At 30.1% G+C, this 72,089-nt stretch overlaps 2 long non-coding RNA genes across 4 annotated transcripts in view; one reads left to right on the top strand and one right to left on the bottom strand.

Moving 5' to 3' along the window:
* Positions 1 to 32,255: 32,255 nt before the first annotated feature.
* On the bottom strand, positions 32,256 to 51,475 carry LOC147806835 (uncharacterized). Of its 3 annotated transcripts, none has more exons than XR_015435292.1 (12): positions 50,905 to 51,475; positions 50,184 to 50,293; positions 48,638 to 48,711; positions 47,318 to 47,391; positions 45,917 to 45,990; positions 44,693 to 44,766; positions 41,452 to 41,525; positions 39,959 to 40,032; positions 38,292 to 38,365; positions 36,767 to 36,872; positions 34,784 to 34,857; positions 32,256 to 32,327 (listed from the first exon to the last, which is right to left on the bottom strand). It is a non-coding gene; the product is annotated as an uncharacterized LOC147806835 (long non-coding RNA). The 3 variants fall into 3 exon arrangements; XR_015435290.1 differs by having other exon boundaries at positions 50,216 to 50,293; positions 50,905 to 51,466; XR_015435291.1 differs by having other exon boundaries at positions 36,799 to 36,872; positions 50,216 to 50,293; positions 50,905 to 51,462.
* Positions 51,476 to 66,441: 14,966 nt separating this feature from the next.
* Positions 66,442 to 72,089, top strand: part of LOC147806834 (uncharacterized) — a 6,487-nt gene continuing 839 nt past the window's right edge. Inside the window, exons 1-2 of the long non-coding RNA XR_015435289.1 lie at positions 66,442 to 66,495; positions 69,911 to 72,089. The exon at positions 69,911 to 72,089 is cut by the window's right edge and continues 839 nt beyond it. This is a non-coding gene — a long non-coding RNA (uncharacterized LOC147806834). The remainder of the gene's footprint in view (positions 66,496 to 69,910) is intronic.

The raw sequence follows: 72,089 nt of genomic DNA, 5'->3' as shown, positions 1-72,089 counted from the left end.
ACATCAAATACGAAAATATCGTGATCATTAATGATAGCGATGAAAATTGAATAAGAGAATGTTTAGATTATAATAGGTTACAATCATGAAACCAAATGCACCAATTCGTAGGAATTATCCCCGATTCTGTTTTAAACTGATTACTCAAGATTTACACAGACGCATCAATAACGATTATATCGCAATCCTTATTGATGAGATACACATTGAATACGAAAACGTTTGGATTATTACTGATAATAACAATTATCCAATTAGATAACATTACGGTCCTCATTTGTAACATATACAATGAAAAATCAAAAACATAGCGAATATATTTGACGATACTTTTTGGATAAGAGCATGAATATAATGTAATATATAAGCATGAATATTATAAGTCCATGAAGAAAATTTCAACACCTTTTAGTGTCTGTCTGATTTCGGTAATTAAATTGATTTAAAATTTTCGATTCCCTCCTTCCACCCGTGAGCACTTCACGTCATATTAGATGATGAGGTCACTCGACAGCATTTTGAACAGATTACTCAAAATGCAAACAGGTACATCAAATACGAAAATATCGTGATCATTAATGATAGCGATGAAAATTGAACATGAAAATGTTTAGATTATAATAGGTTACAATAATGAACCAAATGCACCAATTCGTAGGAATTATCCCCGATTCTGTTTTAAACTGATTACTCAAAATTTACACAGACGCATCAATATCGATTATATCGCAATACTTATTGATGAGATACACATTGAATACGAAAACGTTTGGATTATTATTGATAATAACAATTATCCAATTAGATAACATTACAGTCCTCATTTGTAACATATACAATGAAAAAACAAAAAACATAGCGAATATATTTGACGATACTTATTGAATATGGGCATGAATATAATGTAACATATAAGCACGAATATTGTAAGTTCATGAAAATTTTAACAACTTTTAGTGCCTGTCTGATTTCGGTAATTAAATTGATTTAAAATTTTCGATTCCCTCCCTCCACCCGTGAGCACTTCACTTCATATTAGATGATGTGGTCACTCGACAGTATTTTGAACAGATTACTCGAAATGCAAACAGGTACATCAAATACGATAATATCGTGATCATTAATGATAACGATGAACATTGAATACGAAAATGTTTAGATTATAATAGGTTACAATCATGAAACCAAATGCACCAATTCGTAGGAATTTTCCCCGATTCTGTTTTAAACTGGTTACTCAAAATTTACACAGACGCATCAATATCGATTATATCGCAATCCTTATAGATGAGATACACATTGAATTCGAAAACGTTTGGATTATTATTGATAATAACAATTATCCAATTAGATAACACTACGGTCCTCATTTGTAACATATACAATGAAAAAACAAAAACATAGCGAATATATTTGACGATACTTATTGAATATGAGCATGAATATAATGTAACATATAAGCATGAATATTGTAAGTCCATGAAAATTTTAACACCTTTAAATGTCTGTCTGATATCGGCAATTAAATTGATATAAAATTTTCGATTCCCTCCCTCCACCCGTGAGCACTTCACGTCATATTAGATGGTGGGGTCACTCGACAGCATTTTGAACAGATTACTCAAAATGCAAACAGGTACATCAAATACGAAAATATCGTGATCATTAATGATAGCGATGAAAATTGAATTAGAAAATGTTTAGATTATAATAGGTTACAATCATGAAACCAAATGCACCAATTCGTAGGAATTATCCCCGATTCTGTTTTAAACTGATTACTCAAGATTTACACAGACGCATCAATAACGATTATATCGCAATCCTTATTGATGAGATACACATTGAATACGAAAACGTTTGGATTATTACTGATAATAACAATTATCCAATTAGATAACATTACGGTCCTCATTTGTAACATATACAATGAAAAATCAAAAACATAGCGAATATATTTGACGATACTTTTTGGATAAGAGCATGAATATAATGTAATATATAAGCATGAATATTATAAGTCCATGAAGAAAATTTCAACACCTTTTAGTGTCTGTCTGATTTCAGTAATTAAATTGATTTAAAATTTTCGATTCCCTCCTTCCACCCGTGAGCACTTCACGTCATATTAGATGATGAGGTCACTCGACAGCATTTTGAACAGATTACTCGAAATGTCAACAGGTACATCAAATACGATAATATCGTGATCATTAATGATAACGATGAACATTGAATACGAAAATGTTTAGATTGTAATAGGTTACAATCATGAAACCAAATGCACCAATTCGTAGGAATTATCCGCGATTCAGTTTTAAACTGATTACTCAAAATTTACACAGACGCATCAATAACGATTATATCGCAATCCTTATTGATGAGATACACATTGAATACGAAAACGTTTGGATTATTATTGATAATAACAATTATCCAATTAGATAACATTACGGTCCTCAATTGTAACATACACAATGAAAAAACAAAAACATAGCGAATATATATTTGACGATACTTATTGAATATGAGTATGAATATAAGGTAACATATAAGCATGAATATTGTAAGTTCATGAAAATTTTAACACCTTTAAGTGTCTGTCTGATATCGGCAATTAAATTGATATAAAATTTTCGATTCCCTCCCTCCACCCGTGAGCACTTCACGTCATATTAGATGGTTGGGTCACTCGACAGCATTTTGAACAGATTACTCAAAATGCAAACAGGTACATCAAATACGAAAATATCGTGATCATTAATGATAGCGATTAAAATTGAATATGAAAATGTTTAGATTATAATAGGTTACAATCATGAAACCAAATGCACACATTCGTAGGAATTATCCCTGATTCTGTTTTAAACTGATTACTCAAAATTTACACAGACAAATCAATAACGAATATATAGCGATCCTTATAGATGCGATACACATTGAATACGAAAACGTTTGGATTATTATTGATAATAACAATTATCCAATTAGATAACATTACGGTCCTCATTTGTAACATATACAATGAAAAAACAAAAACATAGCGAATATATTTGACGATACTTATTGAATATGAGCATGAATATAATGTAACATATAAGCATAAATATTGTAAGTCCATGAAAATTTTAACACCTTTTACTGTCTGTCTGATTTCGGTAATTATATTGATTTAAAATTTTCGATTCCCTCCCTCCACCCGTGAGCACTTCACGTCATATTAGATGGTGGGGTCACTCGACAGCATTTTGAACAGATTACTCAAAATGCAAACAGGTACATCAAATACGATAATATCGTGATCATTAATGATAACGTAGAACATTGAATACGAAAATGTTTAGATTATATTAGGTTACAATCATGAAACCAAATGCACCAATTCGTAGGAATTATCCCTGATTCTGTTTTAAACTGATTACTCAAAATTTACACAGACAAATCAATAACGAATATATAGCGATCCTTATAGATGCGATACACATTGAATACGAAAACGTTTGGATTATTATTGATAATAACAATTATCCAATTAGATAACATTACGGTCCTCATTTGTAACATATACAATGAAAAAACAAAAACATAGCGAATATATTTGACGATACTTATTGAATATGAGCATGAATATAATGTAACATATAAGCATGAATATTGTAAGTCCATGAAAATTTCAACACCTTTTAGTGTCTGTCTGATATCGGTAATTAAATTGATAAAAAATTTTCGATTCCCTCCCTCCACCCGTGAGCACTTCTCGTCATATTAGATGGTGGGGTCACTCGACAGCATTTTGAACAGATTACTCAAAATGCAAACAGGTACATCAAATACGAAAATATCGTGATCATTAATGATAGCGATGAAAATTGAATATGAAAATGTTTAGATTATAATAGGTTACAATCATGAAACCAAATGCACCAATTCCTAGGAATTTTCCCCGATTCTGTTTTAAACTGGTTACTCAAAATTTACACAGACGCATCAATAACGATTATATCGCAATCCTTATTGATGAGATACACATTGAATACGAAAACGTTTGGATTATTATTGATAATAACAATTATCCAATTAGATAACATTACGGTCCTCATTTGTAACATATACAATGAAAAAACAAAAACATAGCGAATATATTTGACGATACTTATTGAATATGAGCATGAATATAATGTAACATATAAGCATGAATATTGTAAGTCCATGAAAATTTTAACACCTCTTAGTGTCTGTCTGATATCGGTAATTAAATTGATATAAAATTTTCGATTCCCTCCCTCCACCCGTGAGCACTTCACGTCATATTAGATGGGGGGTCACTCGACAGCATTTTGAACAGATTACTCAAAATGCAAACAGGTACATCAAATACGAAAATATCGTGATCATTAATGATAGCGATGAAAATTGAATATGAAAATGTTTAGATTATAATAGGTTACAATCATGAAACCAAATGCACCAATTCGTAGGTATTATCCCCGATTCTATTTTAAACTGATTACTCAAAATTTACACAGACGCATCAATAAAGATTATATCGCAATCCTTATTGATGAGATACACATTGAATACAAAAACGTTTCGATTATTATTGATAATAACAATTATCCAATTAGATAACATTACAGTCCTCATTTGTAACATATACAATGAAAAATCAAAAACATAGCGAATATATTTGACGATACTTATTGGATAAGAGCATGAATATAATGTAATATATAAGCATGAATATTGTAAGTCCATGAAGAAAATTTCAACACCTTTTAGTGTCTGTCTGATTTCGGTAATTAAATTGATTTAAAATTTTTTATTCCCTCCTTCCACCAATGAGCAATTCACATCATATTAGATGGTGTGGTCACTGGATAGCATTTTGAACAGATTACTCGAAATGCAAACAGGTACATCACATACGATAATAACGTGATCATTTATGATAACGATGAACATTGAATATGAAAATGTTTAGATTATAATAGGTTACAATCATGAAACCAAATGCACCAATTCGTAGGAATTATCCCCGATTCTGTTTTAAACTGATTACTCAAAATTTACACAGGCGCATCAATAACGATTATATCGCTATCATTATTGACACATTGAATACGAAAACGCTTTGATTATTATTAATAATTACAATTATCCAATTAGATAACATTACGGTCCTCATTTGTAACATATACAATGAAAAAACAAAAACATAGCGAATATATATTTGACGATACTTATTGAATATGAGCATGAATATAATGTAACATATAAGCATGAATATTGTAAGTCCATGAAAATTTAACACCTTTTACTGTCTGTCTGATTTCGGTAATTAAATTGATTTAAAATTTTCGATTCCCTCCTTCCACCAATGAGCACTTCACGTCATAGTAGATGATGTGGTCACTCGACAGTATTTTGAACAGATTACTCGAAATGCAAACAGGTACATCAAATACGATAATATCGTGATCATTAATGATAACGATGAACATTGAATACGAAAATTTTTAGATTCTAATAGGTTACAATCATGAAACCAAAGGCACCAATTCGAAGGAACGATTATCCCCGATTCTGTTTTAAACTTATTACTCAAAATTTACACATTCGCATCAATAACGATTATATCGCGATCCTTATTGATGCGATACACATTGAATACGAAAACGTTTCGATTATTATTGATAATTACAGTTATCCAATTAGATAACATTACAGTCCTCATTTGTAACATATACAATGAAAAAACAAAAACATAGCGAATATATATTTGACGATACTTATTGAATATGAGCATGAATATAATGTAACATATAAACATGAATATTGTAAGTACATGAAAATTTTAACACCTTTTAGTGTCTGTCTGATATCGGTAATTAAATTGATATAAAATTTTCGATTCCCTCCCTCCACCCGTGAGCACTTCACGTCATATTAGATGGTGGGGTCACTCGACAGCATTTTGAACAGATTACTCAAAATGCAAACAGGTACATCAAATACGAAAATATCGTGATCATTAATGATAGCGATGAAAATTGAATATGAAAATGTTTAGATTATAATAGGTTACAATCATGAAACCAAATGCACCAATTCGTAGGTATTATCCCCGATTCTGTTTTAAACTGATTACTCAAAATTTACACAGACGCATCAATAACGATTATAACGCAATCCTTATTGATGAGATACACATTGAATACGAAAACGTTTGGATTATTATTGATAATAACAATTATCCAATTAGATAACATTACAGTCCTCATTTGTAACATATACAATGAAAAAACAAAAACATAGCGAATATATTTGACGATACTTATTGAATATGAGCATGAATATAATGTAACATATAAGCATGAATATTGTAAGTCCATGAAGAAATTTTCAACACCTTTTAGTGTCTGTCTGATTTCGGTAATTAAATTGATTTAAAATTTTCGATTCCCTCCTTCCACCAATGAGCAATTCACATCATATTAGATGGTGTGGTCACTGGGCAGCATTTTGAACAGATTACTCGAAATGCAAACAGGTACATCACATACGATAATAACGTGATCATTTATGATAACGATGAACATTCAATACGAAAATGTTTAGATTATAATGGGTTACAATCATGAAACCAAAGGCACCAATTCGAAGGAACGATTATCCCCGATTCTGTTTTAAACTGATTACTCAAAATTTACACATTCGCATCAATAACGATTATATCGCGATCCCTGTAGATGCGATACACATTGCATACGAAAACCTTTCGATTATTATTTATAATTATCCAATTAGATAACATTACGGTCCTCATTAGTAACATATACAATGAAAAAACAAAAACATAGCGAATATATTTGACGATACTTATTGAATATGAGCAAGAATATAATGTAACATATAAGCATGAATATTGTAAGTCCAAGAAAACTTTAACACCTTTTACTGTCTGTCTGATTTCGGTAATTAAATTGATTTAAAATTTTCGATTCCCTCCTTCCACCAATGAGCACTTCCCGTCATAGTAGATGATGTGGTCACTCGACAGTATTTTGAACAGATTACTCGAAATGCAAACAGGTTCATCAAATACGATAATATCGTGATCATTAATGATAACGATGAACATTGAATACGAAAATGTTTAGATTGTAATAGGTTACAATCATGAAACCAAATGCACCAATTCGTAGGAATTATCCGCGATTCAGTTTTAAACTGATTACTCAAAATTTACACAGACGCATCAATAACGATTATATCGCTATCATTATTGATGCGATACACATTGAATACGAAAACGCTTTGATTATTATTAATAATTACAATTATCCAATTAGATAACATTACGGTCCTCATTTGTAACATATACAATGAAAAAACAAAAACATAGCGAATATATTTGACGATACTTATTGAATATGAGCATGAATATAATGTAACATATAAGCATGAATATTGTAAGTCCATGAAGAAAATTTCAACACCTTTTAGTGTCTGTCTGATTTCGGTAATTAAATTGATTTAAAATTTTTTATTCCCTCCTTCCACGAATGAGCACTTCACGTCATAGTAGATGATGTGGTCACTCGACAGTATTTTGAACAGATTACTCGAAATGCAAACAGGTACATCAAATACGATAATATCGTGATCATTAATGATAACGATGAACATTGAATACGAAAATGTTTAGATTGTAATAGGTTACAATCATGAAACCAAATGCACCAATTCGTAGGAATTATCCGCGATTCAGTTTTAAACTGATTACTCAAAATTTACACAGACGCATCAATAACGATTATATCGCTATCATTATTGATGCGATACACATTGAATACGAAAACGCTTTGATTATTATTAATAATTACAATTATCCAATTAGATAACATTACGGTCCTCATTTGTAACATATACAATGAAAAAACAAAAACATAGCGAATATATATTTGACGATACTTATTGAATATGAGCATGAATATAATGTAACATATAAGCATGAATATTGTAAGTCCATGAAAATTTAACACCTTGTACTGTCTGTCTGATTTCGGTAATTAAATTGATTTTAAATTTTCGATTCCCTCCTTCCACCAATGAGCACTTCACGTCATAGTAGATGATGTGGTCACTCGACAGCATTTTGAACAGATTACTCGAAATGCAAACAGGTACATCAAATACGATAATATCGTGATCATTAATGATAACGATGAACATTGAATACGAAAATGTTTAGATTGTAATAGGTTACAATCATGAAACTAAATGCACCAATTCGTAGGAATTATCCGCGATTCAGTTTTAAACTGATTACTCAAAATTTACACAGACAAATCAATAACGAATATATCGCGATCCTTATAGATGCGATACACATTGAATACGAAAACGTTTCGATTATTATTGATAATTACAATTATCCAATTAGATAACATTACGGTCCTCATTTGTAACACATAGCATGAAAAAACAAAAACATAGCAAATATATTTGACGATAGTTACAGTTTCATCCGAGTAATTAAAATATTGACTCACCATTAAAATATTGAATCAAATTTGTCACTCACCAGTCAAAGATGACCTAGAGCAGTTCACTCAACGCCTGTTTATAGTGCTATCAGTCAGGTCCCGGAGGAAGTAGCTAAAAAATAATTAATAAATTTAACACTTGAGAATAAATGGTTCTGATACTCATACACAAACTTCCAACCGTAATTAAAACAAGTTAAAAATCTAAAGTATGCGATTACAAATAATTAAAGTCCCAAAAAAAGAAAATAAAAAGATATTAATGAAATTCGATATCCATAAACGGGCAAGGTTATTAATCTACACAAATTTCAAATTATTTTAAGAAAAATTTAAAAATCAAAAAATGACTAAACTCATTATTATTCAGTAAAATATTTAACTTTCGAAATGATTTCTTTCAGTTCTACACTTAGAAAAAACTGTAACATTAAAAAAAAATGAAAAGCTATGATATTTTCTAAGTCAACAGCAATTAAATTTTAGAAATATTATTTATTGATGTTCTGGTGTAGGTCAGAGTCCTGTTAAGATCACATTTTAAAAACTAAGTAATCATCTGTTAACAGCAGAATCATAGTTTCGAATTATAAAAATTCGGGTGAAAGCCAGAGTCCCGTTTAAATCACAGTATAACTTAAATCAACAGCAAATAAATTTTAGAAATATTATTGATGTTCTGGTATAGGTCAGAGTCCTGTTAAGATCATATTTTAAAAACTAAGTAATCATCTGTTAACAGCAGAATCATAGTTTCGAATTATAGAAATTCGGGTGAAAGCCAGAGTCCCGTTTAAATCACAGTATAACTTAAGTCAACAGCAAATAAATTTTAGAAATATTATTTATTGATGTTCTGGTGTAGGTCAGAGTCCTGTTAAGATCACATTTTAAAAACTAAGTAATCATCTGTTAACAGCAGAATCATAGTTTCGAATTATAGAAATTCGGGTGAAAGCCAGAGTACCGTTTAAATCACAGTATAACTTAAGTCAACAGCAAATAAATTTTAGAAATATTATTAATGTTCTGGTGTAGGTCATAGTCCTGTTAAGATCACATTTTAAAAACTAAGTAATCATCTGTTAACAGCAGAATCATAGTTTCGAATGATAGAAATTCGGGTGAAAGCCAGAGTCCCGTTTAAATCACAATATAGCTTAAGTCAACAGCAAATAAATTTTAGAAATATTATTTATTGATGTTCTGGTGTGGGTCAAAGTCCTGTTAAGATCACATTTTAAAAACTAAGTAATCATCTGTTAACAGCAGAATCATAGTTTCGAATTATAGAAATTCGGGTGAAAGCCAGAGTACCGTTTAAATCTCAGTATAACTTAAGTCAACAGCAAATAAATTTTAGAAATATTATGGATGTTCTGGTGTAGGTCAGAGTCCTGTTAAGATCACATTTTAAAAACTAAGTAATCATCTGTTAACAGCAGAATCATAGTTTCGAATTATAGAAATTCGGGTGAAAGCCAGAGTCCCGTTTAAATCACAGTATAACTTAAGTCAACAGCAAATAAATTTTAGAAATATTATTGATGTTCTGGTGTAGGTCAGAGTCCTGTTAAGATCACATTTTAAAAATTGAGTAATGATATGTGAACATCAGAATCATAGTTTTCATGGTTAGTTCATCAAATTTTTAAATATTAAATGAAAAAGGCTAATCTTTGGGTAATATGTTTTGGTCGGTTGACCTTTATCAGTTTTATCCTAGTAATTAAAATATTGACTCACCATTAAAATATTGAATCAAATTTGTCACTCACCAGTCAAAGATGACCTAGAGCAGTTCACTCAACGCCTGTTTATAGTGCTATCAGTCAGGTCCCGGAGGAAGTAGCTAAAAAATAATTAATAAATTTAACACTTGAGAATAAATGGTTCTGATACTCATACACAAACTTCCAACCGTAATTAAAACAAGTTAAAAATCTAAAGTATGCGTTTACAAATAATTAAAGTCCCAAAAAAAGAAAATAAAAAGATATTAATGAAATTCGATATCCATAAACGGGCAAGGTTATTAATCTACACAAATTTCAAATTATTTTAAGAAAAATTTAAAAATCAAAAAATGACTAAACTCATTATTATTCAGTAAAATATTTAACTTTCGAAATGATTTCTTTCAGTTCTACACTTAGAAAAAACTGTAACATTAAAAAAAATGAAAAGCTATGATATTTTCTAAGTCAACAGCAATTAAATTTTAGAAATATTATTTATTGATGTTCTGGTGTAGGTCAGAGTCCTGTTAAGATCACATTTTAAAAACTAAGTAATCATCTGTTAACAGCAGAATCATAGTTTCGAATTATAAAAATTCGGGTGAAAGCCAGAGTCCCGTTTAAATCACAGTATAACTTAAATCAACAGCAAATAAATTTTAGAAATATTATTGATGTTCTGGTATAGGTCAGAGTCCTGTTAAGATCACATTTTAAAAACTAAGTAATCATCTGTTAACAGCAGAATCATAGTTTCGAATTATAGAAATTCGGGTGAAAGCCAGAGTCCCGTTTAAATCACAGTATAACTTAAGTCAACAGCAAATAAATTTTAGAAATATTATTTATTGATGTTCTGGTGTAGGTCAGAGTCCTGTTAAGATCACATTTTAAAAACTAAGTAATCATCTGTTAACAGCAGAATCATAGTTTCGAATTATAGAAATTCGGGTGAAAGCCAGAGTACCGTTTAAATCACAGTATAACTTAAGTCAACAGCAAATAAATTTTAGAAATATTATTAATGTTCTGGTGTAGGTCATAGTCCTGTTAAGATCACATTTTAAAAACTAAGTAATCATCTGTTAACAGCAGAATCATAGTTTCGAATGATAGAAATTCGGGTGAAAGCCAGAGTCCCGTTTAAATCACAATATAGCTTAAGTCAACAGCAAATAAATTTTAGAAATATTATTTATTGATGTTCTGGTGTGGGTCAAAGTCCTGTTAAGATCACATTTTAAAAACTAAGTAATCATCTGTTAACAGCAGAATCATAGTTTCGAATTATAGAAATTCGGGTGAAAGCCAGAGTACCGTTTAAATCTCAGTATAACTTAAGTCAACAGCAAATAAATTTTAGAAATATTATTGATGTTCTGGTGTAGCTCAGAGTCCTGTTAAGATCACATTTTAAAAACTAAGTAATCATCTGTTAACAGCAGAATCATAGTTTCGAATTATAGAAATTCGGGTGAAAGCCAGAGTCCCGTTTAAATCACAGTATAACTTAAGTCAACAGCAAATAAATTTTAGAAATATTATTGATGTTCTGGTGTAGGTCAGAGTCCTGTTAAGATCACATTTTAAAAACTAAGTAATCATCTGTTAACAGCAGAATCATAGTTTCGAATTATAGAAATTCGGGTGAAAGCCAGAGTCCCGTTTAAATCACAGTATAACTTAAGTCAACAGCAAATAAATTTTAGAAATATTATTGATGTTCTGGTGTAGGTCAGAGTCCTGTTAAGATCACATTTTAAAAACTAAGTAATCATCTGTTAACAGCAGAATCATAGTTTCGAATTATAGAAATTCGGGTGAATGCCAGAGTCCCGTTTAAATCACAGTATAACTTAAGTCAACAGCAAATAAATTTTAGAAATATTATTGATGTTCTGGTGTAGGTCAGAGTCCTGTTAAGATCACATTTTAAAAACTAAGTAATCATCTGTTAACAGCAGAATCATGGTTTCGAATTATAAAAATTCGGGTGAAAGCCAGAGTCCCGTTTAAATCACAGTATAACTTAAGTCAACAGCAAATAAATTTTAGAAATATTATTGATGTTCTGGTGTAGGTCAGAGTCCTGTTAAGATCACATTTTAAAAACTAAGTAATCATCTGTTAACAGCAGAATCATAGTTTCGAATTATAGAAATTCGGGTGAAAGCCAGAGTCCCGTTTAAATCACAGTATAACTTAAGTCAACAGCAAATAAATTTTAGAAATATTATTGATGTTCTGGTGTAGGTCAGAGTCCTGTTAAGATCACATTTTAAAAACTAAGTAATCATCTGTTAACAGCAGAATCATAGTTTCGAATTATAAAAATTCGGGAGAAAGCCAGAGACCCGTTTAAATCACAGTATAACTTAAGTCAACAGCAAATAAATTTTAGAAATATTATTGATGTTCTGGTGTAGGTCAGAGTCCTGTTAAGATCACATTTTAAAAATTGAGTAATGATGTGAACATCAGAATCATAGTTTTCATGGTTAGTTCATCAAATTTTTAAATATTAAATGAAAAAGGTTAATCTTTGGGTAATATGTTTTGGTCGGTTGACCTTTATCAGTTTTATCCTAGTAATTAAAATATTGACTCACCATTAAAATATTGAATCAAATTTGTCACTCACCAGTCAAAGATGACCTAGAGCAGTTAACTCAACGCCTGTTTATAGTGCTATCAGTCAGGTCCCGGAGGAAGTACCTAAAAAATAATTAATAAATTTAACACTTGAGGATAAATGGTTCTGATACTTATACACAAACTTCCAACCGTAATTAAAACAAGTTAAAAATCTAAAGTATCCAATTACAAATAATTAAAGTCCCAAAAAAAGAAAATAAAAAGATATTAATGAAATTCGACATCCATAAACGGGCATGGTTATTAATCTACACAAATTTCAAATTATTTTAAGAAAAATTTAAAAATCAAAAAATGACTAAACTCAAAACTTAGTATACGTATTATTCAGTAAAATATTTAACTTTCGAAATGATTTCTTTCAGTTCTACACTTAGAAAAAGCTGTAATCTTAAAAAAATGAAAAGCTATGATATTTCCTAAGTCAACAGCAAATAAATTTTAGAAATATTATTTATTGATGTTCTGGTGTAGCTCAGAGTCCTGTTAAGATCACATTTTAAAAACTAAGTAATCATCTGTTAACAGCAGAATCATAGTTTCGAATTATAGAAATTCGGGTGAAAGCCAGAGTACCGTTTAAATCTCAGTATAACTTAAGTCAACAGCAAATAAATTTTAGAAATATTATTGATGTTCTGGTGTAGGTCAGAGTCCTGTTAAGATCACATTTTAAAAACTAAGTAATCATCTGTTAACAGCAGAATCATAGTTTCGAATTATAGAAATTCGGGTGAAAGCCAGAGTCCCCTTTAAATCACAGTATAACTTAAGTCAAAAGCAAATAAATTTTAGAAATATTATTGATGTTCTGGTGTAGGTCAGAGTCCTGTTAAGATCACATTTTAAAAACTAAGTAATCATCTGTTAACAGCAGAATCATAGTTTCGAATTATAGAAATTCGGCTGAAATCCAGAGTCCCGTTTAAATCACAGTATAACTTAAGTCAACAGCAAATAAATTTTAGAAATATTATTTATTGATGTTCTGGTGTAGGTCAGAGTCCTGTTAAGATCACATTTTAAGAACTAAGTAATCATCTGTTAACAGCAGAATCATAGTTTCGAATTATAGAAATTCGGGTGAAAGCCAGAGTCCCGTTTAAATCACAGTATAACTTAAGTCAACAGCAAATAAATTTTAGAAATATTATTTATTGATGTTCTGGTGTAGGTCAGAGTCCTGTTAAGATCACATTTTAAAAACTAAGTAATCATCTGTTAAAAGCAGAATCATAGTTTCGAATTATAAAAATTCGGGTGAAAGCCAGAGTCCCGTTTAAATCACAGTATAACTTAAGTCAACAGCAAATAAATTTTAGAAATATTATTGATGTTCTGGTGTAGGTCAGAGTCCTGTTAAGATCATATTTTAAAAACTAAGTAATCATCTGTTAACAGCAGAATCATAGTTTCGAATTATAGAAATTCGGGTGAAAGCCAGAGTCCCCTTTAAATCACAGTATAACTTAAGTCAACAGCAAATAAATTTTAGAAATATTATTGATGTTCTGGTGTAGGTCAGAGTCCTGTTAAGATCACATTTTAAAAACTAAGTAATCATCTGTTAACAGCAGAATCATAGTTTCGAATTATAGAAATTCGGCTGAAATCCAGAGTCCCGTTTAAATCACAGTATAACTTAAGTCAACAGCAAATAAATTTTAGAAATATTATTTATTGATGTTCTGGTGTAGGTCAGAGTCCTGTTAAGATCACATTTTAAAAACTAAGTAATCATCTGTTAAAAGCAGAATCATAGTTTCGAATTATAAAAATTCGGGTGAAAGCCAGAGTCCCGTTTAAATCACAGTATAACTTAAGTCAACAGCAAATAAATTTTAGAAATATTATTGATGTTCTGGTGTAGGTCAGAGTCCTGTTAAGATCACATTTTAAAAATTAAGTAATGATATGTTCACATCAGAATCATAGTTTCGAATTATTGAAGTTCTGGTGTAGGTCAGTGTCCTGTTAAGATCACATTTTAAAAATTGAGTAATGATATGTGAACATCAGAATCATAGTTTTCATGGTTAGTTCATCAAATTTTTAAATATTAAATGAAAAAGGTTAATCTTTGGGTTATATGTTTTGGTCGGTTGACCTTTATCAGTTTTATCCTAGTAATTAAAATATTGACTCACCATTAAAATATTGAATCAAATTTGTCACTCACCAGTCAAAGATGACCTAGAGCAGTTAACTCAACGCCTGTTTATAGTGCTATCAGTCAGGTCCCGGAGGAAGTACCTAAAAAATAATTAATAAATTTAACACTTGAGGATAAATGGTTCTGATACTTATACACAAACTTCCAACCGTAATTAAAACAAGTCAAAAATCTAAAGTATCCAATTACAAATAATTAAAGTCCCAAAAAAAGAAAATAAAAAGATATTAATGAAATTCGACATCCATAAACGGGCATGGTTATTAATCTACACAAATTTCAAATTATTTTAAGAAAAATTTAAAAATCAAAAAATGACTAAACTCAAAACTTAGTATACGTATTATTCAGTAAAATATTTAACTTTCGAAACGATTTCTTTCAGTTCTACACTTAGAAAAAGCTGTAATCTTAAAAAAATGAAAAGCTATGATATTTCCTAAGTCAACAGCAAATAAATTTTAGAAATATTATTTATTGATGTTCTGGTGTAGGTCAGAGTCCTGTTAAGATCACATTTTAAAAACTAAGTAATCATCTGTTAACAGCAGAATCATAGTTTCGAATTATAGAAATTCGGGTGAAAGCCAGAGTACCGTTTAAATCTCAGTATAACTTAAGTCAACAGCAAATAAATTTTAGAAATATTATTGATGTTCTGGTGTAGGTCAGAGTCCTGTTAAGATCACATTTTAAAAACTAAGTAATCATCTGTTAACAGCAGAATCATAGTTTCGAATTATAGAAATTCGGCTGAAATCCAGAGTCCCGTTTAAATCACAGTATAACTTAAGTCAACAGCAAATAAATTTTAGAAATATTATTTATTGATGTTCTGGTGTAGGTCAGAGTCCTGTTAAGATCACATTTTAAAAACTAAGTAATCATCTGTTAACAGCAGAATCATAGTTTCGAATTATAGAAATTCGGGTGAAAGCCAGAGTACCGTTTAAATCTCAGTATAACTTAAGTCAACAGCAAATAAATTTTAGAAATATTATTGATGTTCTGGTGTAGGTCAGAGTCCTGTTAAGATCACATTTTAAAAACTAAGTAATCATCTGTTAACAGCAGAATCATAGTTTCGAATTATAGAAATTCGGGTGAAAGCCAGAGTCCCCTTTAAATCACAGTATAACTTAAGTCAAAAGCAAATAAATTTTAGAAATATTATTGATGTTCTGGTGTAGGTCAGAGTCCTGTTAAGATCACATTTTAAAAACTAAGTAATCATCTGTTAACAGCAGAATCATAGTTTCGAATTATAGAAATTCGGCTGAAATCCAGAGTCCCGTTTAAATCACAGTATAACTTAAGTCAACAGCAAATAAATTTTAGAAATATTATTTATTGATGTTCTGGTGTAGGTCAGAGTCCTGTTAAGATCACATTTTAAGAACTAAGTAATCATCTGTTAACAGCAGAATCATAGTTTCGAATTATAGAAATTCGGGTGAAAGCCAGAGTCCCGTTTAAATCACAGTATAACTTAAGTCAACAGCAAATAAATTTTAGAAATATTATTGATGTTCTGGTGTAGGTCAGAGTCCTGTTAAGATCACATTTTAAAAACTAAGTAATCATCTGTTAACAGCAGAATCATAGTTTCGAATTATAGAAATTCGGCTGAAATCCAGAGTCCCGTTTAAATCACAGTATAACTTAAGTCAACAGCAAATAAATTTTAGAAATATTATTTATTGATGTTCTGGTGTAGGTCAGAGTCCTGTTAAGATCACATTTTAAAAACTAAGTAATCATCTGTTAAAAGCAGAATCATAGTTTCGAATTATAAAAATTTGGGTGAAAGCCAGAGTCCCGTTTAAATCACAGTATAACTTAAGTCAACAGCAAATAAATTTTAGAAATATTATTGATGTTCTGGTGTAGGTCAGAGTCCTGTTAAGATCACATTTTAAAAATTAAGTAATGATATGTTCACATCAGAATCATAGTTTCAAATTATTGAAGTTCTGGTGTAGGTCAGTGTCCTGTTAAGATCACATTTTAAAAATTGAGTAATGATATGTGAACATCAGAATCATAGTTTTCATGGTTAGTTCATCAAATTTTTAAATATTAAATGAAAAAGGTTAATCTTTGGGTTATATGTTTTGGTCGGTTGACCTTTATCAGTTTTATCCTAGTAATTAAAATATTGACTCACCATTAAAATATTGAATCAAATTTGTCACTCACCAGTCAAAGATGACCTAGAGCAGTTAACTCAACGCCTGTTTATAGTGCTATCAGTCAGGTCCCGGAGGAAGTACCTAAAAAATAATTAATAAATTTAACACTTGAGGATAAATGGTTCTGATACTTATACACAAACTTCCAACCGTAATTAAAACAAGTCAAAAATCTAAAGTATCCAATTACAAATAATTAAAGTCCCAAAAAAAGAAAATAAAAAGATATTAATGAAATTCGATATCCATAAACGGACATGGTTATTAATCTACACAAATTTCAAATTATTTTAAGAAAAATTTAAAAATCAAAAAATGACTAAACTCAAAACTTAGTATACGTATTATTCAGTAAAATATTTAACTTTCGAAACGATTTCTTTCAGTTCTACACTTAGAAAAAGCTGTAATCTTAAAAAAATGAAAAGCTATGATATTTCCTAAGTCAACAGCAAATAAATTTTAGAAATATTATTTATTGATGTTCTGGTGTAGGTCAGAGTTAAGATCACATTTTAAAAACTAAGTAATCATCTGTTAACAGCAGAATCATAGTTTCGAATTATAGAAATTCGGGTGAAAGCCAGAGTACCGTTTAAATCTCAGTATAACTTAAGTCAACAGCAAATAAATTTTAGAAATATTATTGATGTTCTGGTGTAGGTCAGAGTCCTGTTAAGATCACATTTTAAAAACTAAGTAATCATCTGTTAACAGCAGAATCATAGTTTCGAATTATAGAAATTCGGGTGAAAGCCAGAGTCCCCTTTAAATCACAGTATAACTTAAGTCAACAGCAAATAAATTTTAGAAATATTATTGATGTTCTGGTGTAGGTCAGAGTCCTGTTAAGATCACATTTTAAAAACTAAGTAATCATCTGTTAACAGCAGAATCATAGTTTCGAATTATAGAAATTCGGGTGAAAGCCAGAGTACCGTTTAAATCTCAGTATAACTTAAGTCAACAGCAAATAAATTTTAGAAATATTATTTAATGATGTTCTGGTGTAGGTCAGAGTCCTGTTAAGATCACATTTTAAAAACTAAGTAATCATCTGTTAACAGCAGAATCATAGTTTCGAATTATAGAATTTCGGGTGAAAGCCAGAGTCCCGTTTAAATCACAGTATAACTTAAGTCAACAGCAAATAAATTTTAGAAATATTATTGATTTTCTAGTGTAGGTCAGAGTCCTGTTAAGATCACATTTTAAAAACTAAGTAATCATCTGTTAACAGCAGAATCATAGTTTCGAATTATAAAAATTCGGGTGAAAGCCAGAGTCCCGTTTAAATCACAGTATAACTTAAGTCAACAGCAAATAAATTTTAGAAATATTATTGATGTTCTGGTGTAGGTCAGAGTCCTGTTAAGATCACATTTTAAAAATTAAGTAATGATATGTTCACATCAGAATCATAGTTTCGAATTATTGAAGTTCTGGTGTAGGTCAGTGTCCTGTTAAGATCACATTTTAAAAATTGAGTAATGATATGTGAACATCAGAATCATAGTTTTCATGGTTAGTTCATCAAATTTTTAAATATTAAATGAAAAAGGTTAATCTTTGGGTAATATGTTTTGGTCGGTTGACCTTTATCAGTTTTATCCTAGTAATTAAAATATTGACTCACCATTAAAATATTGAATCAAATTTGTCACTCACCAGTCAAAGATGACCTAGAGCAGTTAACTCAACGCCTGTTTATAGTGCTATCAGTCAGGTCCCGGAGGAAGTACCTAAAAAATAATTAATAAATTTAACACTTGAGGATAAATGGTTCTGATACTTATACACAAACTTCCAACCGTAATTAAAACAAGTTAAAAATCTAAAGTATCCAATTACAAATAATTAAAGTCCCAAAAAAAGAAAATAAAAAGATATTAATGAAATTCGACATCCATAAACGGGCATGGTTATTAATCTACACAAATTTCAAATTATTTTAAGAAAAATTTAAAAATCAAAAAATGACTAAACTCAAAACTTAGTATACGTATTATTCAGTAAAATATTTAACTTTCGAAACGATTTCTTTCAGTTCTACACTTAGAAAAAGCTGTAATCTTAAAAAAATGAAAAGCTATGATATTTCCTAAGTCAACAGCAAATAAATTTTAGAAATATTATTTATTGATGTTCTGGTGTAGGTCAGAGTCCTGTTAAGATCACATTTTAAAAACTAAGTAATCATCTGTTAACAGCAGAGTCATAGTTTCGAATTATAGAAATTCGGGTGAAAGCCAGAGTACCGTTTAAATCTCAGTATAACTTAAGTCAACAGCAAATAAATTTTAGAAATATTATTGATGTTCTGGTGTAGGTCAGAGTCCTGTTAAGATCACATTTTAAAAACTAAGTAATCATCTGTTAACAGCAGAATCATAGTTTCGAATTATAGAAATTCGGGTGAAAGCCAGAGTCCCCTTTAAATCACAGTATAACTTAAGTCAACAGCAAATAAATTTTAGAAATATTATTGATGTTCTGGTGTAGGTCAGAGTCCTGTTAAGATCACATTTTAAAAACTAAGTAATCATCTGTTAACAGCAGAATCATAGTTTCGAATTATAGAAATTCGGGTGAAAGCCAGAGTACCGTTTAAATCTCAGTATAACTTAAGTCAACAGCAAATAAATTTTAGAAATATTATTTATTGATGTTCTGGTGTAGGTCAGAGTCCTGTTAAGATCACATTTTAAAAACTAAGTAATCATCTGTTAACAGCAGAATCATAGTTTCGAATTATAGAAATTCGGGTGAAAGCCAGAGTCCCGTTTAAATCACAGTATAACTTAAGTCAACAGCAAATAAATTTTAGAAATATTATTGATTTTCTAGTGTAGGTCAGAGTCCTGTTAAGATCACATTTTAAAAACTAAGTAATCATCTGTTAACAGCAGAATCATAGTTTCGAATTATAAAAATTCGGGTGAAAGCCAGAGTCCCGTTTAAATCACAGTATAACTTAAGTCAACAGCAAATAAATTTTAGAAATATTATTTATTGATGTTCTGGTGTAGGTCAGAGTCCTGTTAAGATCACATTTTAAAAACTAAGTAATCATCTGTTAACAGCAGAATCATAGTTTCGAATTATAGAAATTCGGGTGAAAGCCAGAGTCCCGTTTAAATCACAGTATAACTTAAGTCAACAGCAAATAAATTTTAGAAATATTATTTATTGATGTTCTGGTGTAGGTCAGAGTCCTGTTAAGATCACATTTTAAAAACTAAGTAATCATCTGTTAACAGCAGAATCATAGTTTCGAATTATAGAAATTCGGGTGAAAGCCAGAGTACCGTTTAAATCTCAGTATAACTTAAGTCAACAGCAAATAAATTTTAGAAATATTATTGATGTTCTGGTGTAGGTCAGAGTCCTGTTAAGATCACATTTTAAAAACTAAGTAATCATCTGTTAACAGCAGAATCATAGTTTCGAATTATAGAAATTCGGGTGAAAGCCAGAGTCCCCTTTAAATCACAGTATAACTTAAGTCAAAAGCAAATAAATTTTAGAAATATTATTGATGTTCTGGTGTAGGTCAGAGTCCTGTTAAGATCACATTTTAAAAACTAAGTAATCATCTGTTAACAGCAGAATCATAGTTTCGAATTATAGAAATTCGGCTGAAATCCAGAGTCCCGTTTAAATCACAGTATAACTTAAGTCAACAGCAAATAAATTTTAGAAATATTATTTATTGATGTTCTGGTGTAGGTCAGAGTCCTGTTAAGATCACATTTTAAGAACTAAGTAATCATCTGTTAACAGCAGAATCATAGTTTCGAATTATAGAAATTCGGGTGAAAGCCAGAGTCCCGTTTAAATCACAGTATAACTTAAGTCAACAGCAAATAAATTTTAGAAATATTATTGATGTTCTGGTGTAGGTCAGAGTCCTGTTAAGATCACATTTTAAAAACTAAGTAATCATCTGTTAACAGCAGAATCATAGTTTCGAATTATAGAAATTCGGCTGAAATCCAGAGTCCCGTTTAAATCACAGTATAACTTAAGTCAACAGCAAATAAATTTTAGAAATATTATTTATTGATGTTCTGGTGTAGGTCAGAGTCCTGTTAAGATCACATTTTAAAAACTAAGTAATCATCTGTTAAAAGCAGAATCATAGTTTCGAATTATAAAAATTTGGGTGAAAGCCAGAGTCCCGTTTAAATCACAGTATAACTTAAGTCAACAGCAAATAAATTTTAGAAATATTATTGATGTTCTGGTGTAGGTCAGAGTCCTGTTAAGATCACATTTTAAAAATTAAGTAATGATATGTTCACATCAGAATCATAGTTTCAAATTATTGAAGTTCTGGTGTAGGTCAGTGTCCTGTTAAGATCACATTTTAAAAATTGAGTAATGATATGTGAACATCAGAATCATAGTTTTCATGGTTAGTTCATCAAATTTTTAAATATTAAATGAAAAAGGTTAATCTTTGGGTTATATGTTTTGGTCGGTTGACCTTTATCAGTTTTATCCTAGTAATTAAAATATTGACTCACCATTAAAATATTGAATCAAATTTGTCACTCACCAGTCAAAGATGACCTAGAGCAGTTAACTCAACGCCTGTTTATAGTGCTATCAGTCAGGTCCCGGAGGAAGTACCTAAAAAATAATTAATAAATTTAACACTTGAGGATAAATGGTTCTGATACTTATACACAAACTTCCAACCGTAATTAAAACAAGTCAAAAATCTAAAGTATCCAATTACAAATAATTAAAGTCCCAAAAAAAGAAAATAAAAAGATATTAATGAAATTCGATATCCATAAACGGACATGGTTATTAATCTACACAAATTTCAAATTATTTTAAGAAAAATTTAAAAATCAAAAAATGACTAAACTCAAAACTTAGTATACGTATTATTCAGTAAAATATTTAACTTTCGAAACGATTTCTTTCAGTTCTACACTTAGAAAAAGCTGTAATCTTAAAAAAATGAAAAGCTATGATATTTCCTAAGTCAACAGCAAATAAATTTTAGAAATATTATTTATTGATGTTCTGGTGTAGGTCAGAGTTAAGATCACATTTTAAAAACTAAGTAATCATCTGTTAACAGCAGAATCATAGTTTCGAATTATAGAAATTCGGGTGAAAGCCAGAGTACCGTTTAAATCTCAGTATAACTTAAGTCAACAGCAAATAAATTTTAGAAATATTATTGATGTTCTGGTGTAGGTCAGAGTCCTGTTAAGATCACATTTTAAAAACTAAGTAATCATCTGTTAACAGCAGAATCATAGTTTCGAATTATAGAAATTCGGGTGAAAGCCAGAGTCCCCTTTAAATCACAGTATAACTTAAGTCAACAGCAAATAAATTTTAGAAATATTATTGATGTTCTGGTGTAGGTCAGAGTCCTGTTAAGATCACATTTTAAAAACTAAGTAATCATCTGTTAACAGCAGAATCATAGTTTCGAATTATAGAAATTCGGGTGAAAGCCAGAGTACCGTTTAAATCTCAGTATAACTTAAGTCAACAGCAAATAAATTTTAGAAATATTATTTAATGATGTTCTGGTGTAGGTCAGAGTCCTGTTAAGATCACATTTTAAAAACTAAGTAATCATCTGTTAACAGCAGAATCATAGTTTCGAATTATAGAATTTCGGGTGAAAGCCAGAGTCCCGTTTAAATCACAGTATAACTTAAGTCAACAGCAAATAAATTTTAGAAATATTATTGATTTTCTAGTGTAGGTCAGAGTCCTGTTAAGATCACATTTTAAAAACTAAGTAATCATCTGTTAACAGCAGAATCATAGTTTCGAATTATAAAAATTCGGGTGAAAGCCAGAGTCCCGTTTAAATCACAGTATAACTTAAGTCAACAGCAAATAAATTTTAGAAATATTATTGATGTTCTGGTGTAGGTCAGAGTCCTGTTAAGATCACATTTTAAAAATTAAGTAATGATATGTTCACATCAGAATCATAGTTTCGAATTATTGAAGTTCTGGTGTAGGTCAGTGTCCTGTTAAGATCACATTTTAAAAATTGAGTAATGATATGTGAACATCAGAATCATAGTTTTCATGGTTAGTTCATCAAATTTTTAAATATTAAATGAAAAAGGTTAATCTTTGGGTAATATGTTTTGGTCGGTTGACCTTTATCAGTTTTATCCTAGTAATTAAAATATTGACTCACCATTAAAATATTGAATCAAATTTGTCACTCACCAGTCAAAGATGACCTAGAGCAGTTAACTCAACGCCTGTTTATAGTGCTATCAGTCAGGTCCCGGAGGAAGTACCTAAAAAATAATTAATAAATTTAACACTTGAGGATAAATGGTTCTGATACTTATACACAAACTTCCAACCGTAATTAAAACAAGTTAAAAATCTAAAGTATCCAATTACAAATAATTAAAGTCCCAAAAAAAGAAAATAAAAAGATATTAATGAAATTCGACATCCATAAACGGGCATGGTTATTAATCTACACAAATTTCAAATTATTTTAAGAAAAATTTAAAAATCAAAAAATGACTAAACTCAAAACTTAGTATACGTATTATTCAGTAAAATATTTAACTTTCGAAACGATTTCTTTCAGTTCTACACTTAGAAAAAGCTGTAATCTTAAAAAAATGAAAAGCTATGATATTTCCTAAGTCAACAGCAAATAAATTTTAGAAATATTATTTATTGATGTTCTGGTGTAGGTCAGAGTCCTGTTAAGATCACATTTTAAAAACTAAGTAATCATCTGTTAACAGCAGAGTCATAGTTTCGAATTATAGAAATTCGGGTGAAAGCCAGAGTACCGTTTAAATCTCAGTATAACTTAAGTCAACAGCAAATAAATTTTAGAAATATTATTGATGTTCTGGTGTAGGTCAGAGTCCTGTTAAGATCACATTTTAAAAACTAAGTAATCATCTGTTAACAGCAGAATCATAGTTTCGAATTATAGAAATTCGGGTGAAAGCCAGAGTCCCCTTTAAATCACAGTATAACTTAAGTCAACAGCAAATAAATTTTAGAAATATTATTGATGTTCTGGTGTAGGTCAGAGTCCTGTTAAGATCACATTTTAAAAACTAAGTAATCATCTGTTAACAGCAGAATCATAGTTTCGAATTATAGAAATTCGGGTGAAAGCCAGAGTACCGTTTAAATCTCAGTATAACTTAAGTCAACAGCAAATAAATTTTAGAAATATTATTTATTGATGTTCTGGTGTAGGTCAGAGTCCTGTTAAGATCACATTTTAAAAACTAAGTAATCATCTGTTAACAGCAGAATCATAGTTTCGAATTATAGAAATTCGGGTGAAAGCCAGAGTCCCGTTTAAATCACAGTATAACTTAAGTCAACAGCAAATAAATTTTAGAAATATTATTGATTTTCTAGTGTAGGTCAGAGTCCTGTTAAGATCACATTTTAAAAACTAAGTAATCATCTGTTAACAGCAGAATCATAGTTTCGAATTATAAAAATTCGGGTGAAAGCCAGAGTCCCGTTTAAATCACAGTATAACTTAAGTCAACAGCAAATAAATTTTAGAAATATTATTGATGTTCTGGTGTAGGTCAGAGTCCTGTTAAGATCACATTTTAAAAATTAAGTAATGATATGTTCACATCAGAATCATAGTTTCGAATTATTGAAGTTCTGGTGCAGGTCAGTGTCCTGTTAAGATCACATTTTAAAAATTGAGTAATGATATGTGAACATCAGAATCATAGTTTTCATGGTTAGTTCATCAAATTTTTAAATATTAAATGAAAAAGGTTAATCTTTGGGTAATATGTTTTGGTCGGTTGACCTTTATCAGTTTTATCCTAGTAATTAAAATATTGACTCACCATTAAAATATTGAATCAAATTTGTCACTCACCAGTCAAAGATGACCTAGAGCAGTTAACTCAACGCCTGTTTATAGTGCTATCAGTCAGGTCCCGGAGGAAGTACCTAAAAAATAATTAATAAATTTAACACTTGAGGATAAATGGTTCTGATACTTATACACAAACTTCCAACCGTAATTAAAACAAGTTAAAAATCTAAAGTATCCAATTACAAATAATTAAAGTCCCAAAAAAAGAAAATAAAAAGATATTAATGAAATTCGACATCCATAAACGGGCATGGTTATTAATCTACACAAATTTCAAATTATTTTAAGAAAAATTTAAAAATCAAAAAATGACTAAACTCAAAACTTAGTATACGTATTATTCAGTAAAATATTTAACTTTCGAAACGATTTCTTTCAGTTCTACACTTAGAAAAAGCTGTAATCTTAAAAAAATGAAAAGCTATGATATTTCCTAAGTCAACAGCAAATAAATTTTAGAAATATTATTTATTGATGTTCTGGTGTAGGTCAGAGTCCTGTTAAGATCACATTTTAAAAACTAAGTAATCATCTGTTAACAGCAGAATCATAGTTTCGAATTATAGAAATTCGGGTGAAAGCCAGAGTACCGTTTAAATCTCAGTATAACTTAAGTCAACAGCAAATAAATTTTAGAAATATTATTGATGTTCTGGTGTAGGTCAGAGTCCTGTTAAGATCACATTTTAAAAACTAAGTAATCATCTGTTAACAGCAGAATCATAGTTTCGAATTATAGAAATTCGGGTGAAAGCCAGAGTCCCCTTTAAATCACAGTATAACTTAAGTCAACAGCAAATAAATTTTAGAAATATTATTGATGTTCTGGTGTAGGTCAGAGTCCTGTTAAGATCACATTTTAAAAACTAAGTAATCATCTGTTAACAGCAGAATCATAGTTTCGAATTATAGAAATTCGGGGGAAAGCCAGAGTCCCGTTTAAATCACAGTATAACTTAAGTCAACAGCAAATAAATTTTAGAAATATTATTTATTGATGTTCTAGTGTAGGTCAGAGTCCTGTTAAAATCACATTTTAAAGCTAAGTAATCATCTGTTAACAGCAGAATCATAGTTTCGAATTATAGAAATTAAGCCAGAGTCCCGTTTAAATCACAGTATAACTTAAATCAACAGCAAATACATTTTAGAAATATTATTTATTGATGTTCTGGTGTAGGTCAGAGTCCTGTTAAGATCACATTTTAAAAACTAAGTAATCATCTATTAACAGCAGAATCATAGTTTCGAATTATAGAAATTCGGCTGAAATCCAGAGTCCCGTTTAAATCACAGTATAACTTAAGTCAACAGCAAATAAATTTTAGAAATATTATTTATTGATGTTCTGGTGTAGGTCAGAGTCCTGTTAAGATCACATTTTAAAAACTAAGTAATCATCTGTTAACAGCAGAATCATAGTTTCGAATTATAGAAATTCGGGTGAAAGCCAGAGTCCCGTTTAAATCACAGTATAACTTAAGTCAACAGCAAATAAATTTTAGAAATATTATTGATTTTCTAGTGTAGGTCAGAGTCCTGTTAAGATCACATTTTAAAAACTAAGTAATCATCTGTTAACAGCAGAATCATAGTTTCGAATTATAAAAATTCGGGTGAAAGCCAGAGTCCCGTTTAAATCACAGTATAACTTAAGTCAACAGCAAATAAATTTTAGAAATATTATTGATGTTCTGGTGTAGGTCAGAGTCCTGTTAAGATCACATTTTAAAAATTAAGTAATGATATGTTCACATCAGAATCATAGTTTCGAATTATTGAAGTTCTGGTGTAGGTCAGTGTCCTGTTAAGATCACATTTTAAAAATTGAGTAATGATATGTGAACATCAGAATCATAGTTTTCATGGTTAGTTCATCAAATTTTTAAATATTAAATGAAAAAGGTTAATCTTTGGGTAATATGTTTTGGTCGGTTGACCTTTATCAGTTTTATCCTAGTAATTAAAATATTGACTCACCATTAAAATATTGAATCAAATTTGTCACTCACCAGTCAAAGATGACCTAGAGCAGTTAACTCAACGCCTGTTTATAGTGCTATCAGTCAGGTCCCGGAGGAAGTACCTAAAAAATAATTAATAAATTTAACACTTGAGGATAAATGGTTCTGATACTTATACACAAACTTCCAACCGTAATTAAAACAAGTTAAAAATCTAAAGTATCCAATTACAAATAATTAAAGTCCCAAAAAAAGAAAATAAAAAGATATTAATGAAATTCGACATCCATAAACGGGCATGGTTATTAATCTACACAAATTTCAAATTATTTTAAGAAAAATTTAAAAATCAAAAAATGACTAAACTCAAAACTTAGTATACGTATTATTCAGTAAAATATTTAACTTTCGAAACAATTTCTTTCAGTTCTACACTTAGAAAAAGCTGTAATCTTAAAAAAATGAAAAGCTATGATATTTCCTAAGTCAACAGCAAATAAATTTTAGAAATATTATTTATTGATGTTCTGGTGTAGGTCAGAGTCCTGTTAAGATCACATTTTAAAAACTAAGTAATCATCTGTTAACAGCAGAGTCATAGTTTCGAATTATAGAAATTCGGGTGAAAGCCAGAGTACCGTTTAAATCTCAGTATAACTTAAGTCAACAGCAAATAAATTTTAGAAATATTATTGATGTTCTGGTGTAGGTCAGAGTCCTGTTAAGATCACATTTTAAAAACTAAGTAATCATCTGCTAACAGCAGAATCATAGTTTCGAATTATAGAAATTCGGGGGAAAGCCACAGTCCCGTTTAAATCACAGTATAACTTAAGTCAACAGCAAATAAATTTTAGAAATATTATTTATTGATGTTCTAGTGTAGGTCAGAGTCCTGTTAAAATCACATTTTAAAGCTAAGTAATCATCTGTTAACAGCAGAATCATAGTTTCGAATTATAGAAATTCGGGTGAAAGCCAGAGTCCCGTTTAAATCACAGTATAACTTAAATCAACAGCAAATACATTTTAGAAATATTATTTATTGATGTTCTGGTGTAGGTCAGAGTCCTGTTAAGATCACATTTTAAAAACTAAGTAATCATCTATTAACTGCAGAATCATAGTTTCGAATTATAGAAATTCGGCTGAAATCCAGAGTCCCGTTTAAATTACAGTATAACTTAAGTCAACAGCAAATAAATTTTAGAAATATTATTTATTGATGTTCTGGTGTAGGTCAGAGTCCTGTTAAGATCACATTTTAAAAACTAAGTAATCATCTGTTAACAGCAGAATCATAGAAATTCGGGTGAAAGCCAGAGTCCCGTTTAAATCACAGTATAACTTAAATCAACAGCAAATAAATTTTAGACATATTATTGATGTTCTGGTGTAGGTCAGAGACCTGTTAAGATCACATTTTAAAAACTAAGTAATCATCTGTTAACAGCAGAATCATAGAAATTCGGGTGAAAGCCAGAGTCCCGTTTAAATCACAGTATAACTTAAATCAACAGCAAATAAATTTTAGACATATTATTGATGTTCTGGTGTAGGTCAGAGACCTGTTAAGATCACATTTTAAAAACTAAGTAATCATCTGTTAACAGCAGAATCATAGTTTCGAATTATAGAAATTCGGGTGAAAGCCAGAGTCCCGTTTAAATCACAGTATAACTTAAGTCAACAGCAAATAAATTTTAGGAATATTATTTATTGATGTTCTGGTGTAGGTCAGAGTCCTGTTAAGATCACATTTTAAGAACTAAGTAATCATCTGTTAACAGCAGAATCATAGTTTCGAATTATAGAAATTCGGGTGAAAGCCAGAGTCCCGTTTAAATCACAGTATAACTTAAGTCAACAGCAAATAAATTTTAGAAATATTATTGATGTTCTGGTGTAGGTCAGAGTCCTGTTAAGATCACATTTTAAAAACTAAGTAATCATCTGTTAACAGCAGAATCATAGTTTCGAATTAAAGAAATTCGGCTGAAATCCAGAGTCCCGTTTAAATCACAGTATAACTTAAGTCAACAGCAAATAAATTTTTGAAATATTATTTATTGATGTTCTGGTGTAGGTCAGAGTCCTGTTAAGATCACATTTTAAAAACTAAGTAATCATCTGTTAACAGCAGAATCATAGTTTCGAATTATAGAAATTCGGGTGAAAGCCAGAGTCCCGTTTAAATCACAGTATAACTTAAGTCAACAGCAAATAAATTTTAGAAATATTATTGATTTTCTGGTGTAGGTCAGAGTCATGTTAAGATCACATTTTAAAAACTAAGTAATCATCTGTTAACAGCAGAATCATAGTTTCGAATTATAAAAATTCGGGTGAAAGCCAGAGTCCCGTTTAAATCACAGTATAACTTAAGTCAACAGCAAATAAATTTTAGAAATATTATTGATGTTCTGGTGTAGGTCAGAGTCCTGTTAAGATCACATTTTAAAAATTAAGTAATGATATGTTCACATCAGAATCATAGTTTCGAATTATTGAAGTTCTGGTGTAGGTCAGTGTCCTGTTAAGATCACATTTTAAAAATTGAGTAATGATATTTGAACATCAGAATCATAGTTTTCATGGTTAGTTCATCAAATTTTTAAATATTAAATGAAAAAGGTTAATCTTTGGGTAATATGTTTTGGTCGGTTGACCTTTATCAGTTTTATCCTAGTAATTAAAATATTGACTCACCATTAAAATATTGAATCAAATTTGTCACTCACCAGTTAAAGATGACCTAGAGCAGTTAACTCAACGCCTGTTTATAGTGCTATCAGTCAGGTCCCGGAGGAAGTACCTAAAAAATAATTAATAAATTTAACACTTGAGGATAAATGGTTCTGATACTTATACACAAACTTCCAACCGTAATTAAAACAAGTTAAAAATCTAAAGTATCCAATTACAAATAATTAAAGTCCCAAAAAAAGAAAATAAAAAGATATTAATGAAATTCGACATCCATAAACGGGCATGGTTATTAATCTACACAAATTTCAAATTATTTTAAGAAAAATTTAAAAATCAAAAAATGACTAAACTCAAAACTTAGTATACGTATTATTCAGTAAAATATTTAACTTTCGAAACGATTTCTTTCAGTTCTACACTTAGAAAAAGCTGTAATCTTAAAAAAATGAAAAGCGATAATATTTCCTAAGTCAACAGCAAATAAATTTTAGAAATATTATTTATTGATGTTCTGGTGTAGGTCAGAGTCCTGTTAAGATCACATTTTAAAAACTAAGTAATCATCTGTTAACAGCAGAATCATAGTTTCGAATTATAGAAATTCGGGTGAAAGCCAGAGTACCGTTTAAATCTCAGTATAACTTAAGTCAACAGCAAATAAATTTTAGAAATATTATTGATGTTCTGGTGTAGGTCAGAGTCCTGTTAAGATCACATTTTAAAAACTAAGTAATCATCTGTTAACAGCAGAATCATAGTTTCGAATTATAGAAATTCGGGGGAAAGCCAGAGTCCCGTTTAAATCACAGTATAACTTAAGTCAACAGCAAATAAATTTTAGAAATATTATTTATTGATGTTCTAGTGTAGGTCAGAGTCCTGTTAAAATCACATTTTAAAGCTAAGTAATCATCTGTTAACAGCAGAATCACAGTTTCGAATTATAGAAATTCGGGTGAAAGCCAGAGTCCCGTTTAAATCACAGTATAACTTAAATCAACAGCAAATACATTTTAGAAATATTATTTATTGATGTTCTGGTGTAGGTCAGAGTCCTGTTAAGATCACATTTTAAAAACTAAGTAATCATCTGTTAACAGCAGAATCATAGAAATTCGGGTGAAAGCCAGAGTCCCGTTTAAATGACAGTATAACTTAAATCAACAGCAAATAAATTTTAGACATATTATTGATGTTCTGGTGTAGGTCAGAGACCTGTTAAGATCACATTTTAAAAACTAAGTAATCATCTGTTAACAGCAGAATCATAGTTTCGAATTATAGAAATTCGGGTGAAAGCCAGAGTACCGTTTAAATCTCAGTATAACTTAAGTCAACAGCAAATAAATTTTAGAAATATTATTGATGTTCTGGTGTAGGTCAGAGTCCTGTTAAGATCACATTTTAAAAACTAAGTAATCATCTGTTAACAGCAGAATCATAGTTTCGAATTATAGAAATTCGGGTGAAAGCCAGAGTCCCCTTTAAATCACAGTATAACTTAAGTCAACAGCAAATAAATTTTAGAAATATTATTGATGTTCTGGTGTAGGTCAGAGTCCTGTTAAGATCACATTTTAAAAACTAAGTAATCATCTGTTAACAGCAGAATCATAGTTTCGAATTATAGAAATTCGGGTGAAAGCCAGAGTCCCCTTTAAATCACAGTATAACTTAAGTCAACAGCAAGTAAATTTTAGAAATATTATTTATTGATGTTCTGGTGTAGGTCAGAGTCCTGTTAAGATCACATTTTAAAAACTAAGTAATCATCTGTTAACAGCAGAATCATAGTTTCGAATTATAGAAATTCGGGTGAAAGCCAGAGTCCCGTTTAAATCACAGTATAACTTAAGTCAACAGCAAATAAATTTTAGAAATATTATTGATTTTCTAGTGTAGGTCAGAGTCCTGTTAAGATCACATTTTAAAAACTAAGTAATCATCTGTTAACAGCAGAATCATAGTTTCGAATTATAAAAATTCGGGTGAAAGCCAGAGTCCCGTTTAAATCACAGTATAACTTAAGTCAACAGCAAATAAATTTTAGAAATATTATTGATGTTCTGGTGTAGGTCAGAGTCCTGTTAAGATCACATTTTAAAAATTAAGTAATGATATGTTCACTTCAGAATCATAGTTTCGAATTATTGAAGTTCTGGTGTAGGTCAGTGTCCTGTTAAGATCACATTTTAAAAATTGAGTAATGATATGTGAACATCAGAATCATAGTTTTCATGGTTAGTTCATCAAATTTTTAAATATTAAATGAAAAAGGTTAATCTTTGGGTAATATGTTTTGGTCGGTTGACCTTTATCAGTTTTATCCTAGTAATTAAAATATTGACTCACCATTAAAATATTGAATCAAATTTGTCACTCACCTGTCAAAGATGACCTAGAGCAGTTAACTCAACGCCTGTTTATAGTGCTATCAGTCAGGTCCCGGAGGAAGTACCTAAAAAATAATTAATAAATTTAACACTTGAGGATAAATGGTTCTGATACTTATACACAAACTTCCAACCGTAATTAAAACAAGTTAAAAATCTAAAGTATCCAATTACAAATAATTAAAGTCCCAAAAAAAGAAAATAAAAAGATATTAATGAAATTCGACATCCATAAACGCGCATGGTTATTAATCTACACAAATTTCAAATTATTTTAAGAAAAATTTAAAAATCAAAAAATGACTAAACTCAAAACTTAGTATACGTATTATTCAGTAAAATATTTAACTTTCGAAACGATTTCTTTCAGTTCTACACTTAGAAAAAGCTGTAATCTTAAAAAAATGAAAAGCTATGATATTTCCTAAGTCAACAGCAAATAAATTTTAGAAATATTATTTATTGATGTTCTGGTGTAGGTCAGAGTCCTGTTAAGATCACATTTTAAAAACTAAGTAATCATCTGTTAACAGCAGAATCATAGTTTCGAATTATAGAAATTCGGGTGAAAGCCAGAGTACCGTTTAAATCTCAGTATAACTTAAGTCAACAGCAAATAAATTTTAGAAATATTATTGATGTTCTGGTGTAGGTCAGAGTCCTGTTAAGATCACATTTTAAAAACTAAGTAATCATCTGTTAACAGCAGAATCATAGTTTCGAATTATAGAAATTCGGGTGAAAGCCAGAGTCCCCTTTAAATCACAGTATAACTTAAGTCAACAGCAAATAAATTTTAGAAATATTATTGATGTTCTGGTGTAGGTCAGAGTCCTGTTAAGATCACATTTTAAAAACTAAGTAATCATCTGTTAACAGCAGAATCATAGTTTCGAATTATAGAAATTCGGGGGAAAGCCAGAGTCCCGTTTAAATCACAGTATAACTTAAGTCAACAGCAAATAAATTTTAGAAATATTATTTATTGATGTTCTGGTGTAGGTCAGAGTCCTGTTAAGATCACATTTTAAAAACTAAGTAATCATCTATTAACTGCAGAATCATAGTTTCGAATTATAGAAATTCGGCTGAAATCCAGAGTCCCGTTTAAATCACAGTATAACTTAAGTCAACAGCAAATAAATTTTAGAAATATTATTTATTGATGTTCTGGTGTAGGTCAGAGTCCTGTTAAGATCACATTTTAAAAACTAAGTAATCATCTGTTAACAGCAGAATCATAGAAATTCGGGTGAAAGCCAGAGTCCCGTTTAAATCACAGTATAACTTAAATCAACAGCAAATAAATTTTAGACATATTATTGATGTTCTGGTGTAGGTCAGAGACCTGTTAAGATCACATTTTAAAAACTAAGTAATCATCTGTTAACAGCAGAATCATAGTTTCGAATTATAGAAATTCGGGTGAAAGCCAGAGTCCCGTTTAAATCACAGTATAACTTAAGTCAACAGCAAATAAATTTTAGGAATATTATTTATTGATGTTCTGGTGTAGGTCAGAGTCCTGTTAAGATCACATTTTAAGAACTAAGTAATCATCTGCTAACAGCAGAATCATAGTTTCGAATTATAGAAATTCGGGTGAAAGCCAGAGTCCCGTTTAAATCACAGTATAACTTAAGTCAACAGCAAATAAATTTTAGAAATATTATTGATGTTCTGGTGTAGGTCAGAGTCCTGTTAAGATCACATTTTAAAAACTAAGTAATCATGTGTTAACAGCAGAATCATAGTTTCGAATTATAGAAATTCGGCTGAAATCCAGAGTCCCGTTTAAATCACAGTATAACTTAAGTCAACAGCAAATAAATTTTAGAAATATTATTTATTGATGTTCTGGTGTAGGTCAGAGTCCTGTTAAGATCACATTTTAAAAACTAAGTAATCATCTGTTAACAGCAGAATCATAGTTTCGAATTATAGAAATTCGGGTGAAAGCCAGAGTCCCGTTTAAATCACAGTATAACTTAAGTCAACAGCAAATAAATTTTAGAAATATTATTGATTTTCTGGTGTAGGTCAGAGTCCTGTTAAGATCACATTTTAAAAACTAAGTAATCATCTGTTAACAGCAGAATCATAGTTTCGAATTATAAAAATTCGGGTGAAAGCCAGAGTCCCGTTTAAATCACAGTATAACTTAAGTCAACAGCAAATAAATTTTAGAAATATTATTGATGTTCTGGTGTAGGTCAGAGTCCTGTTAAGATCACATTTTAAAAATTAAGTAATGATATGTTCACATCAGAATCATAGTTTCGAATTATTGAAGTTCTGGTGTAGGTCAGTGTCCTGTTAAGATCACATTTTAAAAATTGAGTAATGATATGTGAACAACAGAATCATAGTTTTCATGGTTAGTTCATCAAATTTTTAAATATTAAATGAAAAAGGTTAATCTTTGGGTAATATGTTTTGGTCGGTTGACCTTTATCAGTTTTATCCTAGTAATTAAAATATTGACTCACCATTAATATATTGAATCAAATTTGTCACTCACCAGTCAAAGATGACCTAGAGCAGTTAACTCAACGCCTGTTTATAGTGCTATCAGTCAGGTCCCGGAGGAAGTACCTAAAAAATAATTAATAAATTTAACACTTGAGGATAAATGGTTCTGATACTTATACACAAACTTCCAACCGTAATTAAAACAAGTCAAAAATCTAAAGTATCCAATTACAAATAATTAAAGTCCCAAAAAAAGAAAATAAAAAGATATTAATGAAATTCGACATCCATAAACGGGCATGGTTATTAATCTACACAAATTTCAAATTATTTTAAGAAAAATTTAAAAATCAAAAAATGACTAAACTCAAAACTTAGTATACGTATTATTCAGTAAAATATTTAACTTTCGAAACGATTTCTTTCAGTTCTACACTTAGAAAAAGCTGTAATCTTAAAAAAATGAAAAGCTATGATATTTCCTAAGTCAACAGCAAATAAATTTTAGAAATATTTTTTATTGATGTTCTGGTGTAGGTCAGAGTCCTGTTAAGATCACATTTTAAAAACTAAGTAATCATCTGTTAACAGCAGAATCATAGTTTCGAATTATAGAAATTCGGGTGAAAGCCAGAGTCCCCTTTAAATCACAGTATAACTTAAGTCAACAGCAAATAAATTTTAGAAATATTATTGATGTTCTGGTGTAGGTCAGAGTCCTGTTAAGATCACATTTTAAAAACTAAGTAATCATCTGTTAACAGCAGAATCATAGTTTCGAATTATAGAAATTCGGGTGAAAGCCAGAGTCCCCTTTAAATCACAGTATAACTTAAGTCAACAGCAAATAAATTTTAGAAATATTATTTATTGATGTTCTAGTGTAGGTCAGAGTCCTGTTAAAATCACATTTTAAAGCTAAGTAATCATCTGTTAACAGCAGAATCATAGTTTCGAATTATAGAAATTCGGGTGAAAGCCAGAGTCCCGTTTAAATCACAGTATAACTTAAATCAACAGCAAATACATTTTAGAAATATTATTTATTGATGTTCTGGTGTAGGTCAGAGTCCCGTTAAGATCACATTTTAAAAACTAAGTAATCATCTATTAACAGCAGAATCATAGTTTCGAATTATAAAAATTCGGCTGAAATCCAGAGTCCCGTTTAAATCACAGTATAACCTAAGTCAACAGCAAATAAATTTTAGAAATATTATTGATGTTCTGGTGTAGGTCAGAGTCCTGTTAAGATCACATTTTAAAAACTAAGTAATCATCTGTTAACAGCAGAATCATAGTTTCGACTTATAGAAATTCGGGTGAAAGCCAGAGTCCCGTTTAAATCACAGTATAACTTAAATCAACAGCAAATAAATTTTAGACATATTATTGATGTTCTGGTGTAGGTCAGAGACCTGTTAAGATCACATTTTTAAAACTAAGTAATCATCTGTTAACAGCAGAATCATAGTTTCGAATTATAGAAATTCGGGTGAAAGCCAGAGTCCCGTTTAAATCACAGTATAACTTAAGTCAACAGCAAATAAATTTTAGAAATATTATTGATTTTCTAGTGTAGGTCAGAGTCCTGTTAAGATCACATTTTAAAAACTAAGTAATCATCTGTTAACAGCAGAATCATAGTTTCGAATTATAAAAATTCGGGTGAAAGCCAGAGTCCCGTTTAAATCACAGTATAACTTAAGTCAACAGCAAATAAATTTTAGAAATATTATTGATGTTCTGGTGTAGGTCAGAGTCCTGTTAAGATCACATTTTAAAAATTAAGTAATGATATGTTCACATCAGAATCATAGTTTCGAATTATTGAAGTTCTGGTGTAGGTCAGTGTCCTGTTAAGATCACATTTTAAAAATTGAGTAATGATATGTGAACATCAGAATCATAGTTTTCATGGTTAGTTCATCAAATTTTTAAATATTAAATGAAAAAGGTTAATCTTTGGGTAATATGTTTTGGTCGGTTGACCTTTATCAGTTTTATCCTAGTAATTAAAATATTGACTCACCATTAAAATATTGAATCAAATTTGTCACTCACCAGTCAAAGATGACCTAGAGCAGTTAACTCAACGCCTGTTTATAGTGCTATCAGTCAGGTCCCGGAGGAAGTACCTAAAAAATAATTAATAAATTTAACACTTGAGGATAAATGGTTCTGATACTTATACACAAACTTCCAACCGTAATTAAAACAAGTTAAAAATCTAAAGTATCCAATTACAAATAATTAAAGTCCCAAAAAAAGAAAATAAAAAGATATTAATGAAATTCGATATCCATAAACGGGCATGGTTATTAATCTACACAAATTTCAAATTATTTTAAGAAAAATTTAAAAATCAAAAAATGACTAAACTCAAAACTTAGTATACGTATTATTCAGTAAAATATTTAACTTTCGAAACGATTTCTTTCAGTTCTACACTTAAAAAAAGCTGTAATCTTAAAAAAATGAAAAGCTATGATATTTCCTAAGTCAACAGCAAATAAATTTTAGAAATATTATTTATTGATGTTCTGGTGTAGGTCAGAGTCCTGTTAAGATCACATTTTAAAAACTAAGTAATCATCTGTTAACAGCAGAATCATAGTTTCGAATTATAGAAATTCGGGTGAAAGCCAGAGTCCCGTTTAAATCACAGTATAACTTAAGTCAACAGCAAATAAATTTTAGAAATATTATTGATGTTCTGGTGTAGGTCAGAGTCCTGTTAAGATCACATTTTAAAAACTAAGTAATCATCTGTTAACAGCAGAATCATAGTTTCGAATTATAGAAATTCGGCTGAAATCCAGAGTCCCGTTTAAATCACAGTATAACTTAAGTCAACAGCAAATAAATTTTAGAAATATTATTTATTGATGTTCTGGTGTAGGTCAGAGTCCTGTTAAGATCACATTTTAAAAACTAAGTAATCATCTGTTAACAGCAGAATCATAGTTTCGAATTATAGAAATTCGGGTGAAAGCCAGAGTCCCGTTTAAATCACAGTATAACTTAAGTCAACAGCAAATAAATTTTAGAAATATTATTGATTTTCTGGTGTAGGTCAGAGTCCTGTTAAGATCACATTTTAAAAACTAAGTAATCATCTGTTAACAGCAGAATCATAGTTTCGAATTATAAAAATTCGGGTGAAAGCCAGAGTCCCGTTTAAATCACAGTATAACTTAAGTCAACAGCAAATAAATTTTAGAAATATTATTGATGTTCTGGTGTAGGTCAGAGTCCTGTTAAGATCACATTTTAAAAATTAAGTAATGATATGTTCACATCAGAATCATAGTTTCGAATTATTGAAGTTCTGGTGTAGGTCAGTGTCCTGTTAAGATCACATTTTAAAAATTGAGTAATGATATGTGAACATCAGAATCATAGTTTTCATGGTTAGTTCATCAAATTTTTAAATATTAAATGAAAAAGGTTAATCTTTGGGTAATATGTTTTGGTCGGTTGACCTTTATCAGTTTTATCCTAGTAATTAAAATATTGACTCACCATTAAAATATTGAATCAAATTTGTCACTCACCAGTCAAAGATGACCTAGAGCAGTTAACTCAACGCCTGTTTATAGTGCTATCAGTCAGGTCCCGGAGGAAGTACCTAAAAAATAATTAATAAATTTAACACTTGAGGATAAATGGTTCTGATACTTATACACAAACTTCCAACCGTATTTAAAACAAGTCAAAAATCTAAAATATCCAATTACAAATAATTAAAGTCCCAAAAAAAGAAAATAAAAAGATATTAATGAAATTCGACATCCATAAACGGGCATGGTTATTAATCTACACAAATTTCAAATTATTTTAAGAAAAATTTAAAATCAAAAAATGACTAAACTCAAAACTTAGTATACGTATTATTCAGTAAAATATTTAACTTTCGAAACGATTTCTTTCAGTTCTACACTTAGAAAAAGCTGTAATCTTAAAAAAATGAAACGCTATGATATTTCCTAAGTCAACAGCAAATAAATTTTAGAAATATTATTTATTGATGTTCTGGTGTAGGTCAGAGTCCTGTTAAGATCACATTTTAAAAACTAAGTAATCATCTGTTAACAGCAGAATCATAGTTTCGCATTATAGAAATTCGGGTGAAAGCCAGAGTACCGTTTAAATCTCAGTATAACTTAAGTCAACAGCAAATAAATTTTAGAAATATTATTGATGTTCTGGTGTAGGTCAGAGTCCTGTTAAGATCACATTTTAAGAACTAAGTAATCATCTGTTAACAGCAGAATCATAGTTTCGAATTATAGAAATTCGGGTGAAAGCCAGAGTCCCCTTTAAATCACAGTATAACTTAAGTCAACAGCAAATAAATTTTAGAAATATTATTGATGTTCTGGTGTAGGTCAGAGTCCTGTTAAGATCACATTTTAAAAACTAAGTAATCATCTGTTAACAGCAGAATCATAGTTCCGAATTATAGAAATTCGGGTGAAAGCCAGAGTCCCCTTTAAATCACAGTATAACTTAAGTCAACAGCAAATAAATTTTAGAAATATTATTTATTGATGTTCTAGTGTAGGTCAGAGTCCTGTTAAAATCACATTTTAAAGCTAAGTAATCATCTGTTAACAGCAGAATCATAGTTTCGAATATAGAAATTCGGGTGAAAGCCAGAGTCCCGTTTAAATCACAGTATAACTTAAATCAACAGCAAATACATTTTAGAAATATTATTTATTGATGTTCTGGTGTAGGTCAGAGTCCTGTTAAGATCACATTTTAAAAACTAAGTAATCATCTATTAACAGCAGAATCATAGTTTCGAATTATAAAAATTCGGCTGAAATCCAGAGTCCCGTTTAAATCACAGTATAACTTAAGTCAACAGCAAATAAATTTTAGAAATATTATTGATGTTCTGGTGTAGGTCAGAGTCCTGTTAAGATCACATTTTAAAAATTAAGTAATGATATGTTCACATCAGAATCATAGTTTCGAATTATTGAAGTTCTGGTGTAGGTCAGTGTCCTGTTAAGATCACATTTTAAAAATTGAGTAATGATATGTGAACATCAGAATCATAGTTTTCATGGTTAGTTCATCAAATTTTAAAATATTAAATGAAAAAGGTTAATCTTTGGGTAATATGTTTTGGTCGGTTGACCTTTATCAGTTTTATCCTAGTAATTAAAATATTGACTCACCATTAAAATATTGAATCAAATTTGTCACTCACCAGTCAAAGATGACCTAGAGCAGTTAACTCAACGCCTGTTTATAGTGCTATCAGTCAGGTCCCGGAGGAAGTACCTAAAAAATAATTAATAAATTTAACACTTGAGGATAAATGGTTCTGATACTTATACACAAACTTCCAACCGTAATTGAAACAAGATAAAAATCTAAAGTATCCAATTACAAATAATTAAAGTCCCAAAAAAAGAAAATAAAAAGATATTAATGAAATTCGACATCCATAAACGGGCATGGTTATTAATCTACACAAATTTCAAATTATTTTAAGAAAAATTTAAAAATCAAAAAATGACTAAACTCAAAACTTAGTATACGTATTATTAAGTAAAATATTTAACTTTCGAAATGATTTCTTTCAGTTCTACACTTAGAAAAAGCTGTAATCTTAAAAAAATGAAAAGCTATGATATTTCCTAAGTCAACAGCAAATAAATTTTAGAAATATTATTTATTGATGTTCTGGTGTAGGTCAGAGTCCTGTTAAGATCACATTTTAAAAACTAAGTAATCATCTGTTAACAGCAGAATCATAGTTTCGAATTATAGAAATTCGGGTGAAAGCCAGAGTCCCGTTTAAATCACAGTATAACTTAAGTCAACAGCAAATAAATTTTAGAAATATTATTGATGTTCTGGTGTAGGTCAGAGTCCTGTTAAGATCACATTTTAAAAACTAAGTAATCATCTGTTAACAGCAGAATCATAGTTTCGAATTATAGAAATTCGGCTGAAATCCAGAGTCCCGTTTAAATCACAGTATAACTTAAGTCAACAGCAAATAAATTTTAGAAATATTATTTATTGATGTTCTGGTGTAGGTCAGAGTCCTGTTAAGATCACATTTTAAAAACTAAGTAATCATCTGTTAACAGCAGAATCATAGTTTCGAATTATAGAAATTCGGGTGAAAGCCAGAGTCCCGTTTAAATCACAGTATAACTTAAGTCAACAGCAAATAAATTTTAGAAATATTATTGATTTTCTGGTGTAGGTCAGAGTCCTGTTAAGATCACATTTTAAAAACTAAGTAATCATCTGTTAACAGCAGAATCATAGTTTCGAATTATAAAAATTCGGGTGAAAGCCAGAGTCCCGTTTAAATCACAGTATAACTTAAGTCAACAGCAAATAAATTTTAGAAATATTATTGATGTTCTGGTGTAGGTCAGAGTCCTGTTAAGATCACATTTTAAAAATTAAGTAATGATATGTTCACATCAGAATCATAGTTTCGAATTATTGAAGTTCTGGTGTAGGTCAGTGTCCTGTTAAGATCACATTTTAAAAATTGAGTAATGATATGTGAACATCAGAATCATAGTTTTCATGGTTAGTTCATCAAATTTTTAAATATTAAATGAAAAAGGTTAATCTTTGGGTAATATGTTTTGGTCGGTTGACCTTTATCAGTTTTATCCTAGTAATTAAAATATTGACTCACCATTAAAATATTGAATCAAATTTGTCACTCACCAGTCAAAGATGACCTAGAGCAGTTAACTCAACGCCTGTTTATAGTGCTATCAGTCAGGTCCCGGAGGAAGTACCTAAAAAATAATTAATAAATTTAACACTTGAGGATAAATGGTTCTGATACTTATACACAAACTTCCAACCGTATTTAAAACAAGTCAAAAATCTAAAGTATCCAATTACAAATAATTAAAGTCCCAAAAAAAGAAAATAAAAAGATATTAATGAAATTCGACATCCATAAACGGGCATGGTTATTAATCTACACAAATTTCAAATTATTTTAAGAAAAATTTAAAATCAAAAAATGACTAAACTCAAAACTTAGTATACGTATTATTCAGTAAAATATTTAACTTTCGAAACGATTTCTTTCAGTTCTACACTTAGAAAAAGCTGTAATCTTAAAAAAATGAAACGCTATGATATTTCCTAAGTCAACAGCAAATAAATTTTAGAAATATTATTTATTGATGTTCTGGTGTAGGTCAGAGTCCTGTTAAGATCACATTTTAAAAACTAAGTAATCATCTGTTAACAGCAGAATCATAGTTTCGCATTATAGAAATTCGGGTGAAAGCCAGAGTACCGTTTAAATCTCAGTATAACTTAAGTCAACAGCAAATAAATTTTAGAAATATTATTGATGTTCTGGTGTAGGTCAGAGTCCTGTTAAGATCACATTTTAAGAACTAAGTAATCATCTGTTAACAGCAGAATCATAGTTTCGAATTATAGAAATTCGGGTGAAAGCCAGAGTCCCCTTTAAATCACAGTATAACTTAAGTCAACAGCAAATAAATTTTAGAAATATTATTGATGTTCTGGTGTAGGTCAGAGTCCTGTTAAGATCACATTTTAAAAACTAAGTAATCATCTGTTAACAGCAGAATCATAGTTCCGAATTATAGAAATTCGGGTGAAAGCCAGAGTCCCCTTTAAATCACAGTATAACTTAAGTCAACAGCAAATAAATTTTAGAAATATTATTTATTGATGTTCTAGTGTAGGTCAGAGTCCTGTTAAAATCACATTTTAAAGCTAAGTAATCATCTGTTAACAGCAGAATCATAGTTTCGAATATAGAAATTCGGGTGAAAGCCAGAGTCCCGTTTAAATCACAGTATAACTTAAATCAACAGCAAATACATTTTAGAAATATTATTTATTGATGTTCTGGTGTAGGTCAGAGTCCTGTTAAGATCACATTTTAAAAACTAAGTAATCATCTATTAACAGCAGAATCATAGTTTCGAATTATAAAAATTCGGCTGAAATCCAGAGTCCCGTTTAAATCACAGTATAACTTAAGTCAACAGCAAATAAATTTTAGAAATATTATTGATGTTCTGGTGTAGGTCAGAGTCCTGTTAAGATCACATTTTAAAAATTAAGTAATGATATGTTCACATCAGAATCATAGTTTCGAATTATTGAAGTTCTGGTGTAGGTCAGTGTCCTGTTAAGATCACATTTTAAAAATTGAGTAATGATATGTGAACATCAGAATCATAGTTTTCATGGTTAGTTCATCAAATTTTAAAATATTAAATGAAAAAGGTTAATCTTTGGGTAATATGTTTTGGTCGGTTGACCTTTATCAGTTTTATCCTAGTAATTAAAATATTGACTCACCATTAAAATATTGAATCAAATTTGTCACTCACCAGTCAAAAATGACCTAGAGCAGTTAACTCAACGCCTGTTTATAGTGCTATCAGTCAGGTCCCGGAGGAAGTACCTAAAAAATAATTAATAAATTTAACACTTGAGGATAAATGGTTCTGATACTTATACACAAACTTCCAACCGTAATTGAAACAAGTTAAAAATCTAAAGTATCCAATTACAAATAATTAAAGTCCCAAAAAAAGAAAATAAAAAGATATTAATGAAATTCGACATCCATAAACGGGCATGGTTATTAATCTACACAAATTTCAAATTATTTTAAGAAAAATTTAAAAATCAAAAAATGACTAAACTCAAAACTTAGTATACGTATTATTAAGTAAAATATTTAACTTTCGAAATGATTTCTTTCAGTTCTACACTTAGAAAAAGCTGTAATCTTAAAAAAATGAAAAGCTATGATATTTCCTAAGTCAACAGCAAATAAATTTTAGAAATATTATTTATTGATGTTCTGGTGTAGGTCAGAGTCCTGTTAAGATCACATTTTAAAAACTAAGTAATCATCTGTTAACAGCAGAATCATAGTTTCGAATTATAGAAATTCGGGTGAAAGCCAGAGTACCGTTTAAATCTCAGTATAACTTAAGTCAACAGCAAATAAATTTTAGAAATATTATTGATGTTCTGGTGTAGGTCAGAGTCCTGTTAAGATCACATTTTAAAAACTAAGTAATCATCTGTTAACAGCAGAATCATAGTTTCGAATTATAGAAATTCGGGTGAAAGCCAGAGTCCCGTTTAAATCACAGTATAACTTAAGTCAACAGCAAATAAATTTTAGAAATATTATTGATGTTCTGGTGTAGGTCAGAGTCCTGTTAAGGTCACATTTTAAAAACTAAGTAATCATCTGTTAACAGCAGAATCATAGTTTCGAATTATAGAAATTCGGCTGAAATCCAGAGTCCCGTTTAAATCACAGTATAACTTAAGTCAACGGCAAATAAATTTTAGAAATATTATTTATTGATGTTCTGGTGTAGGTCAGAGTCCTGTTAAGATCACATTTTAAAAACTAAGTAATCATCTGTTAACAGCAGAATCATAGTTTCGAATTATAGAAATTCGGGTGAAAGCCAGAGTCCCGTTTAAATCACAGTATAACTTAAGTCAACAGCAAATAAATTTTAGAAATATTATTGATGTTCTGGTGTAGGTCAGAGTCCTGTTAAGATCACATTTTAAAAACTAAGTAATCATCTGTTAACAGCAGAATCATAGTTTCGAATTATAAAAATTCGGGTGAAAGCCAGAGTCTCGTTTAAATCACAGTATACCTTAAGTCAACAGCAAATAAATTTTAGAAATATTATTGATGTTCTGGTGTAGGTCAGAGTCCTGTTAAGATTACATTTTAAAAATTGAGTAATGATATGTGAACATCAGAATCATAGTTTTCATGGTTAGTTCTTCAAATTTTAAAATATTAAATGAAAAAGGTTAATCTTTGGGTAATATGTTTTGGTCGGTTGACCTTTATCAGTTTTATCCTAGTAATTAAAATATTGACTCACCATTAAAATATTGAATCAAATTTGTCACTCACCAGTCAAAGATGACCTAGAGCAGTTAACTCAACGCCTGTTTATAGTGCTATCAGTCAGGTCCCGGAGGAAGTACCTAAAAAATAATTAATAAATTTAACACTTGAGGATAAATGGTTCTGATACTTATACACAAACTTCCAACCGTAATTGAAACAAGTTAAAAATCTAAAGTATCCAATTACAAATAATTAAAGTCCCAAAAAAAGAAAATAAAAAGATATTAATGAAATTCGACATCCATAAACGGGCATGGTTATTAATCTACACAAATTTCAAATTATTTTCAGAAAAATTTAAAAATCAAAAAATGACTAAACTCAAAACTTAGTATACGTATTATTCAGTAAAATATTTAACTTTCGAAATTATTTCTTTCAGTTCTACACTTAGAAAAAGCTGTAATCTTAAAAAAATGAAAAGCTATTATATTTCCTAAGTCAACAGCAAATAAATTTTAGAAATATTATTTATTGATGTTCTGGTGTAGGTCAAAGTCCTGTTAAGATCACATTTTAAAAACTAAGTAATCATCTGTTAACAGCAGAATCATAGTTTCGAATTATAGAAATTCGGGTGAAAGCCAGAGTACCGTTTAAATCTCAGTATAACTTAAGTCAACAGCAAATAAATTTTAGAAATATTATTGATGTTCTGGTGTAGGTCAGAGTCCTGTTAAGATCACATTTTAAAAACTAAGTAATCATCTGTTAACAGCAGAATCATAGTTTCGAATTATAGAAATTCGGGTGAAAGCCAGAGTCCCGTTTAAATCACAGTATAACTTAAGTCAACAGCAAATAAATTTTAGAAATATTATTGATGTTCTGGTGTAGGTCAGAGTCCTGTTAAGATCACATTTTAAAAACTAAGTAATCATCTGTTAACAGCAGAATCATAGTTTCGAATTATAAAAATTCGGGTGAAAGCCAGAGTCTCGTTTAAATCACAGTATACCTTAAGTCAACAGCAAATAAATTTTAGAAATATTATTGATGTTCTGGTGTAGGTCAGAGTCCTGTTAAGATCACATTTTAAAAATTGAGTAATGATATGTGAACATCAGAATCATAGTTTTCATGGTTAGTTCATCAAATTTTAAAATATTAAATGAAAAAGGTTAATCTTTGGGTAATATGTTTTGGTCGGTTGACCTTTATCAGTTTTATCCTAGTAATTAAAATATTGACTCACCATTAAAATATTGAATCAAATTTGTCACTCACCAGTCAAAGATGACCTAGAGCAGTTAACTCAACGCCTGTTTATAGTGCTATCAGTCAGGTCCCGGAGGAAGTACCTAAAAAATAATTAATAAATTTAACACTTGAGGATAAATGGTTCTGATACTTATACACAAACTTCCAACCGTAATTGAAACAAGTTAAAAATCTAAAGTATCCAATTACAAATAATTAAAGTCCCAAAAAAAGAAAATAAAAAGATATTAATGAAATTCGACATCCATAAACGGGCATGGTTATTAATCTACACAAATTTCAAATTATTTTAAGAAAAATTTAAAAATCAAAAAATGACTAAACTCAAAACTTAGTATACGTATTATTCAGTAAAATATTTAACTTTCGAAATGATTTCTTTCAGTTCTACACTTAGAAAAAGCTGTAATCTTAAAAAAATGAAAAGCTATTATATTTCCTAAGTCAACAGCAAATAAATTTTAGAAATATTATTTATTGATGTTCTGGTGTAGGTCAGAGTCCTGTTAAGATCACATTTTAAAAACTAAGTAATCATCTGTTAACAGCAGAATCATAGTTTCGAATTATAGAAATTCGGGTGAAAGCCAGAGTACCGTTTAAATCTCAGTATAACTTAAGTCAACAGCAAATAAATTTTAGAAATATTATTGATGTTCTGGTGTAGGTCAGAGTCCTGTTAAGATCACATTATAAAAACTAAGTAATCATCTGTTAACAGCAGAATCATAGTTTCGAATTATAGAAATTCGGGTGAAAGCCAGAGTCCCGTTTAAATCACAGTATAACTTAAGTCAACAGCAAATAAATTTTAGAAATATTATTGATGTTCTGGTGTAGGTCAGAGTCCTGTTAAGGTCACATTTTAAAAACTAAGTAATCATCTGTTAACAGCAGAATCATAGTTTCGAATTATAGAAATTCGGCTGAAATCCAGAGTCCCGTTTAAATCACAGTATAACTTAAGTCAACGGCAAATAAATTTTAGAAATATTATTTATTGATGTTCTGGTGTAGGTCAGAGTCCTGTTAAGATCACATTTTAAAAACTAAGTAATCATCTGTTAACAGCAGAATCATAGTTTCGAATTATAAAAATTCGGGTGAAAGCCAGAGTCTCGTTTAAATCACAGTATACCTTAAGTCAACAGCAAATAAATTTTAGAAATATTATTGATGTTCTGGTGTAGGTCAGAGTCCTGTTAAGATCACATTTTAAAAATTGAGTAATGATATGTGAACATCAGAATCATAGTTTTCATGGTTAGTTCATCAAATTTTAAAATATTAAATGAAAAAGGTTAATCTTTGGGTAATATGTTTTGGTCGGTTGACCTTTATCAGTTTTATCCTAGTAATTAAAATATTGACTCACCATTAAAATATTGAATCAAATTTGTCACTCACCAGTCAAAGATGACCTAGAGCAGTTAACTCAACGCCTGTTTATAGTGCTATCAGTCAGGTCCCGGAGGAAGTACCTAAAAAATAATTAATAAATTTAACACTTGAGGATAAATGGTTCTGATACTTATACACAAACTTCCAACCGTAATTGAAACAAGTTAAAAATCTAAAGTATCCAATTACAAATAATTAAAGTCCCAAAAAAAGAAAATAAAAAGATATTAATGAAATTCGACATCCATAAACGGGCATGGTTATTAATCTACACAAATTTCAAATTATTTTAAGAAAAATTTAAAAATCAAAAAATGACTAAACTCAAAACTTAGTATACGTATTATTCAGTAAAATATTTAACTTTCGAAATGATTTCTTTCAGTTCTACACTTAGAAAAAGCTGTAATCTTAAAAAAATGAAAAGCTATTATATTTCCTAAGTCAACAGCAAATAAATTTTAGAAATATTATTTATTGATGTTCTGGTGTAGGTCAGAGTCCTGTTAAGATCACATTTTAAAAACTAAGTAATCATCTGTTAACAGCAGAATCATAGTTTCGAATTATAGAAATTCGGGTGAAAGCCAGAGTACCGTTTAAATCTCAGTATAACTTAAGTCAACAGCAAATAAATTTTAGAAATATTATTGATGTTCTGGTGTAGGTCAGAGTCCTGTTAAGATCACATTTTAAAAACTAAGTAATCATCTGTTAACAGCAGAATCATAGTTTCGAATTATAGAAATTCGGCTGAAATCCAGAGTCCCGTTTAAATCACAGTATAACTTAAGTCAACAGCAAATAAATTTTAGAAATATTATTTATAGATGTTCTGGTGTAGGTCAGAGTCCTGTTAAGATCACATTTTAAAAACTAAGTAATCATCTGTTAACAGCAGAATCATAGTTTCGAATTATAGAAATTCGGGTGAAAGCCAGAGTCCCGTTTAAATCACAGTATAACTTAAGTCAACAGCAAATAAATTTTAGAAATATTATTGATGTTCTGGTGTAGGTCAGAGTCCTGTTAAGATCACATTTTAAAAATTAAGTAATGATATGTTCACATCAGAATCATAGTTTCGAATTATTGAAGTTCTGGTGTAGGTCAGTGTCCTGTTAAGATCACATTTTAAAAATTGAGTAATGATATGTGAACATCAGAATCATAGTTTTCATGGTTAGTTCATCAAATTTTTAAATATTAAATGAAAAAGGTTAATCTTTGGGTAATATGTTTTGGTCGGTTGACCTTTATCAGTTTTATCCTAGTAATTAAAATATTGACTCACCATTAAAATATTGAATCAAATTTGTCACTCACCAGTCAAAGATGACCTAGAGCAGTTAACTCAACGCCTGTTTATAGTGCTATCAGTCAGGTCCCGGAGGAAGTACCTAAAAAATAATTAATAAATTTAACACTTGAGGATAAATGGTTCTGAAACTTATACACAAACTTCCAACCGTAATTGAAACAAGTTAAAAATCTAAAGTATCCAATTACAAATAATTAAAGTCCCAAAAAAAGAAAATAAAAAGATATTAATGAAATTCGACATCCATAAACGGGCATGGTTATTAATCTACACAAATTTCAAATTATTTTAAGAAAAATTTAAAAATCAAAAAATGACTAAACTCAAAACTTAGTATACGTATTATTCAGTAAAATATTTAACTTTCGAAATGATTTCTTTCAGTTCTACACTTAGAAAAAGCTGTAATCTTAAAAAAATGAAAAGCTATGATATTTCCTAAGTCAACAGCAAATAAATTTTAGAAATATTATTTATTGATGTTCTGGTGTAGGTCAGAGTCCTGTTAAGATCACATTTTAAAAACTAAGTAATCATCTGTTAACAGCAGAATCATAGTTTCGAATTATAGAAATTCGGGTGAAAGCCAGAGTACCGTTTAAATCTCAGTATAACTTAAGTCAACAGCAAATAAATTTTAGAAATATTATTGATGTTCTGGTGTAGGTCAGAGTCCTGTTAAGATCACATTTTAAAAACTAAGTAATCATCTGTTAACAGCAGAATCATAGTTTCGAATTATAGAAATTCGGGTGAAAGCCAGAGTCCCGTTTAAATCACAGTATAACTTAAGTCAACAGCAAATAAATTTTAGAAATATTATTTATTGATGTTCTGGTGTAGGTCAGAGTCCTGTTAATATCACATTTTAAAAACTAAGTAATCATCTGTTAACAGCAGAATCATAGTTTCGAATTATAGAAATTCGGGTGAAAGCCAGAGTCCCGTTTAAATCACAGTATAACTTAAGTCAACAGCAAATAAATTTTAGAAATATTATTGATGTTCTGGTGTAGGTCAGAGTCCTGTTAAGATCACATTTTAAAAACTAGGTAATCATCTGTTAACTGCAGAATCATAGTTTCGAATTATAAAAATTCGGGTGAAAGCCAGAGTCCCGTTTAAATCACAGTATAACTTAAGTCAACAGCAAATAAATTTTAGAAATATTATTTATTGATGTTCTGGTGTAGGTCAGAGTCCTGTTAAGATCACATTTTAAAAACTAAGTAATCATCTGTTAACAGCAGAATCATAGTTTCGAATTATAAAAATTAGGGTGAAAGCCAGAGTCCCGTTTAAATCACAGTATAACTTAAGTCAACAGCAAATAAATTTTAGAAATATTATTGATGTTCTGGTGTAGGTCAGAGTCCTGTTAAGATCACATTTTAAAAATTGAGTAATGATATGTGAACATCAGAATCATAGTTTTCATGGTTAGTTCATCAAATTTTAAAATATTAAATGAAAAAGGTTAATCTTTGGGTAATATGTTTTGGTCGGTTGACCTTTATCAGTTTTATCCTAGTAATTAAAATATTGACTCACCATTAAAATATTGAATCAAATTTGTCACTCACCAGTCAAAGATGACCTAGAGCAGTTAACTCAACGCCTGTATATACATAGTTCTATCAATCAGATCCCGGAGGAAGTAGCTAAAAAATAATTAATAAAATTTAACACTTGATTGTAAATGGTCCTGATACTTATACACAAACTTCACACCGTAATTGAAACAAGTTAAAAATCTAAAGTTTCAAATTACAAATAATTAAAGTTCCGAAAAACGAAAATAAAAATATATTAATGAAATTCGACATCCATAAACGGGCATGGTCATTAATCTACACGAATTTCAAATCGTTTTAAGAATAATTTAAAAATCAAAAAATGACTAAACTTAAAACTTAGTATACGCTGTATTCAGTAAAATATTTAACTTTCGAAACGATTTCTTTCAGTTCTACGCTTAGAAAAAGCTGTAATCTTAAAAAAATGAAAAGCTATGATATTTATTCCTTTTATTCTGTCTTCCAAAAAAACTTAAAAGTTTTCTCGACTCCTGAAATTTTTCTGAGAAAAAAGAATTTGAAGCTTTAAATGCAGAATTCATCATTCCTTAGGTTAAACAAACAAAGATCTCCACAATACTACATCAAAATAAGATAGTATTTAAATTGTTGCTTTAAAGCAAAAACAATTGAAAAAATTTCGGTTATTTATCGTTTAAATTCAAATTACGAAATAAAGAAAACAGAATACTGACCTTAATGAAATTAAAAAGACCATCTGAATATCTCCAAATAAACGGCACTGCAATGTCAACAAAACATCAGTAGGCGGGAGAAAGTAGGCGGGAAAATAATTTTTCGAAGTGATCACGGTGAAAATGAGTTGAGTTGTATCAGGGATGACGAAAAGGATCTTCGCTTTTAACCTCTGTGCTACGGTGAAAATGATGACCGTGAAACAAACTTTTACTTTAAGACCAACAACCAATCAGACGAAATCTTGATACTAGAGATCAGGAGATGCTTCCTTAAATCAAATATCTTCAGTGATCACGGAGAAACGTATCAGCTACCAATTTTGTTGCATTTCAAGTTTCACCCACCCCGGTTTAATATATTTCTTATTGAATTGAAAAAGCTACGATTTTTAAAGGACATCGGGCCACAAATTTAGGGATCGAAATCGTAAATTCCATTCTATTGCCCACTCAGTCAGCAAAATAATATTGAATATATTAAGTAGTTCTTACATTAGAAAACCTTTAACCGGAATAAATTTAAAAACATCAGAGCTTTGCTTTCTTAGCAGAAAGTGCAGAACACTTCGTGATTGAGTTAGAACTATTTATATCAAAGTTAGGTTTTTAATTTTTTTTTTAAATTTTACATTAATTGGAATGCTCTATAAGGAAGTTCGAATCACATATCAAATATGGATGTGATCTTTTTCTCTACATTGTGCTTGACAAGCTTATATAAGTCGCTTTTTATATTTAGAGCTGAAGCCCCTAATGGATTGACTTTCAAAATGCCAAATGTTTATAACTTATTTTTTAAATCATATAAACGTTTGTGCACAGTTTATTCTTATTTAACTTTTCTCTGTGCAATTTCATTTAAATATTTACGTAACAAAATGCAATATAAAAAAAGTCGTGCAGTGGACTGCTCACGGTTCCCAGCAAATTACTGAAGTCAAGCAGCACTGGCTGTGGTCAGTGTGCGGGTGGGTGACCACTTGCATCAGTCTGCGTAAGAAAGTTTATTCTTATTTAACTTTTCTCTGTACACTTTCATTTAAATATTTACGTAACAAAATGCAATATAAAAAAGTCGTGCAGTGGACTGCTCACGGTTCCCAGCAAATTACCGAAGTCAAGCAGCACTGGCTGTGGTCAGTGTGCGGGTGGGTGACCACTTGCATCAGTCTGCGTAAGAAAGTTTATTCTTATTTAACTTTTCTCTGTACACTTTCATTTAAATATTTACGTAACAAAATGCAATATAAAAAAGTCGTGCAGTGGACTGCTCACGGTTCCCAGCAAATTACCGAAGTCAAGCAGCACTGGCTGTGGTCAGTGTGCGGGTGGGTGACCACTTGCATCAGTCTGCGTAAGGCCAGAAAGTTTGCGGTTTTGGTCCTCGTTAAACTGTTTGACTTCGTGTGTGGGGCATCAGGCTACCGAATCGGGGGTGCCAAAATTGCGATGGCATGTCTTCGGATCATCCTCAGGGATGTTTCCCTGACCGTCGCCAATAGCCCATTGAGCAGCTCCAGTGCGACGTAAATTTATCAAAACTTCATTTGTTATTATCAAAACTTCTGCTGCAGAACAATGAATATAACAATACCCCTTGGTGTAATTTTGGGAAACTAACCTTCTAGAACTCTCAATCATTACGGTGTTTCGATTTACTTTATTGAACTTTGTATTATGTGCTTTCATTTTCGTCGCACTAGAGCTGTACATAGTGCTATTTGTGATGGTTTGGGAAACACTCCAGAGGATGATCAGGAGACTACATACGTCTCATCCCATTTTACAGGGAGGACGCATTCACACACTATCCATCCATCCACAGATCGTAACTTTCACCTGAGGACGATCAATATCCCATTCAGTACCCATATATTGTTATGGGAACATGGAGGGCAGACTTATCTTGCACCAGTCACCATTGATTATCACGCAAACACCAATAATTTAAATAGTTTATCATCAGGAAGTCTTAAAAATGCAACTGACATCTACTTGTGTACTTTCCAATGGTGTTTTTAGGTACTCAACTCTCACTTACTGCTCAATTTGCTTCTGCAAGATTCCTACGCACTTCTGAAATAAATGAATGTGAGAAAGTTTCATGTGAAGTCATAATGTCTCTAAAAATGCTAATATTTAAAATTAGTTAAATGAAAGTAATAATTGAAAGAGTTGAGAATTACACAGTATTGTGATGCAGCAACTTTTAAACTGGTTGTGACTGATGTGGAATGAAAAAAAAATTTTAATTTTACAAAATATTTTATACCATTTGAATTTTTTTCTTGACTTGTTATGCATTTATGTTTTTTAATTTAATTATTTTAACTAGCTTCCATAGTTTTGAAATTTATTTTGTTATTTGGGGATTGCAACTGATTAGAATTTCAATATTTTTTTCAAAATTATGCATAGTTTAAAAATGCTTTGTTTGATATTCATTGAGTTAATCAAAATTTGTTAAAAGTATTGCATACCTTAAAAATACTTTTTCTCATGCATGTGAAATGTTTTAGTTTGATTTCAAACAATGTGAGTTTAAACATGTTATAGACACCTAAAGCACCCGGGGGCCTTGCATGCAATTAAGAAGTCCCGGCATTCAAGCTGTGTTAGATGATTCAGTCGCATTGTTCTTGCCTTTTAAATTGAAAAAAAGAAAATCCAAACACTTGAATATTTTTTCTTCAAAATGTCTTATTTTTTTATTCATTTATATCTAAATATGTAGATTTGTGTGGCCAAACGGCCGATAAACTCTTATCAAGTAAAAATCTTATCAATTCAAGATAGCTTCTGTAACAAAAAGACATCACAGATACAGAAGGGAAGTTACATCTAGGATTAAGGTGAAAATCGAACTCTCAACCTCCATACTTAAGAAGGCTTAGAAGATGAACAATACCCCACGGCTACATATGTTAGGTTATTGTTACGCATACATGCATAGGCACTTGATTATTAGAAAACTCTTATTTTTCACCAGTTCGTAAAATCTTTCCAAACAATTGTCTGGCTTGTTAATTTTATATCTGCTTAGTCCAAATAAGGATCATATTCATAGTGCCTATGCATGAATTAAACAACGTGTACAAATAAAGGTTCAGAAATGGACGTGATATGGTACATGGAAACCATGAAACTGATCGTCAACACGTAAAACGCCTAATTCTGGCAAGCGTAGGTCACAGGCATCCGATAGTATATATCAAATACGATTTTGCGATAATAACGATAGCAATATGTATCTATAACGATAATATCGCGACCATTACCTTTAACATTTAATTATAATATCGGGAATAGTATGCACGACTTAATTTAATAAACTTAAAAAACAGTAAAAATTTAAAAAATGTCATGGTAAGATGTTGAACATAGATATCTTAGGAATGCATAGCGAAACAAAAAAATGTCCCACTCTTAGGCTATATGGAACTAGTTCTAATTGGCGAAAACTCTGAAGAATCGGTTTTCAAATCGTGGTCCCTTTTACCGATAAGTAGTACCCGTAACAACTTTCCGCTGTATCTAAACAGTGTGTTAAATTTTTAATGCTTTTGATTTTAAGTCAGTCATAAGTTGCTTCGTTAAATGTTTGGGAATGGGTTTAATAAACTGTGAGCTCTGACTGTAGTCTAATTCAAGAAATTCTGTACAGACCTCTTAAATCCTGGAGTTTGATTAGTGAAGGCAACTGTTGATGAATAGAAGATTCGATAAACACCAGTTTGGAATTGAAGAGTCAAAATTTTTAAGCTTTTACAGCCGGTAAATAGTGATAAACTACTAACTCTTTATTAATCATCTAAAGTAATTAAAGATATTTATTACCTGAAAGTTGTTGGCCAAATGTGTGTTTCCTTATACAGTTTTCTTACTAATCTGACCATTTTATCGAGTGATCAATACATTTCCTAAAATATTTTAAATCGTTATTTTGGCTCGGAGGATAAAACATTCGCCTCCCGATGACGTGACACCAGATTCGAATCCTAGCGGTGGCTGCTTGATATGAATTTTGTTCCAGGCTCGCTAGTACCAGTGCTGAAATATTCTCATTGGTAATCGTGGGTTAGAATCCAGTCTCCATCAAGCTAACTGTGGGAAGTTCTCGTAGTTTTCCTCTCCATGTAACGCAAATGCGAGTTAGTTCCATCAAAAAATCCTCCTCGAAATCAAATTTCTCCTAATACTTGTTCCAGGAGTTCCCTTGTTTTCTGGGTTGGGTGCAAAATTACTGGGTAGAGCATTGATAGTCGTAAACTCTGAATTGTTGTTGCTGTTCAATTGCGGTTATAAGATAAAATTAAATAGGCTCCATTGTAGGTGATATCAGGAAAATCTTTCTTTCATTGACCTCCATAAACTGTCAGCATCTTTTGTATTCTTGAAAAATCGTTTAACTGTAGTTCCCACTTTTCTTATTAGTTTCTAAATTAAAGGTTGAAGACAAAGTTTATTACTTATTTATGCTATATTTTAAGAAACTTATCTTAATCTGTGTCTAACAGTATTTAAACCATTTTTGTTGCAAATTGCTATGTTATATAAGATGAAGAAATCAGCTTTATTTCACAGTGTGTCATAAAAGCTTGTTTGGTAAACGAAAATGTTAAATAACGGTTGCGAATTCACCCAGTTAGAACGAACCTCTAATTTCAAATAAGCGACATTTGTGCAGTATACTTTATTTTATCAAAGTGTTTGGACTTGAAAAGCACAAACATTTTTTAGTACATAGGGGAGAGTCGGGTAGCCCCGCCCAGCGGGTACCCCCACCCACTGTCAATTTCATATGTATAGAATATTTTTTCAAGTCAATGGGCCAACGGACATTAATTGTTATATTAAAAGAATATTATTTTCAAAGTGTCAAGTATTTATGCAGCTGTTAACATGGTAAACAATAGTTTTGAAAATATGTTGAATACAGTAGTCATGAAATTAAGAAAAATTGGTTGAATGTTTCGAGGAAAACTTCATTTTAATACTAAAAAAATAATTTTTTCTATACATACAGCATTAGAGTATGTAGTCTTAAGTTTAATTTGCACAAGGAAAGAAGTCTATATGTGAAAAATTGTTCGAGTAATTACAAATTTACAAAAAAATTTGATTTCGGGTAGCCCCTCTCACATGAATGTCGGGTATCAACGACCAATTTTATTTCGCCGATAAATGTACGGTTGCAAAGATTATTATTTTATTGCTTCAAATTTGAATGTTATATGCATTTTTAACAACAAATATTGTTGTTATTAAATGATAGAATTCACTAAAAGTATATAAATATGTAGTAAATAAAATAATTTTGTGATAAATGAGGTTTACCTATTGTCAATAGATTGGTCATTTTCATTTACACCTGAAAAAACAGTCAAAAAACATAATTTTTGTAACTGGGCGGGCGGGGCTACCCGACACATTTTGAAAAGAGCTGAAAAACATGTTTTTTTAAATTTCTATTTTTTTAAGTTAAACTATTCTTTTTTTGGTTTATTCTTTTTGCATTATTTTATTAGATGATAAAACAATAGAAATATACAAAAATATTGATTATTACTCATTATTATTCAGAAATATAAGCAATACTCCTTAAGTGAGCGGGGCTACCCGACTCTTCCCTATATGTGAATAATTTAAATTTTCGTTGGAAAATTTTTAATAATAACGCTGTGCTAGTTTTCTTTACCGTGAAATTTTTACCGAACAAAATCTATAGATAATGTTTTATACAAAAAATATTTACTGTAAAATCACTAAAAACTATAAGTTATAGTTTAAAGTTCTACGGTAAAAAATGGATTTTATTTTCTATCCAGTACTTTTTACCGTAATATTTCCGGAATTGAAGACCAACTATTACATCGGGGTTGTTGAGCTGTAGTGAATAGCTCCAATAGTATAAAATTTGTAATTATGGGCATTTCAGTTTACCTTTTTTTTTTACTTTTTATTCACTAAAATTAAGACTCTAGGATTAAGAAAAATTTCTAAAATTAGTGATTTTTAATTCTATATTTAATAACCACATATACCTATATATATGTTAAACAGACGACCTGATTTTGGATTTACGATTACAAATGTTCAACTCCGTAACCTTTTAATTTTTGAACAAATCCAGAAGACAAGGAAACTCCTGGATCAGTGCCCTCCCCCTCCGAGTTATGATTTGTTATGGGAACTTGGAGGACTTTGTCTCTACAGATTTAACGTGCATCAGTTACCATTTACTACACGGGAGTCTTCAGCGGGGATTGAATCCACGATCTCTTAGACATAGACCCAGTGCCCTAAAATAAGTGATTAGTTATAACTGTATTTTCAGGCTCACTCAGGTATAGTGTAGTAGAGAATCTGTAATCTTCTTTGCTGAAGTTTTCTTAAATTCGTCCATAATTGAAGACATTAATTGGAAGGTATCAAATATGTAAGCTTAGAAATATATTTTATACAATGCGCAAAACTGAAACAATTAAAGATCTTTTTAATCAACTAAATGAATTGTTACGAATAATGCGCTATGTAAGTGGTGCGAGAGGCATTAAATTAGATTGATATTAAACTTAAATTGCTAAATAAGGCTTAAGTTTTTAACATTTTTAAGAATTTTGGTTCTTGATCATGTAGCTTCAATAGATTTTGCGAAAATTTTTAAATTTCCTATTTTAATACTGGCCATTTGAATTAAAAGTTGTGCAAATTTTTAAGAATGTAAAACGAGACTTCTTGATACTAACATTAAGGGATTTAAACTTTTGATCTCCAGCTCAAACTTTTGGGACGATATTTGTTAGATTTCAGTAGCTTTTCCATATTTTGGGTTTTCAATTCTTAGTTCATCGAAGAAGTATGTTTGTTTCAGAGAAAGTTCGTTTGTATCAAATTTTATAATTTAAAATACCATCAGCTCAAAATAGATTGACGGAGTCAAAATTCTAGAAATTTTGATGTTGAACACAACTTTATCAAATATTTTTGCAAAATGTATTTGAATTCAACAACTTATTTGTATTACATTATGTTTTTAAGTTTGCTATTTATATTTAAATTTTTGATTCCTGGCTTAAAACTAAAAATCAGTGTCCTAAAAGTGCAATATAAGTGAAACAGTTTCTCTCTTACGTGATTTGCGCACACTGCTTATACGAGGATCTAAATTCTCGTAATGGAGTCCCCACACCAAAAATTTGAGATACACTGCTCCGAATAAAACTGCTGGTCATAAAATGATCGCAAAGTGCTAAACATAAAGAGGATGTTCCTGAAAGGTAGGGATGTTCTAACTCTACTTACATTGCTAAATACAATAGATTTTAGTTTTCTATTTGTTTCTAAAGTCCTTTTTTTATTTCAGGTATTAAAAAGTGTCAACATTGTCCTAGTGAATCCGTCAATATCAATCTAGTCCACTCAAGATGACCATAATGACGTCGCCATCCTTTCAGTCAGAAGCAATCATAAAAAGGATATGTTCAGATTTTTGTTTAAAAGTATTTTCAAAGACTTGGCTTTCTTCAAAAATATAAGTGTCAATTTAGAACTGGCCAGCATGTTATTAATGTAAATTAAAAGAATGTAGCAAAAGGTACTCAAACTTGTCAGAATATTATTGTGTAATATAATTACTTCATATTTAATGGTTCTAAACTTAATTCGACAACGAAGTATTGTTCCTGAAAGAACAAAATAATTAAACTCATTTTAGTTTTGTACGACCTGTGCGTCAATCTTTCTAGATTCCTTAAATTTTTCCATATTTAAATATTTTCTATATTCAAATTAATGTTGAACTCCTGCTTTGTATCCTTGATGCTGTTCATTTTAAAACTTGCTAATCAAATTATTTAAATATTAATATCTTTAACTTGTGTTAATCATACAATTATTCGTGGTTTTGACTGTTAATTCAAACCTTAAATTTTTTCAACAAAATTATTCGAAATGCTTAACCCTGAAACTACAAAATTAGACTAAAATTTATTATCAGATAGTGAAGCTATTTAAGTTTGAAATTAACCCATTTTATACTCCCGTTTAAACCAAATCTCATAGCTGGCAACAACTTTCACTTTAAATTTAGAAAGTAAACTTAAGAAAAACTTCAATTAACTTTTGCCTCGATAAAACATGTTTAGATTTATTGGTGTCAGTTTTACTTACATTTCATGAAGTTACAGCTATTTAGTACTTTTTTCTTTATCTTAATAAAACAACGTATGGAATCTATAATTGAATATAGCGATATATAACACTGTTAAATAGATTGTACACATAGAGGCCTTGAAGTATACTTCCCACCATATTAATTTTTAATACTATTATCCAACTAATGGGTTGTGCGATCATTAGCTGAAAACTTCAAAAGCAAAATACCAATTCAGGGCTTTGTTTACTTAATGTTTGTAACAGTAAAAGTTAACGTTTGGTCAGGAAGAGAAGTAAGCAAAATGTATTCTTAATCCCAAAAATATTAGCTCAACATAAATTGATAAAATGGACCTTTTCATAAACTGTTCAATCAAAATATATACATTAAGTTTGGAACATAAAGATCAAAAGGGAACACTTTAATTACGAGTTGTTTTGCCTGTCCCTTTATGATTATACGATATTCTGGGATATATAACCGTACTGATTTTGTTTAAATTTGTAGCACATTCTTAAAAATTTGTTTTCGTATCGCTGAATTATTTTAAGAGATTCGTAACTCTATCATTACTTAGAAGCGTCTAGCATGAAAGGAGAACTTACATTTTTGCTTTCAAACTACGTAACTTAGAATAAAATTTGTACGTCATAAATTATTAAATCATTTGTCTGTCATTTATTAAATCATTTGTTATTTTGTGTATTTGTCATTTATGAAATCATCTGTCATTTATTAAATCATTTGTCATAAAAGTCAGAAAACAATCTGGTACCCGGGCCCAATTTTTTTAGTTACAGCACAGCATTCAAGGAAAAGTAGTATGACCTTTTTTCTTTCATCTTATATTCAGTCAGTTTTTACTTTAATATCTAAAAGTGTTTTTTAAACGTTTCTAACCTCGGGGAGCGGGGGTGTGTGGTCTGCAATAATCTAAGTGGCCTTCCCACACGAACTTTTCTAGATTACTGCACGAGATCAATCGTTATCCGGCCGAGCCTGACAAGTTTTTTTTTTTTTTTTTTTTTAAACAAGCATTATTTTATCTTCTCCCGATTAGGCACGGGCAATCATACTTAAAAGTAAATTTCTTAGATTCGTTAGAGTTTAATTTTTGTAGAATTTCCTCCTAATGTTTAACCTTTGCTCTAAGTTTTAATTTATAATCGACAGACAGCCAACCTAATTCTGGATTTACTAATATCCATCTTAAACTCCGTAGTCTTGTAATTTTAAAACCCAGAAGACTAGGAAACTCCCGGATCAAGCATTAGGTCAAACTAGCCTTCGTGGAGCGAGTTTTGATGGAACTAATCCGCATTTGCGTCACATGGAGAGGAAAACCTTCTACGGTTAGCCCGATGGCAAGGAAATTCAAACCCATGATCAGTCTACAATTCAAGATATTTTACGCTAACACTGTGGTCCGTTAATTTAATCTGTTTTTAACAAATATTCAGTTTTGAGCTTAGTTTAAAGCAGGGGTTGCCAAACTTTTTTGATCATCGACCCCTACATAATTTTTCGAAGTCTCCATCGACCCCCATAAAAGTGATTTTCTGCTAATTAAAATAAAACTCTATTAGATACTGTGTTTGTACATTTATTTTATGATTTTGAACATTTATTAAAGTAATAGTTCATAGTGTAACAATAGTTTTATGAAAAATATATTAATGTTGAAATATAAATGCCTTAATATTTATGAAATAATAAATAATTATAAGTAAGTAGAAATAATAAGTAAAGTAACTACGGATTTATTGCTTCTTAATCAATGCCTGGTGTTTTTTTTTTTTTTTTTTTTTTTTTGCAAGGTTTGTTATATTGGGTTCAAAATTGGTCAATTTTAATCTTAAATCCCCTCGAAACTCCACATTTAATTTATTTCTGTACTTAGTTAAGATTGGATTTACGTGACTGAAACCGGCTTCAACCATATAAGAGCTTGGAAATGCTATCATAAATGGCTGAGCTATTTCGTAAAGTTTTACATTGATGTTTTTTCCGTCAGGGAGTACTGCAGCAGTTGAAAGGGACTTTTCAGCAATGAACTTACGAAAAAACACATTACGTAAGCGTTAAACGCAATTATGAACATTCATCTACATGGAAAATCCCTTTCAGATTTCTGTGCAGAAACCTCTGTAAATCATAGGCTTGATTGTGGAACTGGCAAACGTCATATTTGATTCATTTAAAAAACGCAGTACCCTCGGATAAATTGACATTCCAGATAACTTGACCTTAGTCATTTAAATTATTTCATAAAAGAAATAAGTTATTTCATAAAAGAAATACTAGGTTTTACTATTAGTAACCTAGTATTTCTCTTATTACTGTATAATGTAATCATAGTAGCTACTAATTCATTGTGTAATTTATATAATTGTTTGTAATAAAAAAGAGAGAATTATATTTCTATTTATTTAAAGGCGACGGGTTAGTTTCAAAGGAGGACGGGTACATTGTTGGACAAGCCGTCCTCGGGGACGGGTAAAATTTCTGAGTTTTTTCGAGCCCTGGCACTTGATAACCTTTATCCTCTTGGCACTTGTTTTGCCGGCAACATAGTTTTAAACCACTTTAATGTTGCGCGAAGAGATTCACCGGAAGCAGCTTATGAAATATGGGGTGCGTTGCTCAAAAAGAGCAGAAAAAAGCTTGCACGCATGCATCGGAAGTTTCGAATTTCCTGGGGGAATGTGGGGCACGAAGAGGGAGTGGTAGACGGCCGTTCTGCATGGCAGAATTCGTCAATATGTTTTGTTTTATCACGTTTTCATTCGGCAGGAAGCAAAAAAAAAATAATCTGCTGTGATTGGAAACTTGTCAATATTTGTTTAGGAGTTTTGCTATTTGTGGGACTGCGGACGTATTTTATATAATTTTATATCCGATGGTTCAGGAATTTACATAGAAAAAAAAAAGAGTAAAAAAATGTTGTTTGTGAGGGAAAGTAATGCAGATGATTTTTCAGATTTTGAAGCTGTGAACACATACGAAGACTAATATCTAACTTTTTTTCATTTGCCCGAGATCATTTGTTACAGTAAACTGATAGTGAATTAAATATTTTTTACACGTAAAAAAAAATAATAAAATCAACTTAGAACTTGTATATTATGTTTTGTTTTTAGCTCCTTGTATTTATTAATGAAATAAAAAATATGTTGATTTTTTCTTCAAAAAAAATTGTTAAGGGAAGCGGTTGAAACCTTACCTCCGACTGATAGTATCTCCTCTTTGCAGGTTGTTCCAGCTAATCCGTCGGCAGTTCTGAACAAACCTTCCTTACAAGATTGTTTCGTTGGAGTCAACTCCAATCCGATTCAGCAGCAGACTCCACTAAGTTGGTAGACAATCTTCCTGCTCACTCCTACGAGAACTGCGAGAGCTTGGAAGCTGACCAGACTCGCAATCAGGAGGGACAGCAATCGACCTCTCAAGATGGAAGAGGAGGTATGCTTGTTGCAGCTATGAATGGAGCCAAATTTTTTGACCGCCACTTTGAGTACACTCAGGATTCCAAATGATACTAGGGTATGTATTTTCTTCATGATTAAGCATACTTGCCAAGTCTTATGTTTTTTTTTTTTAACGAAGACCCCTATATTCTCAAATTTCTTCTTATTTGTTGAAGAAATTTTAACAATAAAATATCTGCTGATGGCAAAAATACATCTCTTATTCCTCAACAAATGGTGCTATTGCTGGTACTGCAGCATGATGAGTGTTTACAGTTTGAGTAATAATAAATAATGGTTTTAAAAAATCTTCTTTATATTAAGAGATTAATATACATATTTTTTACTTCACGCTATATGTAAGGGCTTATATTATTTCCAATTTTTAATTTCTCTTTTTGACTTACATGATTATGCTTGACGTATCAAAACTTAACTCGCAGCCTAAAATTGTTTCTAGTAAAATCTCCGATATTTTATTTCTCCAATGTTGGCAGGTATTTTAATTTAAAATATAAATTTCTAGGGTGCAACTTTTGTACTAAGCAGTTCTTCACTGAATTTTTCACAGTTTGTCTGCAGTAAGAACTCCCCCTGCCACAAAGTCTGAAGCTGTCTACTACTATGGAAACAAGAATAGTGCATTTCAGGGAGGGTAGCTTCTCTTCACCCTAGGGCTATCAAAATAGACTGAAGATTCCATTTTCTTCACCGACCCGAGCCAAAATCTGTCCTAAACAATAACCTCTCACCCCTACTTGAAATAGTTATACCTTGCTACCATAGTCACCGCCACGGGTCCAGACGAATGGCTAGGGGAGTTCTTACTTTAGACAAACTATACAAGTCTTTTGTTTGTGTCCATATGGAAAGTTATTCGACACTCCAGAGGGATAAAGGGAGACAAGAAGACTATCCTACCCCATTGTACTCACATTGCCACACTCTTTGTGACTGACTATAATAAATGCACACTTTCTTGTTGTTAATTTACGTCGAACTAGGGCTGCACAATGGGCTATTGGCGACGGTCTCGGAAACATCCCGGAGGATGATCCGAAGACATGCCATCACAATTTTGATTCTCTGAGGAGGGGATGGCACCCCCGCTTCGGTAGCCCGACGACCTGCACGCGAACAAAACTGGAAACAAAACTGGAAACAAAACTGAAAACAAAACTGGTTACATAAATGCTTCTTATCTAAATGTAAGTTTTTATTGTTCATCTGAAAAATTAATTAGTTAGTGTAATCTAACCCCACTACATACCTGATAAGTCTCTTGTTTTTTAATGAAGACTCCTGTATTTTGCGACTAGCTCCTATTTACCTGTATATTTTCAAATTTCTCTGTATTTGTGGAAAAAAAATTTTAAAAAAAATTTTGCCCATAAAATTTCCGCTAATTGTAAAAATACTTTTTTATTCCTCGGCAGATAGCGCTATTGCCAGTACTGCAGTATGTTGAGAGTTTATAGTCTAAGTAATTATAAATAATGGTTTAAAAAATCTTCTTTAGATTAAGATTTATATACACATTTTTTACTTCGCTAAAAGTAAGTAATAATATTATTTCCAATTTTGAATTTCTCTTTTTGACTTGCATGATTATGTATCAAAACTTCTGAACTGAGCTTTGTTTCTAATTTTTGGGAGTTTAAAAAGTTCTTAAAAAAAAGTTCTTGTATCATAATTCATTCAATATAAAAGTCCTAAAATTAAAAATAAACTTAATCCCAACTGAATGTTGAAGCTAATTTTAATGCTATATAATGCATTTGTTTTATTTTAAATCATTTTAGATGCCATATAATTTTTTTAATTAAAATATTTTATTTGAATTTATGTTGCTCAATAAAATACGTATCTTTTTTTTCTTCTACATTACAGTTAATATATTTTAAAGTAAACTTTTTGTATTATGTGATGTGAAGTAATCTCTTCGTTTTCATGTTTATATTTTTTCTATAAATTTGTTCTTCTTTTTTTGATAAAAGGGAAATTTTTTTTTAAGCATGAGTTCAGTTTTCATCAGTTTTGAATGTTCAAAAGAATTTTAATTTTATGCAAACATATTATTATATTGGCTGATAAAAAAGAATTAAACTAATATAAAAATAATTATTTAAAGAAATTTAATTTCAAGCATTATTACTAAGTAGACTGATTAAAAGAACTGTGCCTAAAACACTGATATTTAGGTCATTGTTTTAGACACAGTGTTTGGTTGTATTAAAATATATAAATAAAACAAAATGAATAATTAAAAAAATTTGAAAAAATTGCCGAGAACATGTTTAGATACTTCAGCATGTAGCCCTTCATTCAGAAAGTTGTGTACCCTACTATATGAATTTCAATAAAAAGATTTCGATATTTTATTAGATATTTTTTAAATTTATTTTGGAAATAAAAATGAACCTTAACTAAACTTCAAATATTGTAAAATAGTGAGTTATTTCCTCAGTATTCTTAAGATAAATTTCATTTCAATGTAGTTAATCAGAAAGTGTATACAATGTTCCAAATTTTTTTCTAAATTCCACCTTTTCATTGCAATTTAATTACTTATTAATTAGTATTAAAATAATTAAAATGTATAAATTAAAATAGAATGAATAATTAAAAATTCCTGATTGTTTCTTCAGTGCTCTTCTCTCATATTATAATTTTTTAAAAATTGTGCTAAGTCTGAGATAGAGCACATTTATAATTCTTGCAGGGTGAACACCTAAGTCTATGTATGCCACTGACTCGTGACTAGAGATTTAAATCCAAAAAGCTTGTTAATGTCTTAAATACAGCCGTAGTGGCTCATGGGATGGAGCGTTCACCTTCAAATGAGGTGAACCAGGTTCGAATCTCAGCGACAGCTGGTCAATACCATGTAATTAACCAGTCAATACCCATGTAATTTATCCATGTCACCATTGAAACTGTCATAAATACATAACTAATTATTAACTTGTGACTAGAGTTTTAAAATCGAAATACTTGTATATGTAGGTGTCCATAGGATCCATGCAAAGTTTCTATATAGCTGCCCAGGGTTCTCTTCCCAATACAGCTTCTGGCAAATGGTATGGGAAGATCATGTCATGGTTATTGTCATGCTAACAGATGTTCAAGTAAGAAACTTGTTTAGTAGTATATAGGGCTTAAATAAACTCAAAACATAGTTTACTTATTAAATTTGTTATAAAAATTAATTATAAGAAATTTTTTAAAAAAGAGAGAGTGTGAAAAAATCTGGTATTGAAAATATTTTTGAAAGCATATTTCCTTTAAACATAAATTAAATCAAGAGTTTTTATCAATAAACTTTTTATAAGCACTATTTAGTTATACAGTTTATTTATTTAATAATGATGTCATTTTTAGTTTCATTATTCCTAATTACTATATAAAATTCAGAGATGATTGTGGTCCAGAAAAATCTGGATTTCCGGAAATCCAGAAGTTTAAAGAAATCATTGATCACATTTATGTATAAAATTCTTGTATATTTTATTTAAAAATATTAGTACTAGAATTTATGCTTGGCATTTCTTTCATTTGTAAAAATTTGTTGGTAGAATAATAAATGTGATTATAGACAAAAGTGAATTTATATTTAGCTGCATACAATTTATTTAGAATTTCATGTTTTGAAAATATCAATGATTAAAATTTTTAAAGACATTAATTTTTTGAAATGGGTCAATAATGGCTCAAGAAATTTGCAGGATTTTTTACTTGGGCTCACAATGACCCCTGAAAATTTGAAAACAAAATGATGACAAAACAAATTATAATCTATCTGTTACAAATTTGTTCAGTTTTATAGCTATAGTTGAATGAAAAAAAAATTATATTTATGTATATAAAAAAATTCCTGGTATAAAAGGTGTTTAAAATATTTAGGAAGAAGGGAGTGAGAAGTGTTGGCCCGAAGATGATGGTAATAAACTCCAAATTGGAGAGGTAAGTATAAAAGTTGTGCTTTAATACTACTTTTGTAATGAAATAAACAAACACTATCATTTATAGTTTTTGGATCTAAAAATGTTCTTACATTTTTGGTGTTCCGAAAAGATTTATTTATTATTTTTAGTATTTTTTAAAGATTTTTTTGTTCTTTTTATCTGCTTCATTGATTTCCTTTTGCATAGTCATTTTTAATAAAATATTTAATAATAAATTCACTCCTCCAAGTGATATAATATCTGGGTTGGAAAAAAAAAAATCTTCTTTCCATTTGATTTTAGTGATAAGTATTTTTGCTCTTTGATCTCTCTGTTCTAGTAAATAATGATTAACTTTTTCTGAATTAATCTTATATTCTTAGAGTAATCTTTTTTATTTAAAATCTGTAATTTTAAAAAAATAGTGATAATAATAATCTCCTTTTTGACATATAAAGAACTCGGTGTGTACCAATCACGAGAGTCTTAGATTTTAAAAAGGGTAATGAAAGTCCAGAAAAACTCAAGATTTTTTTTGAATGAGTAACAGAATTTCTTTTTAAAGTTCTTAAGGAAGTGATAACTCGAATTCGAAATTTGCGTGTCGCAATAACAATATTTAAATCAAAAGAAAAATAGACAGAAATCTATAAATAACTACCGAAACACACGATCGGGATACAATGTAGAAGTATGACGGAATCGTTGGAAACTGAGTAGTTAAAAGAAAAAGGGGAAAAAATGTCTTGAATTCGAAAGTTGTGTGTCGTAATAACATCGTATTAAGAACATTAACGTCTATGCAAAGCTATGTGGAAATAGTCAAAAACGTGAGGATAACTACAGAAAAACTATCAGTAAAGAACGTGAATGTATGATGGAATAGGTTTAAAATTTGAGAATCATATTAAAAATATGGAAGTTTTTTTTAAAAAGAAAAGAGGGGGAATAACATAGAAATGGTAAAAAAATAAATGATAGATAATCAGCGAATAAATGATCAACAAACCCACTTAGATTTACGATAGATTTGTCCCAAATTAAGCATGCATCAGAAAGAGATGACTCAATTTGGGTATTGCAATAACGTCCAATTTTAAAAATTTGTTCGAAAGTGTTCGTTAAAAAGTGTTTGAAAAATTATGTGTATTAAGTTTGCAATGGTTGGGAACTAAGTGTGTTTAATAGTGTTAAATCGAATTCGAAATTCATGTGTCTCAATAACATTGTATTAAGAACATCAAAATTTGTATAATCAACAGATAACTGCTGCAAAAAAGAAAGTCTGCGGAAAATTACGGCAGAATTGTGGTGAATCAAGCTCGTTAAAAATTTATTACCCTAATTCGCATAGTGTCATAACAGCATATTTAAAATATTAAAAAAAAACTTTTTAAAAAGACAGGAAAAAGACTCTCAGAAACGGCTAAGAAATGATCAAAAAGTGATAACTCAAATTTAAAATTCTTGAGGCCTAATAACATCATATTAAAAACATCACAAGTTGTAAATAGCCTAATAAACCATTAATGGCAACAACAAAAAAAGACTGGAGACTTGCGATGGAATTGACACAAATCAAGCACGTTAAAAAAAGCTTACTGAAATTCGCATATCATAACATTATATTAAATATATTGGAATTTGAAGAAGAAAAATATGGAAGTGACTTAAAAAAACAATTGTAAACGTTATATGATTGAAAATAATGGTTTCACACAGAAAGGAATAAAAAAGAATTTTTAATAAATAACATGAATTCATGTGGAAATCATATCCCAAAGAAAAACAAAATTCACATAAAATATACGTATATAAATTTGAAGGACTGAAAGAGTAGAAATTTAGTTTAAATGAAGCGTTCTAAAATAGTAAATTCAAAATCAGAAAATGTCTCAAAGAAAAAATTTAACTTTTTGATGAAAGTGTTTCATGAATAATAAACTAAATTGAACGACAGTTACAGTGTAAATGCTCTTTAACTATTCAAATACTGTTATTCAATGATAATAAATTTACGTTAAAATACAGTTCTTTAGACAGTGAGATACTGGTTTCTTTATCAATTCCTCCCAGTGTAATTGACTTAAGAGGATGTCAGAAAAGGAATTACATATTTCCTTGCCTTTAAGATTTCTTCAACTTATATTTTTTTAACTATTCTTAATTGAATTTTTATTAAATTAAATCAATTATTGAATTTCTATTGCAATTTATAAAAAAACGAATATAAAATATTTTATTCTTTTCTTACCGATCAATGTAATTTCATTTCTAATGTAGACTCATTAATTCACTAAATCAAAGACAAAAAATTACTTCTTTATTTCTTATCATAAAAATGTTTAAGTTACATGGTATGACTGAAACAAATTGATTATGGGAGGTGGGCTATATTTTTAGCTATGTTATCTTTCGATAAACCTTGGATCTCTTCCCATGCTGTTCATTGGGAACAATTTTATTCATTTCTCTGAGATCGCTATATCACATCCAAATTAGGATGTCAACCAAAAATATGCTTAAAATTACAATGATATAAGTAGTTTTAAGCGTATTTTTACTTGCACTGTAGGAATCCACTAATTAATTTAAAACGATCAACGCCACCAAAAGGATCCTGTTCTACACGTGACTGCTAAGCATCAGACATGCCAATGTTCCACGAATCTGTACAATTCCATTTTTTTTTATCAGATTTATTTCATATTATGCAATTAACAGTTATGAAACCGCAAAAACTTTATATATTAAACTGGGAGACTCTCCACAAATTCTACTAAAGTAATCTAGGACTCCATCGGTTAAGTCTCTAGTGCAAGTAAATAAATTTTCCTATCATGAAATTTCATAATAGAGAATTGGGGGTCATATTCATTTTTACCTTGTTTTTAAAAAAGATGAAATCAAATCATGTATGATGAAGATCAGTAGTTTCGAAAATTTTGACTTGATCTCTGTATGCAGTTTATTAAAAATTATTTTAATTCAGTTAACAATTCATCAAGAACAGACTTTTTATAATGTACTGAGGGATCATCTACAAATTTATTTATTTTGTAACGTAGGTATTATTTTGTAGTTGGTTTTTAAATTAGCAAAACTCTTAAATTAAAAAAATATTGCCCTTTCATTAAAAAAATATGTTAATTAAAGTACAATTTTATAAACAGAATTCTATATCTTCTCTTCGCTTTGTAAGAAATGATTCCAATTGAGAGTTCATAAAGTAATGACATTTTAAAACAACTAACAGTAAAAAAGTGAAACTACGGAATATACTTATGCAAAATAGTTTTAAACTTAACTTATGCAATTTTATTTAACATAATAATTCTTGGAAATTGGTATTTTTATTTTAGTTTAACTTGTTAAAAATTTGAAATATTATATTAAAGTGCTGTTTGTTTCTCATTATTTCTATCTCTTTTTAGTTCCAAATCACAAGGAACTTCAGCATATCATCTTCCACCTACACAACGAGTTCTCTCTCATTATCTCATACCAGCCGAGACCTCTATGGCACATCCAATATACAGATTGGCCCGACCACAGCCTCCCAGGTTTCATCTGTAAGTCAACTATTTTCCATTATGTGAAATATTTCAATTTGATTTCTGCTCTGTCCATTTCATTGCCGACATAAAATTTCCTCAGTGGTTGACGCTTCATGGGTTAGAATCCTTTTTGCCTTTGCATTAACCATAGCAGGTTTTGGTATTTTTCTCTTCATTTATGGCAATAATCAAAAGTATCACACCGACCACACTGGTGACATAAAATTATTCTCATTTGTTGAGTGTGGTAAAAATCATACCACGAGTTAGAATTCCCTTGCTGTTGGAGTAACAATTGGAAGTTTTCGCACATAATTCAAGTTCACATTAGTTCCATTAAAAGGTCCCCTATGAAGTTTAGACTGTCCCAATGCTTGATTCTGAAGTTTCCTTGTCTTCTTGATTGGGTTCACACTGCCAAGGCTACGGAGTTTTACTGTGATAATCGTAAACCAAAAAAATGATTATAATGTGTCCCCTCTCAATTTTTCATGTCATATCACATTTACATAAAGCATTTGAAATATGGAAAATTTATCAGTTTTGCATATTGCTTTGAGAAGCTTACAATGGATCAATGATTAGGGCTAACACCCTTGGTTTCCTTCGTGTGTTCTAAGTATCAAATAATAAATGACGATTAGAAATAAAATGAAGAAAACCACTGCAGAAATGGGAAAGAGTCCTAAACAACTTAGCAGATTTGTTTATCACATTATCTTGACAGATTTATTTATAGGATCAAATTCTAAATATAATAAGCTTGCGGAGACAGACAATATAAAAACACACACACCACTCATGAGAATTGAGTGGTGTGTGTGTGCTTTGCCAACTTAGATCTGGGTATCTAAGTTAGCAAAGTTGTCTGTTGAACTAGGCACTCAATAAAATTAAATTAAAAATAAGGCGGTGGGTGATAGGCTATAAATGTAGATCATGCTTCATGAACAATATAATATGCCAAAATCTATAATACATTAAAATCTATAATTGGTGAAAATCTATGATGTAATCAAATCTATGCTATGTTTGAAACTACAGCTTTCATGGGAGAAATAACGCTGCAGCAGACAGCCAGTACTTGTACATTGTAGTGCTGGTGTTGGGCGTTCTGGTGCTGCGACATTGTCTCGATCATAATCAGGTAATGCCTCTCCATTGTAATACGATTACCTTTTCTCTGAGAGTGGGAAAAAATACCTAATTCATTTCTTTTCAGACATTATTTTCACAATGTACTAAACAGCACATTTTATTAAAAAATCTTCGGTAAATAAAATATGGTAAAGTGGCACTATACATTTTGAAAAGAACGAGCCTCCCCTTATCAGGCAGTTAGGAATAGAATGAAAGACAAATCGATGGTATGAGAATGAAAAAGGAGAAAATAGTCCACATTACAGGGAAGGAGAAAGTATGAGGAACAAGTCAAAAACGAAACAGAAATAAATTTATGGAAGAAAAGTGTCATGCCCAAATTAGGCATAACATAAGAAAAAACAGTCCCTATTAAAATTATTTTCAATTTAGAAATTTTTTTCCTGATAATTGCATTCCTTTTCTATCCTTCTATGTCAATATTAATGTTCAGAAAGAAACTATTGAAAAACTCCTATCTGCTGTAAAATTAAACATTAATGATAATTATATTTCAACTTTGTTTGATGTCTTTTGGATGTTAAAGTTATGTGAGAGAATATTGTACTTAGTAATAAAAAAATGAAAATCATGAAATTTCAGATTATTGGTCAAGAGAATAAAGGTGAGCAAAACTAAATATTTTCCCTGTACTAAAGCAAACTTCAATAACACCCATTTAGAAATTGAAGAATATAAATTTGAAGTTGTTGACAATTTTGTTTTCTTGGGTCAACAACAGGAACAATATTACAATGGAAATACAAAGAAGAATTACTATAGCCAATAAATGTTTTAATTGAATTCGAAAATACATAAAATCTAATGTAATTCATAGAAAAACAGAAGTTTTATAATCTCTTTTAAGATCAATTTTAACATATGCTTGTGAAACCTGGGCCATATCTTGTACGGA

Source organism: Parasteatoda tepidariorum, chromosome 7 (assembly GCF_982258835.1).
Source record: "Parasteatoda tepidariorum strain Cologne lab strain chromosome 7, Ptep-v5.0, whole genome shotgun sequence".
NCBI classification, from domain to species: domain Eukaryota; kingdom Metazoa; phylum Arthropoda; class Arachnida; order Araneae; family Theridiidae; genus Parasteatoda; species Parasteatoda tepidariorum.
Note: the sequence above shows the minus strand (reverse complement) of the source record. Positions and strands in the feature narration are given on the sequence as shown.